This window comes from Vigna umbellata, chromosome 2, assembly GCF_029865625.1.
Source record: "Vigna umbellata cultivar VRB3 chromosome 2, Vumbellata_1.0, whole genome shotgun sequence".
Classification (NCBI taxonomy): Eukaryota; Viridiplantae; Streptophyta; class Magnoliopsida; order Fabales; family Fabaceae; genus Vigna; species Vigna umbellata.
Window position 1 is genome coordinate 47,179,191 of NC_142166.1, and position 62,208 is coordinate 47,241,398.

Sequence of the window (62,208 nt, forward strand, 5' to 3'; positions counted from 1 at the left end):
TCAACCCTGTTTAGTTATTATGGCATTCAATGTAGTTACCAATTAAATTTTGATATTTTTAAAAAAATACCATTCATATCATGAAATATTGAGATTAATTATAATTCTAAAATATTAATTTAAATTTATCATTACTTAAAATTATTAATAATAATTCTTAATAATACTTTTGAACACATTTTTTTTTATAAAAATGAAATAAAGTATTATCATTTATAAAATAATGATTTTTAGATTAAATAATAAAAATATTAAAAAAACTTATTTTTTAAATAAAAACAAAATAATTGAATTAATCACAAATATTAGGTTATCTTTGTTGAGGAAGCATTCAATAATTAAACTAATCAAAAATATTAAATACCTATTTTTAAAAAACAAGTTAAATATAAAATTAATTAAAAAATTAAATTATTATTATTTTAAAAAATAGAAAGTATTTTTTGTCTATATTTATTAAACGAAAACTAAACAATTAAATTATTAGAAATATAAAAATATTTATATTTATGGAAGAAAAATTAAATTTTTAAATTAATTTAAAACATCAAAATATCTAAGTTTTAAATATTTTATTTAAAACTAAAACGTTTAAAAAAAGTAATATTTTCAAAAATAAATCAACAAAGAATAAAACATCAATTAATGTATTAATTAGTGAATAAATGATTTCTAAAAATTGAAAACTTTAATATAAGATAGTGAGAAATCTGTTTAATTTTAAAAAAAACATTATCTTAAAATATATTAACAAAATTCTATGAATATAGTAACATTTCTCACCTTCCCCACTTATATATTTCTGGAAATAAGATAAAAAATAAATTATTTAGATAAAAATAAATAAATAAATAAAACAGCAAGTTACAAAATTTTAAGTGCATTTTAATTAAGCACTCTATTCTTGGTAGTTTCCATTTTCCAGGTATGATGAACAAATCCAGAGCTCAAAAGATTCAACCAAACACATCAATTTGACCAAGTTTAACATTCATCCCTCACTTTTTTTAAAAGTGTTTCTTCGACAAGTAATTATTACCCGACAAAGTATATGGTAAAGCACTTTTCTTATTCGTTACATGAATTTAATTTAATTTAATCCCTGCATAAATCTCAACTATTAATAAGTATTTATTTAAATCCAAGGTGAAAAAGGGGTAGGTAAACTATTTTTTTAGTATAATATATAAGATTATAACTATCATATTTTAATAACTTTTTAACAATTTTTTGAAAATAGATTTTGTGTCACTATTTTATTAATTTATATATTTGAAACAAATCAATCACAAACTATCACATGTATTACTATAAAAAAAGTTATAAAAAATAATTATTAAAAAGATTTTCTCCATAAAATTATCATGGATTATAGTTCAATAATGAAATATATTTTAAAACAAAACAACATCAACAGAATAAAGTATCATATCATATAAATTAAAAAAATCTTTCTTTATTTTCTCACTCTAGCAAAAATGAAATGAATGGAAACTAAATATGTTTTAAGTAAACTTTTTTGTACTTGAAAAAATAAGTTAATTAATTTTTTATTGTGGATTTTAAAATTTTGTGTATTTCTTGTAGTGTGTGTTGGGTTTTGCAGGGAGTGGTGGCGCATGCGGCAATATTTGAAAGGAAATGAATGTGTTCCCTTATTCTTATACAAATCCTTTTGAATTCTGTTCAAAATCATTTCCCAAGTAACTTCTTTATTCCATTTTTCTAATCCCGATATACATACATCTCTTCACTCCACTCTTCTTTTTCTTTACTTCGGAAACACCAAATCGCACATTTCAATGTTAAATACTGTACATAGGATTACGACTTAGACTCTTATAAAATTATTATAGCATGATAATTTATTTTTTATAAGTTTTATTATCTTTTTTTTTTAACTTTTACCCGATACAAAAGTTTTAAGAAAAATGTTTAAAATTTATTGAAGATATAGAGTTTTCAAATTTATGTTATGTCACTATATTTTTATACAAATGTTTTAAAATAGTAAATTATTAAAGTTATGATTATATACACAAATTTGGCTGTTGAGATATTTAAAAATAAGTTATCATATGAAAACTTTAAATCTCATTTACAATATTTCAATACGTGATGCTTGTTCATTTAGAATCGTTAACTTAAAATATTCAGTTTAATTTGTTGTTTCATAGTTCACCATTGCTAATAGATATTTTCCAAACAAATCTTGGAAATTCACAGTTTAGAAATAATTGAAATGATTAATCTAGATTAATTTTTATTCTTAATTTCACGATTTAATTATGTGATATTATTAATTGTAATTAAAATTTAAATTTTCAAAATAATTTTTTTGTTTTCAGGTAATAAATATTAAAGTAATAATTACAATCATTTTTAATTTCATTTATAATATAATAGATAAACATAAAATTAATATGGAATTGAAATATCAATCCAAGTTAAAATAACTTTTCAATTTGCTTTTATATATATATATATATATATATATATATATATATATATATATATATATATATATATATATATATATTTCTATTTATGATTAAGATTGGTAAAATTATATAGACGAATTTAGCAAGCTAATAGATTTTCATTTATTGAGTAAATTATTTATTGAAAAATATATGTATAATTTATAAAAAACTTAATACCACTTTTGATTTTTATTTTGGTCAACTTTACTCAAAGTGAGATCCATTTTTTCAATCTTCAATGCAATCTTTATTTTTGTAATTTATGTTAAATTTATTTATTTTCATGATACCATCTAAATCGTTGACGATAGATGAATATTTGAGTCATATGTCAGTTTGTGTTTTTTTTTAGAATATTTTATTTAATTTTTATATTTTTTTCTTGATCTTTTTAAAAAATTATCCCAAATCAATGTTGTAACACATGAAAATGTCAGTACCACGTGTCAAGGGAATATCACTTTCAGATGTCAATGTCATTGTCACATGTCAATGTTTTATATTCATTTCAGTTTCAAATTTCGTTTATTCTGTTGTATTTAGTCATAATTTTTTTAATTTTGTTAAATTTAATCTTAATTTTGTCTCTCTAAATTGAGATTAAATTAAATTTTCATTAAAAATCACATTTTTGTTAATTATTTATTTCATTATTTTTAAACCAACTCTAATCACATTGTTGGAATATAATTATTAGATTTATGTTTGATGTTTTCTACATGTAAAAATAGAGTTAGAGTTGTTTAAAAATAATGAAAAATTCTTCTTCTAATTTTAAAAATAATAAATAAATTTCATTCTAAATTTAAAAATAATTAGAATTTTTCCTTCTAATTTTAAAAATAATTAAGATTTGTTGTTCTAATTTAAAAAAATGACGAAGAATTATACTTCTAATTTTAAAAATAATGAAGAATTTTCCTTCTAATTTTAAAAGAATGAGAAATTTTTCATCCAATTTGAAAAACAGTGAAGATTTTTTGTTTTAAAATATAATATTATGACTGAGTTAAACAAAAATAACAAAATTTGGAATTAATTTGAACAAAAATAATGAAAAGGAAAACTGAATCAGATACAATTAAGTGCCACTATCACTGACACGTGACATTAATACTGACTTTACATGTGACACTAACATGTGACATTAATACTGACTTTACATGTGACACTAACATGTGACATTAATACTGACTTTACATGTGATACTGACACTAACTTAAATGTGATACTAACATTGTCATGTAACACAATATTAACTTGACAAATAGACAATTATTTTAAAAATTAAAAACAAAATATTTAAAAAGAAATCACAAACTGATATGTGACACACATTACCGTCCATGGTATCCATATATTTAAATGTCGTCATGGTCAAATCAAATATAAATTACAAAAATTATGATTATGTTGAACACTCGAAAAAAATAAATTACATATTAAATGAAATTGACGAAAATATAAACAAAAATTAATATTAACCCTTAATAAAACAAATCCAAAATTAACGTAAGGATCACTTATATATTTCATTTCAATTCAATTACTGGTATTTATAATTGTATTTACATTAATAACTGTACCAACTTAAATGACCAAAATAGTTTAAACCAAAATTTTCTGTTCATTTATTATGTTTAATATAAAATATACTTTTTTTCTAAAATAGCAAGATTGAACTAAATTGACTTAATTGAATTATGTTGACTTTTCACTACTCAGCAGACCACAAATCACCAAACATATACAATTGTAGTGAAAGGTTGAAGCTTATAGGTCTCAAAATCGGTACTCTTACAAGGAAAGTTATACATTTACGCTTTTAAATTAATAGATATTTGCCTTTATCCTAAAGAGGTAAAATACAAAATTCTTATGCAAAAATCTCAAAAACTAACTAAAATAATAAAACAAAAACTTACTCATAATAAAAATTATGATCGAACAAATTTGTTCTGTTATCTAACAAGATGTTTATTATGGACTCTGATTTATAAAAGGATAAATTTATCAAAAATTTAGAAAGAAATCAATAAAAAAATTATAGAAAAGAATTCTAAAATAAAATTTGAATAATTAACTTTTTTTATTATAAATTTTATGTTTTAATAATAAAATATCCATACTTTAAATCACATATACCATTTTATACAACAAGTTATAGATATTTAAAAAAAAAGCATACATACAAAATGAAAATAGTAAAAAAATTTAAAAAAAATTCAGAAAACATAAAACTTACTGAAAATAAAGTTTTATTATGTTTAAATTATTAAATTATTTGTTATCTAGGTAGATGTGATGTGATTATGAGAAATGAGAAATTAAAAAAAAATAAGAAAAATAAACTAAGAGAAAGAATTAAACATAATAAAAGAAGAAGAATAAAAGAGTGCGGCTCCTATGAAGCCACATTTTTGTGATCATATTCCATAATTGCTAAGTTAATGATGGAAAGCACACTATAATGACATCTGATAATAATTTATTTCTAGGGGTGGAATTCTCACTACAATAGGTCACACACCATTAACCCACTAATATTTAATAATTTATTTTATTAAATATTTGATATTTATTTTATTTTAGCGTTTAATACAAAATTTGAGTTGTCAATTGAGTGTTTGAATGCCAATATTTTCGTAAGAGAGAATCAATACTGATGTACATTGTTTCTTCATTGACATTTTGATATAAGCTATCAATTTCTATACTACATCTCAATTGACCAAATGCTTTTTGGATGATGAGAGTTTTTAAAGAAAAAAAAATATATTTTAAGATAAATTTCATTTAAACTTTAAGTCATAATTTGAATATATTGGATTTTTTTATGAACTAACTCAAATGAAAAATGACTAGTAGTCAAACTTCAATCATCTTACATAAGGCAATTGGAACTAACAATTTGAGTATTACAATTGCAAAGAGACACTAAATTTAATCTCAACAATTTTCACATTTCCAACAAATCTAAAACAATCTAATTAAATAAATGTAGGTTAGTAGTTCATTTTACCTTAAAGTAGATAGAAAAAAAAAAGCAATCACTTCATTACCCAAAACTTCTAATATAACTAATTAAAAGCTTCTAACTACACAACTAACATCTTTATTTATTTATATATTTTTGTATTATTCTTATTTTTTAATTTGATTCAAACGTATAAAATATACAACTTTCACAAATTCAAAAAAGGAAAAAATAGACAATTAGTTGGAGGAGAAATGCTATCTTACTTAAATCAAAGATTTTTACTGATATATTTTGACATACTTTCAATTATCTCATAAGTAGTGCAATGTGATCATAATCATCATAAAATATCAGTCCAGAATTTTAAAGAGAGTTTAAATAGTTTAAATTTTAGAAATTTTAAATGAAAAAATACATCATTTTAAATGTAACAATAAATTAAAAACAAACTTTTTAATTACTCATTTAACTTATACTGTATTCTCTGTCTTAAATAAACTAAACCTTACACATTTAACAAATTCAAATGTATTGATTACGAATATTTTTACTAATTATACTAATAGTTTAGTTTTATTAAGCATTTCTTAATTTATAATATTAATTTGAAAGATATATGAATGAGATAGTAATACATGTAGCAAATGTTTAAAGTAGCTTAAAAAATATACTGTTTGTTAAAATGCTCAATTAGCCAAGTTTTTTTTATTCTTAGTGTTATAAAAAAGTTGTTTTTTATAGAACTGATTTAAATCATATTCATATTCTTATTCTTAAATTGATTAAGTGTATGCTTAGTTTGATGAAAAACCCATAACAAAATATGTTAGTTTGGCTTAAATTTAAGATATTTGATAAATAAAATTAAATAGATTTCAACGAAAAAAATCATGTGGTGTTTGAAGCAATACGAAGTTGGTTTTAATTCATCCACATTCGATTCTAGTATTTTAGTCTATATATTTTATCTACTTTATTTTCTGACTTAAATCCTCGTATCTCATTTATATAGCACTTTATATTTTTTTTATAGATTTTCATTTAAATACCTCTGTTTTTATTTTTTATGTAAGGCTTACGGATTTTATTTTAACAGTGTTAATATTTTGGACATATTTTTAATTATTTTATTACTTAACGTGAAATTTAGAAAAATGTCTATCTTTAAAATATGTATTAATATATATATATATATATATATATATATATATATATATATATATATATATATATATATATATATATATATATATATATCCACACACAAAAAATAGCTACTTACAATGAAAAAAAAAACAATAGACGATATTGAATCTCTTTCTGGTAATTGCAGCATCGTTCATTGATTTTAACAAAAGTATATTCAAATTTAGTATCCCTCATAAAGTTGATGGGAGTTAGGGTCATCAATGGAATAACAAAATATATTCTACTTTTATAAATGAAAACAAATAAGACTTTTTTATTCCAAAATGTATTTCACACATTTTGGAAATTTTATTTTGAAAAATCCTATTACAAAAAATATTCCAAAAGTTTTATTTCGGAAAATTTTGTCCTGGATATATTATTTTGGAAATTTCGGAAAATCTATTTCGGAATTAATTATCCGGAAATAAATTTTACAAAAGTTAAATGGTTATTTTTGAAAATTGATGGGATGTGGGAAGAAATTAATAAGGTGCATGAAGCAATTGCCTTGTTTTAGTCATCTGATAAAAAAAGTAATTTGTTCCTTACTTAATGAGGAAAACGGATCAAGAATAATTAATGGTTTGGGCTGGAAAGCCCATTCACAATCTGAACTCGTATTGAGTGGGCCAGTAACTACTTTATATCACCAAATTGCTAACTCCACCATCCAGCTTCAATCCTCGATCGGTAAGTTGCAGAAGACGAGCTTCCCAGTTCCACCAAGCTTCTTTTAACTTTATTCAGCAATTAGTACCAAAGGAATCGATGCTTTCTTTCTTTTCCGTCATATTTATCCTTTTTATTGAAATAAAATTTATAGGACTTTGCTATTTTTTCTTGATTTCAAAATAGTGAAAATTGAAAACCTTTATTCACATTGAAAATCATTATAACGAGAGAAAAAAAAGAAGCTTTATTAGTTTACCTAATCCATTATATCTACATGTGATCCGTGATAATTTTGAACGTACAATTGGAATTCATTATCATTTCAATTTTTGATATATTTTGACTTTTAAACTTTAAAAATAATAGATATAGTTATTTTAATCTAATTATGTAAATTTTTTTCAAGTGTCAAAGTGAACTTTAGAGAACAAAGTGAACTAACAATTGTTGAATGTATTTGGCTCCTTCAATTAAGCATAATTTATTTTATCACAATCCTATCAAGTGTTCTCCTCTCACCTTTGAGGAGTCAAAGTCCAGTTTTGCATCACACCTCTACTTTTATCTTTTGAACTTCCCTTTATGGTTTGCAGGGTCATTGCTTGGCCCTGATCCAAGGTGCCTCTGATGTTCAAGAATAAGGAGGAGTACATGACAGTGATAATTTTTTGCATGCTATCAGAGACCTGCTAAAAATATATTCAAGTGAGTATTTATTCATCAGAATATTATGAATTATCCAACTTTCTAATATACTTCATCAAAATTATGTTTATTCATATTGGTTTGTCTAAGTGAATGGTTGATTCTTGTGAATTAACTTAGTTATTGTCATCAAAATTTTGGAGGACGCTTAAACAAATTTTCTATAGTATCCAACTAAGTTACATTGTTTTTTTAGGATTGTCCAACTTCGTCACTGCCTCTCATTTTGAAGGATCCAGCAAAATTTATTTGTTTGACAACACGTCTCAAAAGCTTAAGATCTAAGGTAAGACTGTTATAGAAAAAACCAAACATGCTTGACATAGAAATAGCCGAAGTTTTTGAGCCTGTTCCTGGGACAATGTTATTGTATTCTTGCAGTTAAAGTCATGTTTGATTATACCTAACTGGTGGTATACCTAATTGTAGGATAATTTAATAATTTAAAGTCATGTTGGGAATCTTCATACACATGTAGGATAATTTAATAATAATGAGTAGTTTTATAGTTGGTTTGATTGACTTCTGGGTGAAGTCATTGAAATTGCTAACTGCATATAATTTCCTAAATAGTGGTCAATGAGTTCTGGCCAAAGGGTATCCTTGGATTGAGTAATTAATGAAATCAATAAATCAATTTGTACCAGTTTAGATAAGTAAATGCCTCAAATTATATGGATTTTAATATCATTGCTCGATGAATTTTTTAGTATGTGACAACCAGTTAAAAAATGTTTGTTTTAAACTTATCCACTTCTTTAGAGCATTATCCTGTGTTACTTTATTTTTATGGATTTGTCATCATTTGTGTAATTTACTAGTCTTTTTTCTTTTCTTGAAATGACATGAGGTTGAAATTTTATTCCAGACAAATAATTTCATATTCTCATTTCTTTTTGTATTTTTTTTTTCATTTTGTAAAAGAGAAAGGAGTCTTTGATTGGAAATAAATAATTTAAAAAAATCTGATTGTTTTTATATCTAATTGTACTTATTTTTTTTATTTTACCTTTTGTCAATCTATTTTAACTTATATTTTTGTCTAAATTTATTCGCATGTAAACTTACATAATTTTGTGATATAGTAAAATTTTTTGTTACATTCAGATTTAATAATTAGATTCAGATGTATCAAATGGTTTTAGTCTGACATCTCTAATGTAACTTGAACTATTCATTATAATATTTTTTTAATTCTATTATTTTATTTGTAGATCTTTAATGATTCATCTCCCATGTTGCAGACATTGAAGAGATTAGAAGAAAGTGAACTTCTTTTAAGTGTTAGTAGAAACTTGCAACAATGTATGTAGATTAATGTAATAGTTGGATTTAATATATAGTTTCATGTATAAATGATTATTAAATATTAGACTATTTAATATTTGAAATGAATTCTATTTTGTTCATTTTCCTTAAATTTGTTTATTTGAAGCTATATTGATTATAAATTGATTGGATGAGATCATAATGTATGAATATTATTATAATTTTATTGGATGTCAAATGTAATAATCAATTTTTTTTTAAAAAAAAAACATATATTATAACGTACTAAACAATGTATGTTATGATAGTTGATCACATATTATAACGTACAACAATATATACGTAATAATATATCACATATTATAACGTACAAAAACTTTTACGTCATAAAACCTTCCATCCTATTATACAGACAAATGAAAATTTGTCATAATAAACTGCGCATATTATAACGTACTTCAAAAACTACGTTATAATATGTTGAACATATTATAACGTAAATTTCTGCTACGTTATAAAATGCGTAGACTTACTATATCGCCCAGAACTATGTCCCCAGTAATTACGTTATAAAAGATCATTTTTGTACGTTATAAAATGTCATTTTTCCACTAGTGTTTATACTATTTGACATGTTCAAACCCAAATGATAATATATTATATACCGTTTAACAAGGTCCAAAAAATTAACATCGTTTGATTAAAAAGACTACATTTATTCATTTTCAAAGTTTAGGGATCAAATGTAATAAAGTTTGGGATTGTGACAAATTTCAATTATGCATCTAAATTTAAAGACCAAAAACATATTTAATTCTTCTATTACACTCATCAATACAAAAATAGTCATTTATGTTTAAGAGGGAATAAGCTCCACCTAAAAATGCACAATAACATTTTTGTAAACAAGTGGAAGCTATTTATGTAAGACTTCTTATTGTCCAACAATTTCTTTTATATATATCAAATCAAGAGTTCTCCTATTTTCCTTTCAGTATACGAAAATACCAAAACTTGTGAGTTAAGGTATGTTTTCCAACGACAACATGGTAGTGACTTGGGAATTCATTTATGCGTCATTATTGGTTTTACTTTGTTATTGAAGTTTATTTTTTATTCTTTGTATTTTCATTTGTCGACATAATTGTTTATTAAGGAAATAAGTCATGACATTGCATGAATGTCCATTTTTCTATGGTTATGGTATTTGTTAATGTAAGAATACTTTGTAGTGATAAAAAAAGTTTACATTTTTTTTTACTATCACCACATTTAAAATCAAAATAGAACATAAGTTCTTCCCTTAGTTCATTTCTACCATTAATAAAAAAAAAGATAGTGAAAAGAGTATTTCTAAACTTGTTTTAGTTTTGGGTGTTTTGTATCCAACGAAATATTTTGACAAAGTTGAAAAAGAATTGGTAAACAAAAAAACCAAATGAAAGACAATAATTGAGGAGAAGATTGAGTTAAACATATTGAAAAGTATCCAAATTCTAAGGTTATTGAGTATCTTTAAATTTCTACAACTCAATCTTCTTCTTGTGTGATTCAACGTCTCTTTTATGCTTGATTTATCTATTTACAACTCTTCATTTATTCTATTAAAATCTTACGTTAGATAAACAAACATGTTAAATTAAAATAAGTTCAAAAATACAATTTATTGTAATATTTTATGTTAATGATATTTTTTGAAGTAAATATGTAGAAGTGACTAACATAATTTTACATTAAATAGTATTACTTGTATGTGATATTGTATGACCTTTCATGTGATAATGTAATACCCAAAACTATTAATAAAAAAACCTAAAATAACTTAGGTCAAACACATTTGTTATTTTAGTGTATGATTTTAACCATTATTTTATTTAAGATAATTCGTATTTTGTTTAAGATATATTATACGAAATCAGATTTTCAGGTCTCCTAGTCAATCACGCAAAAATAAGTTGTAGTAGATTTGGTGGGGTCTATCATAAGAAACCAATTGAAAAACTAGCTAATATTATAAAGTTTTTAAAACACTTTTGAATATAAGGATTGCTTGCAACGGTAAGTACGATGGAAACAGGACAATTGAGTTTCTATAAGCTCTAAAAATAATAATAATAAACTTGTAATACTTTAAACAAGGGGTACATTTTTATTTCTTAAAAAAACACACTAAGTTAACATGAAAGAAGTACTTAAAAAGTGATGTCTTAGAGTAAACTTATATTTTAGTCTAAAAAAATTATGCTTTAATTGTTTTTTTTTTGGATAAATGCTATTACATTTTGTTTATAAAAGCTGGGTTGTGTTAATTAAAAGAAAATGTTTATAACTATGATTTATTTTGACTGTGAATTGATATAACAATTTTATAATGATCAAATTAAGATTCTAACTCAATAAAGAAGTGTTAGAATGAAATGATACTCCTGATATACATTTAAAATTAAATTTAAAAGCTTAAGTAAAACAATTGAAAACTTAGATAATTTATTTAAGTTTCTTGAATTATATAAACTGATGTAATGATGCATTATAGTTCTAGTAACCAAGACAATTTATTGGATGGATTCAGTGTCACTAGGTGGACTTATATTGTTAAGTTATTAATTAAATATTAAGGCAGTCAAATTTTGCAAGATTTGAGATTACTTGATGATTGTGACCTTGTAGATGCACTGGCAAATGGGACAAGTCTCTTCTAACATACTAAAACTTAAGTAATATGTAACAAGTCTAATGTATTGTTCCATATGTGGACAAACACCTACCTAGTCATTGTTCATAATTAGGTAATATATATGTCTGTAATGTTATTCAATTAAGTTGAAAAGAAGATGTTTGTTAGTGTAAAATAATTTTAGTGTAAAAATAATTTGTTAGCCTGCTTGTGTTGATAGTATTCAGTTCCAAATATAAGATTTATAAAAGAGTGCATTAAATCTTATGAACAAATATGAAAAAAGTTACAGAATTTTTTTTATATACAATTATATTTAAATATACAATAATACACAAATAATTATATTATAAATATTTTGTTAATATTTATATATGTTAATATTACATATAATTCACTGTAATTTTAATACTTCATTAACATTTGCATATTTCTATCATAATCAAATAAATAAATAAAATCGTAAAGCAATAAATAACAATATATATATATATATATATATATATATATATATATGTATTATAATCTTTAATTCAGCACTTTAAATTTTGAAAATTCTTTTTATAAATTTAATTTTAATCACTTGAATATATAGAGGATTTTCATTTATCTCTAATTATTTACTTAATACTCAACTCTCTTCCTCACTTTTATATGTTAAACCTTTAAATCTCACTCTTTCAAGTTTGGGTAAGTTAATGTGAAACTCTTAATTAAATCTTACTCATTTTTAATTCAAATATGATACACCAATCTCTTTTTTTTTAAAAAAAAAATTCTTAAAACTTTAATTTCATATTGAATTCTCAATTACACCCAAATTTCACTCATTTTTAATCTAATGTTCAAATTTCAATCATCTCTAATTTATAAATTTGATTTTATCTAAAATTCCTAATCTAACACTAAAACCTCAACATTTTAGTATAAATCTAACTCTCCATTCTCACTTGAAATTTAACTTCATCTCAAACAACTAGACCTAACATTCAAATCCAACTCAATTTTAGTCCAACTTTTAACACTCAAATCTTTATTTCAAAATATATGTATATATTTCACTCTCATCTCATATTCCAACATTTCACTCATTTTTAATCCATGTAGATGTATATCTTTCTTCGAAGTTCTAAACTAACAGACAGAAGCTTACTGATAGAAACATTTTATCGATGAGCAAAGGAGGCACACGTCTCTAAAAACAATAAATGTATCATTTATAACGTTCTTATTTTCTTCTACAAGTCCAGAAATGTATTCAGTTTGTCAGAATTTTCATTGGAAAAGTTATATCTGATCGATGGAAATTAATAAATCAACAGTGAAGACAGTGGGAACTGATTTATTGCAATTCAGATATTTGATTGATTTCAATTTGAGAATGATTTTACCTCGGCGAGTTTGATTTCCAAGTTGAAAGGAATAGTAGCAGATTCTAGCATAGATATGAAAAGAAACTGCCTATATGTTCAGATTAAAACAAAAAATTAAACCTTCCTTAAAAGGAATTAACAAACTTCCAAGAACATGATCCTCTCATAAACAAATTTACAACGCTATCTTATTGCAAGATGTTAAACAATAAATTTGGCAAAACATTAACCTTCTAATCAAGGACTAAATTCCATGATGCTTAGAGCTTTAGGGACAAGTCAAGGTGCTTCTTTTTCTCTTGACCAGTCTTCAAACCAGTATTTCCACTAACCAGATATTCACTTATTTCTTCATTACCTGCTGACTTGAGTTGTAATCTGTCAACTTTGTCTCGTGATGTTTTGCGACAACTTTCCATAGTTAACTTCCCTATCCCAGGTTGTTGAGTAATAAGGGGTCTTGACCACCCATGATGATGTCCAAAAGTGTTTGAAAAACCATTGAATGAGAAGTGAGGAGGAAGAAGAGGAGGAGGCCTATGAATCATGCAGTGAGTCTGAATTCCAAGCGGTTTATTACCAAAAGCACCGTGGAGAGGCAGAGAAGCCACAGTGGGATAGTGAGGAAGGTGATTGTGGAGAGAGGGAATTCCAAAAGCTGTTGCTGGGGCCACCATGGTTGATACTGATCTGTGACTTTTCTTTGCTATGGACCTTTCTCTTTTGTGAGCATTTTGGTGTCCACCAAGAGCTTGTGAACTGTAGAACTTCCTCTGACAGTAGTTGCAAGAGAACACTCTTGGCTCATGGGGGTCTTCTGATGACAAATCCGCTTCCAGACAAGTGATGAGATTCAGCACCGGACTGCACCCAGTAGCAGAATCATCACCAGGGACATTTAGATCCAGTAAAGTATCTCCTTTTTTCTCTTTTTCTCCCTCTTCTTCTTCCTCAAGTTTCTTCTGTGGATTCTGCAATGGTTTGCTTGGACTTGAAGGAGTCACTCCAACAGAAAGGCTATCACAGGGAGCCTGGTAGCTCAGTGTTTCCATTGTAGGTCACTTTATAAAATTTTAGTATGATGATTCTTGACACCTAGCTTTAAATGGACAAAAGCAGTATATTGAAGGAGGCTCAAACCATATTCCTATTTTATTTTTTATATTTTTTATCATTTACTGTCAAAGGTAAGTGTATGAAAAAAGAATGAATTATATATTTTTAAATAGGTCAGCATCAGATCAGTGGGTTAGGTTTATTACAGAGGTTAATCAGCTTATTGAGAAGTTAATTAGATTTTGATGATGAATGTAGAAAGTTAATAGAAAAGATAGAGCAGAGAGTAGTTTTGTAGACAGTATTTTTGACTTTTAATGAAAATCCAGGAGTGACAGTGTCACCACCCATGTGGCCTGCTGTATAGAGTGAGACTAATGCAATTGTGTATTTGCATTGTACTTTTACATGGTGGCCCACACATGCAAAAAGCTTTTGGTTTGGGTTGAAGTAGTTTAGGTAAAAAAGATTTAAATCTGCATGAGCTGGATGATTTGGAGCCTCACCCTTTAGAAGATGTTGTGAAGTGAAGTCTCTGGTCTCTGTCATATGGTCATGTAAAGACACATATGGTGGCATCATTGTTGGTGTTGGAGAGCAGCATTAAGGTACAACATTTGTAGTTGGCCCTTGGGTGCAGCAAGGATCAGGAGAAGATTATCATGCCATCACGCGCAGCTTCAAAAGCGAACCTAATAATGTCATATAGGACACAGAGCCAAACATTGTAATGGAGACCAAACTCGTAACCAAACAAACTTCCCTTCGTACTTGAAAGTCCATCAATCAGGCCAACATGTCCCCAGTTGTTGTTAAACTGTCCCTTTGCGTCTCTCGTTTGGAAATAAAAATTTCCTTCACTTTGGCTTTTTCTGCTTCCTCAGTTGTTCTGCTTTCTGGATAGACACTTATAAGGCACAACTTCATACCCAGGCCCACTGTGTGTGACGTATTTCTATGAAATTTGAAAAAGCAAACAAAATTAGTGCTTGCTTGTTTAAGGCGCCATTCAATTCGGCTTGTAATGAAGATATGATTGGAATTTCAAACCGGTAATCATCATTAGGCACTGTTAATGGTTTACATTTACTTTTTATTCACGTCCCTTCATTATTCAATACATGCTATCATTTTTATCCAACAAGACATTGTAAATACTCTCCGAGTATTATTAGCCAGAAACGAAACCTTTATAAACTGTTTAGTCAGACCACAGATAACATTAGTTATTGAGAATAATTAGGTTATTGGTATATAAGCGACTAGCTCTAATTAAAAACTTATCATGAAATTTTATAAATATAGATATGATAGTTGATTATGTATTTATTGTCAAATTGTTCAAACAAATATTAACTTAAATTTTAGAATGTCTTTTATAAGTAAATCAAATGGTGAAAGAAAAATTAAGACCAAACTGCAATATAAACTTAGACAGAAAAAATAATTTATGTAATAAAACTTAACCTCGATCCCAAATCGAATTATGAACTTAAAATAACTGCTCTTACAAAACAATCTTTTGTACTGTTACAAAAGTATAATATATCAAAGCAAATAATGTTCATGTAGACAAAAAGATTCATAAACACTTAATATACATATAGAGAATATAGTTTATAAATTTATAACATATATGATGTGATAAATTATATATAGTAGATATCCATGAAATTAAGGTATATTTCTATTATTACTTCGTATCAAATTTGATGTCTTAGTTTACATCTTATAAAATTTCATATACTTCTTTTGTTGCAAAGTTTGATTTAAAGTACACCAATATTATAATTACAGTTAAAAACATGGTTAATTAATCTAAAATTAAAATAATTAAACATAGAAAAATAATAAATGAAGGTTTAATGATAATTAAAAACATTTAGTTCGTTTCTTGTGAGTCAAGAGAGTATTCAGATTCAATCTTTTAAGTTTCAATCTTATGGATAAAATTTTTAATTTTTATATAGAGATAATTACTCGTAAATATAAACATATGATATGTATTTAAATTTTTATACAAAGATAATTTTAAAATAATTACTCATAATATTTTTAAATTTAAAATATAACATATATGATATGTATAGATATTTTATAAGTAAATATTTATATAATTTCAAATAAATGGCTCTTAAAACTAAATTATAAACATTGAAGTATCTAAAATTTTTTAAAATTATCAAAATAGAATAAAATAAAATAATGTATAGTTATGCATGAGAATATTTATTGTTTACAATCACATTTTAACACGATGCCAAAATCACAATATATATATATATATATATATATATATATATATATAATCCAAAAAGGAAATTTTCATTTAATAAAGAATCTCATTAGGAATTTCAGATTTTCAATTATTAGAATAAACATCAAAATCAATTTTGATCGACTTTCCAAAAATACATGTTAGATTTGGTATATCCATTAAAAACTGACGCCTAACTTAAGATTAGGGTTTTAACATTTCCACTTATAGAACAGTTTATGGATAATCATGTATACTCTCAACCAATATTTATGTAAGACTTTCATAGTATAAGTGATTTTTTATTTCAAAATTAACAAACTTGAAAATGTTATTTTATTAATGACTTCATTACTCCATGTGTATTAAACTTCTTAAGATAGGTTAATTACTTTTTAAATATTATTCCCTCACATCAATGAAACATATTAAATAAATATTTAAATTCCAATCATTACTAAAAAAACATTCAAAATTTAGTTAAATTCAAACTTATCCATCAAAACTCTCATTATTCATCAAGCTATCAACTTCATCAAATTAAATTAAATTAAAGGTGAACTTTTTCATAGAATATTTTCAATTAACAATAAATGCAAAAAGTTAAATCTTAAAACATATAAGCATATATGAAACTTATTATTTCTTTCTACAATTCTCACGCTTTTTTAAGATAGAATCGACAAATCACTAATTCAAAATAAACAAATAGTCTAATACAGTTTCCTACGCCCTTGTTTTCATATTCTTCAAATAGAATCTAAAAGACAAAGTTAAGAAAATCTTAACTTGATTTCATAAATGGTGATTTAGACACTAAACCAAAAATGAAAGACCTATAATAATAGAGAGAAATCTACTCAACTCAGATTTCACGACCAAAGACAAAACTCATGCGTGTAAACTTCATTAAAAGGCGTCCAATCTAAATGTTAGAGAAAAGAAAAGTTACTCAAAACATAAACTTAACTGGATCAAATGATCTTAAACTTTGTTCTCTCGCAAGTTGGGACTTCTAAGAAAAAAAAGATGAAAAAAGTTTCAAAAGTAGAGAGAATATTAAAAAACAGTTTAGATAAACATCAATGTTTTGTAAATAAATCTGACGAGTTGAAAGTCTAATTTTTATATTGCATTAACTTCAAAGCACTGTGGTGTAGAATGTCAACAAACAAAAATTGAAGAACTGAATTAGACTCTAAGAGGAGAAAACGGAAGAGATTGAATGATAATGTGAGTTTTTTTAAAGAAGAAAAAGCATATTTAAAAGGTGTTCTTATCTGGTTTAATATAATATTAAAGAGTACAGTGTAATAAAACATTTTAAGTTTTTTTATTATGGAACCGTCCAAACATGTATATTTGAACCATATTTAAGTGTTATAATTAAATTTTGATAAATCAGTATGTTGTTTATTATTTATTATTATATTACTATTTATTATATTGTATTATACTCTTTAAATAAATATGATTATCACATAAACATAAGTTATTATAGTTCATATTAATTCTATAAATACAATTAATATTTACTTTATAAATACTCATTATCATTTTCTTCTAAAAGATTCTAACTCTCTTTTAAGAGTTAAAAAGTTTTTTTTAAGTGGATTTCACTTCTCTCAATAGTAATTAGTCTCCTTCCAAAAAGAAACAGTGAAATTATGGTTAGAATTTCATCTGTCTACAAATTTATACTCAAAATCTGAATAAGAAGAGAAAGAAAATGGACAAAATAAAAAAGTGAAAGATGAAGCAAAAGAAGGAATACGGATAATAAATGGGCTGAGGCCCAAAGGATTTATATCATAGCCATATACAGTGTCTTTATAGCAATGTTTAAATTTGGTTAGCTTGGTAAAAAAATGTTGTCGAAAATGAAAAAGGGAAAAATGATATTGTGGTTTTTAGCCATGGAAGTTTGGATTTTGCAAAATAAGTTTTAGAAGCAAGAGAAGTGATTTTTGACAGGTGATTATGAAAGTGATAACCCCAGTTGAAAGAATGATGAAGAGGGAGTTTGGGAATAGAAAGTGATCATTATCATTGGACAAACCATTTCTATGATTCCATTTTGCTATATCGTTGTAGAACCAAATCTCTTTTACAGATTTCTCTGTCTCTCGTCAAAACCTAACTGTTAAAAGCATCCCAAAAAGAATGCCACAAAGTAAAAAAAATAAAAATAAAAATCTTTAGAATCCATTTCAAAGTACTCCAAAGATGACAACTTTAACGCTACTTTCTTTGTTTTTTCTCTTCTACCTCTCACACACACACACACACTCAAATCAAATGATCACGACAAATCAAAACATGGCGTGGTCTTAATGGTCACCTACTCCAGTTATAGTAAATCCTACAAGATGGTCGTGTTCACAATTTTCACCAATCATATCGTCTGCTTTTTTTTCTTACCTAATTTCTTCACATGGAAAAGTGATTCTTGAAGAGCCCTGTTTGTTTTCTTCTTGTGGTGTCGATGGATTTATTAAAGCAAGTTGATGAACAGAAGGAGTCGAATTACTTGTGGATAAAGGCAAAAGCCAAACCCTTTAACTAAACGACAAATCATTACATACTTAGACATTACCTCAACTATATCCATAATCATATGTAGTTTTAGTTCAAATTGACGTGATAGTTTTTGGTCCTAATATTTAAATGTTTCAAAATATAAATAAATACCTAATTCCGTTTAAAATTATACATTTTATTGTATTAATCTAGTTAGATAATTTTAACATTTACTTAAACATATTATAGTCTTCTAATGTAACATTCTCATTCCATTTACATTAATAAAAATTACATGTATTTTTAGCTGTGATAATAATAATAACTTTATACAATTTTTAGTGTAAAACTCATGGAATCTTTTACATAAATGTAATTATTTTTTAAATTAAAATAATTATTTTATTTTTTATATTTCAAATAAATATTTATTTTTTTAAACTAAAATGATTATCTAGAAAAAAAAAGAGACACGTTTTTCAATGTGTTTTCAATAACTACCGATAAATTTGCTTGAAAAAATTGGTGCATCAATAATAAAGGGAGGTGTATATAACAATTGTCTTTGTTTAACCTTCTTTCTACTAGGTTTCTAAGAGAGTTACTCCCTACACCATCACACATTACTTCCTGCACCACCACACTTTTTTTTAATTCTAAAATTATCCTTCATATTCTAAAATATCCTACACCTCCTCCTTTTCTCTTGAACGGATGTCGACATCCGTTGAAGAAAAAATTCTTCAACAACGGATGTGCCACATCCGTTACGTTTAGTTTTCTTTTTTAAGTTTTTAGTTTTTTTAAGTTTTTAGTTTCTTTAAGTTTTTTAATTATTTACTTTTTTTAAAAATTATTACTTAGTTATTTATAAATTAATTTTATATTTTATAATAAAATAATTATTATTAATTTAATTTATGTATTATTATTTTAAATAATAATTAAAATACTTTTTAAAAATTTATTAAAACGCATTGAAGTTTTTTTCTTTTTAAAGTTTTTAGTTTTTTATTTTATTATATTTTAAATTAATATATAAATATTATTTAATTTTTTTAAAATTATTATTTAATTAATTATAAATTAATTTTATTTTATTTAATAAAATAATTATTATTAATTTAATTTATGTATTATTATTTAAATAATAATCATAGTTTTAAAAGTTTTATTAAAACGGATTAAATAATAATCATAGTTTTAAAAGTTTTATTAAAACGGATGTGGCGATCCGTTAACGGATGTCGCCACATCCGTTGAAGATTTTAAAAATTTATTAAATCGGGAAGTTTTTTCTTTTTAAATTTTCAGATTTTAATTTATTATATTTTAAATTAATATATAAATATTATTTAATTAATTTAAAATTATTAATTAATTATTTATGAATTAATTTTATTTTATTTAATAAAATAATTATTATTAATTTAAGTTATATATTATTATTTAAATAATAATCAAAGTAGTTTTAAAAGTTTTATTAAAACGGATGTGGCAATCCGTTAACGGATGTCGCCACATCCGTTGAAGATTTTTTTTTTTTTAAATAAAAACAATAAATTAAAATATAGGATTTGTGAATGGACGGATGTCAACATCCGTTGAAGGTAAAACGGATGTTGATATCCGTTTTAGAGAAGGGCAAAATTGATATGGGGTGGTGCAGGAAGCATTCGGTGGCGGTGGAGGGAGCAACTGCCGGTTTCTAAATATCAAGCATGGGCCTAAACAGATTTTTCCAAATGAACTTGAGCTGATGCCAAGGGCTGAAAAGGTTAAATTAAAATATATTCTTTTAAGGGTGTAGTTTGGGTGTTAGCTCTCTCCACCACCAAGCCTTTCTCCCTCTACTTCTCCAATTTCTTTTAATTCCACAATTAAAATTTTTTACTTTTACTATTTTAATTTATTTCAAACCTAGTTCTCTTACTTTACTTCCTGCACCCAATTTTTTCATCTCTCATTTCCGTTTAATAATTTGTCTTCCGTTTTACTCTGCAACCACATTTGTCTTTTCCATTTCACTTCTTCTCCTCCGTTTCTTTCTTCTTCATTTTCCTTACATTATTAAAATATATTCAAAAATAATAAATCAAAACATTTAAATTAAATTATTAAAATATTTCCAAAATAAAGAATAAACTAATAAAACAAACCCTAAAATAAAAAACGTAACCTTTAAACGGAGGTGACATCCTTCAACGGATGTCAACATCCGTTTGACATCCGTTGAAGGATGTCACCTCCGTTTAAAGGTTACGTTTTTTATGGGTTTTATTTGAAGGTTTATTCGAATACGCAGCTGGAGGAAGCAACACACGCACTGCACCACTCCACACACTGCACCACGAAAGCGACACTACACCACGAGAGGGAGACTGCTTGATAATTTTTTCCACCACCACCAACCTTTGCAACTTGTAGTATCTCACAGCGAAGAAAGAAAGAGAAGAATAAATATAATGTTAAAATGAAAGAAAAATATTTTACTCATGTACAGGAGACTATAATAGATTATTAGTAGAATAGGTTGTGAATGGGTAGAATTAAAAAATAATAACCCTAAAAATAAAATTTTACTTAGGAGCAAAATAGTAAATGGGAGGGAAGGGAGAAAGGTGTAGTGGTGGAGGGAGCAACACCCGTGTAGTTTTAATATATTATCAACGTGAATAATTTTATAAAAAATAGTTACAATTGTATATTATAAAGAAAACTACTCTTACAACCGATAATGATTTTATAATCTATAAAATCTACACTGTCTATATTATTATATATAAAAAAATTTCCCTTTTGACATATACATTTTGTTTTTATTTATTTTTCTTTAAGTATTTTGAAATAAAAGTAATTATTTTATTAATTTTATGATTTTTTTTCTATGACCATTTTTTTTCTGAAATTTAATATTTTTAAACTAAAATAACTATTTATATTAAAAAATTATCTAATGGAAGTTCTCGATTAGAAATAAGATCAATTTATAGTATATAAGTAGATACAAACCTCGTTTTACAATCCGATTTTGTAGGATTAACTTAGGTTTAAAGTTCACTTCTTAACATTATCTAAAAACGAACTAAAAATTACTTATTTTTTTTTTTTTTATAAAAAGAAGTGAAGACATATATTCTTATTTTCTTACCAGTATAAATACTAAAAATAACTACACATTTTAACCGTTTAACATATTAAAAATCACCTACAACTTTATACAACTAACCACTATTCTTTAATTTTTATTTAATCATTATTCTTAATATTTGAAAAAATATAAAAGTACCATGTAAAAGTCTGTAACTGGATGATAATATATAAAAACAATAATTGCACTACCTCCGCAATTTAATTAAATTTAAGTATTAATATATAGTTACACATTTCTTTATTCATTGTTTATTGTTTGTGTTTTGAATCACGCTCTTGGATTTGTAGTGGGCTATGTAATTGGGTTTATTTAGTTGGGTTGTTCCCTTTCCACTGATCATTGGGTATTTTCTGTAATTTTTAACTCCTTAAATTCTTATTGGATTTAACTTTAGTCATTTATTTTTTTTATTGCTTTTGGGCCTTTTGTCCATAAATAGCTTTGACTTAAAATTGGTTTAGGTTAATGAAATTTGTGAGATCAATAACAGCTGTTGTACGGATTATTTTCCACACCCAATGAGTCGATAAAAATAATATAAACAAAAAATAATCACAAAATTAAAATAGAAAATAAGAAGCATACTAATCATGATATTAAAAAAAAGGGAATAATCATTCTCTGGCAAATGCAAACAAAATGTTACACAAAGGGGTTGAATTTTTTTTAATATAAAAAAGGAAAAAAAAGAGTAAGATATTATAAAATTAAAATTTAATTTCTTGAGTGTATAAATAACTTAGGTGATTGTTTAATATGAGAAGATTTACAAATTTTACCGGAAAATTTATATTTTTGTCAAAAATATTATACAAAAAAGGTTTTTCTATTGTATGATTTACTGATATAATAATTAAAAAAACAATTATCTTTCTATTAACTTATTGATATTATAAGATGAAATAGAAATTTAAATCTAAGAAATTATATTTGGGATGTTGTGGCTATAAGTAAGGTAGGTATTAATTAATGTTGTTATGGTTTGATTATCGAAGATGATATAATTTTGGTTTGGTTACATGAATTGGGCCACAGAAGAGAGCAGATTGACTAATCCAAAGAAGACATAAACATTAATTTAAGGAAGGTGTACATTATTCTCTTCGAATTCATCCAACAAGACACAGAAACAAAAAATAAAGAATTAAGCATTGGCAAGAGGAAGTCATGTGGCTTTTAAAAGCAAAGAATCCCAAGATTTTGTGGGAACAATGCATATCAAAGTTTTATATATTATATAAGTTAGAGGCTATGATGCAATGTTAAAACCCCCTTTTGAATATTAGTGGACAGCCAGTTATGTTTTTTTTCTATTCATAGATTAATTCACAGCGATCATGAAGATCTTTTCAACATCTCATTAATAGGACAAACTTACTTTCATTTCAATTTTTCTTTCTACCACTTGTCCACTCTTGTACATGTTTTTGCCAGCTTCTTCCCATCTAAGCTATACAACTCTCTATTAAAAACCATCTCATGTTTCCATAAAATAATGTATAAGCCTTTCTCCATCAACATCCATGTGTTTCTAAGATAATTTACCACATCAATTCAACAATAATCAAATTTCAGTTCTTATTTTTAATAAATAAATTTAAGATAAAAAAATTATGAATCTTATTATTTTTAGATTTAGAATTTTATTCTCTGATAATCATTATAATGAATCTCTTAACATTTAAAATTTTTGTTATGAAGATTTTTAATACAATAAATTTTCACATTTAAGACTTTTTACATCATATAAAAAGTTATACATCTCATTCGTTTAAGTCACTTTTAACCAAAATTTTAAAACATAAAAAAAAATATGATTAAGAGTTTTGAACACAAAGAGCTTGTTACTTTTAAGATTGAATGTTAGTTGTTTGTGGAAAGATAAAATGGAGAAGAATATGCAAGTAATATATGGTTTTGTTTGTAATTGGGATGGCATGAATATGATTGAAAGTTGAAAGTGGTAAAAGGAAAAGGGAAAGATGAATAGTTTTGTATGAATCTAAATGTATCTGTAAAGCATAGATAAGAAAGGTTTTTAGTGTAGAGGAAGGGGCAAAGTGGAGTGGGCATTAGCAAAAGATTATTAGTGAACTATTAATAATTAAATACTAACCTTGTTTGCATTAGGCTATCAATATCATGCTTTCCTCTCTTTATAACTAGTGATTGTCTACGTGTTATGTCCGTCTTCGCTTTTATGCTCTACTCGCACAAAACTTTCGTGTTTTCCACGTCAATATATATTCAATATTTAATTATACCAATAAAACGAAATTGCTCCAAACTCCTTCTCTTTTCTCTTCAATTATTTTTGTCTTTTTTTTTTTTAACAAAGCTACCATTAATCTTAAAAGATAAATTATGACATCATAGATAATCAATCAATCTAAATAGTTTTGTACGTGTACAAATCTTAAAGAATATTCTCAAACTTTTCCTCTTTTTTACATATCATTTCTTAATCATCATATTTTCTTCATGCTCTTTTTTTTTCTCTCTCTCCCTAATCACTGTTTATTTTCAAAACTCGAAACTGATTACACGTCTGCTTTAAACTTAAACCTGTCATTTGTTAACATTTTTTTTTAAATTAAGTTTCTGTATACTTTTATGGCATTTTATTTGGACATTTTGCTCTTGTACATCTTTATGAGTTTCTTTTTCTTCTTTATATATTTACATTTCAAATCTTCAAAATATATCCACGGGTTTTTATTCCACCATACTTTTTAGAAAAAAATCTTGCATAAGTATGTTTTATTTCATTTGTAACAAATTTTATAATTCTTACATTATTTTTAAAATTTTACTACTCTTTTTTTCTAGAATCATTATATTTCAAAAGTTCTAAATATATTTATATTTTAAATAGAAGGATGTGTCTTTTTTATAAAGGATCACTATGAAAAAAACAATATCAATTAAACTTGAATTTAATTCACGTAAATGATTGACACGTTTCTAACAAAATTTTTTAATATAATGTTATGAATTTTTATTCATGATATTCCACTTTCTTATTTTTACATAATATAAAAAATATAATCAAACTTGTATTTATAATCGGATTTATATATCATACTATAATAGTTTTATATACGTTAAAATAACAAAAAAAGTAAAACTTTTTTTTTTGTAAATATAATTTTAGAATTGAGATTTTAACCTCATTCTTAATTATTTAAAATAAACAGATTATATCCTAAAAATAAATAAAGAATTATTATATTTTGAATTTTAAGACCGGCCGATTGGTAAATCAGGAAGTTAAGACGAAGATTAAGGTAAATAAGAATTAGAGCTATTGGGACTGGAATTTGACCGTGATTAACTTTTTACTAATCCCAAGCACATAGCAAAAACTATAAATACAGGTCAGAGGTAAGTGGTAGACATGTTGCATTTACTATGCATTCATTACGCATTCATTACTGTTTTCAACAAATCGCCAACAGTTTCCGTACTGACTTTGACATCGAAGAATATTTGACAGGTTCTCCGGACAGCGGAGTTTGGAGCGAGACCGGAAGACAAGACGACAAATTGTGGAGGCATTTGGTAACTTAGCCCAAATAACCGAAACAATAATGATTTAATATTACAACAAATAAACAAATAAATATACTATGATAAAAAAATTATATATTAAAAGAAATCATGAAGTAAAATCTGTATTAATACTTTTAAATACATAACACTAATGAAATAACAAATAAAATATTTACTCATTCAACATATAAATAGTACTACACAACAATAAAATATTAAAAAATATAATGTAAATTGTAAATTAGGACTTCCCATCCTCAGCTTTGAATCGTAATTTGTTCATTACGCTTGACTCACTTATGGAGACTAAGAATTGCATGCCAACTTCAATCCGACTCCATTGTCATCCCTATTAAATATTATATTTTATACTTCTCCATTAATGCAACGACTAACCGTACAAAATACTCTTAATTCAATTAGTTTAATCAAAATTAAATGTTTAACTTTGAATTTGCACCTTTAATTTTGAATGAATGATTTTGGGAAGACAATTTTGATTTTTGTATTGATGAAAAGTGATTGGTTGGACCAAAATGCAGATCATGTAGAAGAAGATCCGATGGAGGAAATTATGGACAAAAAATGTCTTCTTGACTCTGATTATTCTCTTAACAGAATTCTAATAATTTTATAATCAAAGAAAGAAGAGGAAACTACATGCATTAAGCTCAGATAATCTTTGTTTATTTGCTGTGTGGAGTCTTCAAAACCATCTTTAAATGCGATGAATTTCATTATCAAGCATTTTAAGAACTTTATTATCCATAAAAAAAATAAAATTCTGCTTTCACATATACTTGAATAACACAAATTTAATGAATTAATTAAATATAAAGATAAATCTACAATATATGAAAGTAAATACAAAACTTGCACTACAAACTAATTTTATAATATTAAATTTAAAGTTTACTTAATACCACCATCATTCAAAATCTACATTTGTTTGTTGAATATATTCTAATATTTAATTTATCATAATATTTAATTTTGCACTAGTGATAAAAGTATGTTATTAATATGGTGGCAGTAAACTCTAAATGAAAACAAAAAATCCAGTTTTATAGATTAAAATGTAATTGGTATAGAAATTTCATTAAAAATACTCTGTTAGATTCTTCGAAAATAAATCATATGTTAAGTGAAGATAATTACATATATTCCAAAATAAAATATTTTAGACGATATATATTAGCTATTTTTTTTCAAGATAAATAATTCATCCTGGCATCATACTTGTTGCTTTTTTTATGATTTGTTTTAGAAATAATGAAGGAGAATTGACTGTGAACTTTCATTCGAACTCTCATTTTTGTTTACAATTATTCTTATTTTTATTATATATTAAAAAAATAAGTTGAAAATTGTAAGAAATGAGTAATATTAATATAAATTTATAGTGAAAAGCCAAAAAAGACAGTTTCTATCCCAGCACCGTCCAACGTCCAATGAATGAGAAAATATATTCTGATTGGATTCGGTTCTCTTTCGAGCGCGTGCGGAAGACGCGCATGTTTTTCTCACAAATCTTAAGATTTGGCTTCACTACAAGATTGTGATTAAGACCACTGCAATAATTTTATTTAAGAAAAAATGAGTACTGTTTATAAAGAACTTTGAAGAGAATCATTCTAAAATTTTAGAGATAAAAAAACATATACAATATTAAAAAAAAAAAATATAAGAGACAAGATTAAGATTTGAAGACAACTTTTTTAGACTCTTTAATAAATTTTGATGAGTTGGTATATGAGGTTTGAGTAAAAGCCAATTTAGTAAAATATGATAATTTATGACTTATAGATAATAAATTGATAAAGCCCAATCTTGTTAAATTTTTTTAAAAGTAGAAAGAGTTAATTAATTAAAAAAGCATATGAGATTAACATAAAAAAAAGTGGAGCATGTTTAATAATATAAATTAATGATATATTTAGGTCTATAGAAGTTTGGATTGTGAATAGGAACACACAATAATAGTTTCTCTCTCTTTCTCAATCACTTTCTCCTTCCACTGTTGCACGCTGACACCCACATAAGCACAAAAAGACACCAACTTTTTCGCTCCTTCCTTGCATTTATTGTTCTTTTCAATTATTCATTCACATTGTCCTCACAAATTACTATTTATTCCCCCACCAAAAAAAGTCTTTTTTTTTTTCAATTGTTTTCTGTGTCTTCTGTTTCATAGCTTCTATCTGGGTTTTGGTTTCTGAACCACGAGCACAGAAGTGGTGTTTGTGAAGTTTGGAGAAGAAAATGACTGTGGAGAAGAGAATGAGTGATTCCGGCGAAGAGTTTCCCGTCGGAATGCGTGTGCTCGCCGTCGATGATGACCCCATCTGCCTCATGGTTTTGGAAAACCTCCTCCGGAAATGTCAATATCATGGTTTGAATCTTCTACTGTTGCTTTTACTTACTCTTATTCATGATTTAGGGTTTTGGTTTGTGCTTTGTTCTTTCTTTTAGATTTTTGTGTTCTGTTTTAGATTCTTTTGTTCGTGGTAGTTAATATGGATATACTTTTACTAATAAAATTGTTTATAGAGAATACTACAGTGAACTCCAACTTCCTTAATTGTTGCAGAGGAAGCTTTTGTTGTAGGTTATATTATAGGCTACATATTTGTTTTACTGCTTGTTGTGCCTTGATTTCGATGCAGGATCTCATTATTTCTTTGGCATGAGTATTTTGTAGCGTGTTTGGTTTCATATTTGGGACATGATTTTCCAGGTCTTGGATGTGATTTTAGAAGCTAATAATTGTAGCTTCCCCACCCTAAACGTGATTTTCAGAATCTAATATTTATAGGCTTATAGCTTCCACATCCCTAACGTGATTCTTCCATCTTTAACAAAATTCCAAATATGCACTTTGATGAACATTAGTTTTGTAACTGTCTATCCTGCGGATGTGTGTGCAATGTGCCTCTTTACTCTTTCAGAATGATATTTATTTTGGTTATGGATGGGGTTGCAGTAACTACGACAAATCAAGCAATAACAGCGTTGTCGCTTTTGAGAGAACACAAAGACAAGTTTGACCTGGTAATCAGTGATGTGCATATGCCAGACATGGATGGATTTAAGCTGCTTGAGCTAGTGGGACTTGAGATGGACCTTCCCGTCATAAGTGAGTGAGAGGATGTTGTATGCTTATATCTGATCTTGGTACCTATGTTCACCATTTCTTCATTTTAACTATCATTATTTCACCATTTCTAACTTGATTAACAATTATTGATATAGTTATTAATCAAGTTAGAAATTTAAGGTATTTAGATGTCAAATAATGAGTTTTCTAACTTTTCCTTTTAAAAAAAAATCATCTGTACTATGTTTTTGTATAAATAGTCCAGTCCTGCAATAGAACTTTTTAAGTTTCATAGTTGGCTTTTGATAAATGTGAAAATGTGAAGAGTCAATAATGTTATGTAGGAAGGCTATTTTGAGTTATTTGCGCAGCTTCAATGAGTATTTGGTGAACCTTTGGTGTTATAAAATGTTTTATTCCAGTGTTGTCTGCAAATGGTGATACGAAGCTGGTGATGAAAGGGATTTCTCATGGAGCCTGTGATTATCTGCTGAAACCCGTGAGAATGGAGGAGCTCAAGAACATCTGGCAGCATGTAATCAGAAGGAAGAAGTTTGACTCAAAAGAGAAGAACAAAACGAGCAACTTAGACAAACCCACTTCTGATAGTGGCAATGGACATGGATCATCAGGAGCTGTAAATTCAGATCAAAATGAGAAGCTGACTAAGAAACGGAAGGATCAAGATGAAGATGAAGATGAGGAACAGGAGAATGATCATGACAATGATGACCCGTCAACCCAGAAGAAACCTCGGGTGGTTTGGTCTGTGGAACTGCACCGCAAGTTTGTTGCTGCTGTTAATCAGCTAGGCATTGACAGTATGTTATTCACTCTTTTACAGGATAAGACAACTGTTATAACTTCTATCAAATTTTTGATGAGCTTATTCAAATTGTTCTCATTATTTTTGTTATTTTCATGATGCTTTTTGATATCTGGTTAGATTCAATTAAACGTTCAGAACATATATATGTTGTTAATTATTCTGAAGACTTTCTTAACACTCTTCCTTATTTTTAAGTGACACCTGGGATTGTAAGGTCACAATTATTCAAAATTTATGCCATTGATATTGTTGTTTTGCTGGCAGAGGCTGTACCTAAAAAAATTCTTGATTTGATGAATGTTGAAAAGCTTACTAGGGAGAATGTGGCGAGCCATCTCCAGGCATTTTTCTAGTCCTTTGTGTTTTAATTTACTGTAACATAACTTTCCATTCACTGAATGTTTCTTCTGTATGAAATGGCTGCAGAAGTATAGGCTTTATCTGAAAAGAATTAGTTGCGTGGCTAACCAACAGGCTAATATGGTGGCGGCCTTAGGGGGTGCAGATCCATCCTATCTGAGAATGAGTTCTGTGAATGGGGTTGGACATTTACAAACATTGACTGGTTCTGGGCAGCTTCATAACAATGGTTTTAGATCCTTTCCACCTGGTGGGATAATTAATAGGTTGAACACTCCTGCTGGTTTGAATGTGCACGGATTTCCTTCTGGAGTTCTTCAGTTGAGTCAGTCACAAAATTTAAACAACACTAATGATCATCTGAAGTTCCGGTCAGCCATCACTCCTGTTAATCAGAATGGTGTTCAGGGAATGCCATTGTCTGTTCAAAACAATAAGAGTCTCATTTCTGTTCAAAATTTGACCTCCGTTTTTAATGCCAAAACAAATTTTCCCATCTCAAATAAACTCCCAGATCCAAGACCAAAAATAACATCTGTCTCTCGCACTTCAGATGTAGGTATCTCAAACAATGGCTTGATGTTGGAACCATGCCCTCAAAGCACACAAGGGAGTGTAAGGATTGAAACTTTATCTTCAGTGGCCTCTCAACATTCAGAATTTTCTTTGCCTTTGCTGGATCAAGGTAGGTATAATGATAGTTGGACAAGTGCTGTGCAGCCATCTGTGATCCAGACAAACTCTTACCCTCCAAGTGAATGTTTTAAACCGACAAATGTACCTCCTCCAGATAACATGGCTACTATACCCCTGCAAGGTGGGAATCTGACTGGTCCATCCATCACTTCACTGTCCAGGCAATCCCATGATTCAATGACCGATATGCATTCTGAAGGGTTGACTTTAACTAACAGACCTGGGAATATAAGCAGTAATGTACCGTTTCAAGGGTGGGATGACCGAAATCACGATGCTACTCATCATTCGAATAATATGTTTGCATCAATAAACTCACTGACTCCAGTCAATGGTGCTGCTGTTCCAGCGGGCCATGCAGCAGCAAACTCAGCCTCACATAGAAATTTGGACTTTAACTTTTGTGATCCCTTACAAATGAAGCATGATGGTTTTGTGGAATTAACTGAAGAGATCTCATCTAAGCAACATCAGGGGAATATCCTGAACCAGCAGAAGTCTCAACATAGTCATTTTTCTAGTAATCTTGGTTCATTGGAGGACTTGGTCAGTTCAATGATGAAACAGGTAATATCATTTATGAATATACGGGGTTTTTCCAAAAATGTTTCTGTATTATTTTTAATCATGTTGACTACACGAAGTGGTCTCATGCTTAAGTGCTTTAAAGTTACTATTTAAAAATCTATCGGTTTTGTATTTCATGTAGATGCAATCACTGCATAATATATGCGAATCTTTTTTATTAAACTGATACCATCCCCACCAATCATAATTTTCACTCCCCGGTCACATATTTCCTGTACGTCATTCTCCTTGGATTATATAATGTTTAAGCATTGTTATACTTGTCCTGCACACTGCAAAGGGCTTGAACAGTTACATTATAAGCATTTGGTGAAATTCTGCTTTTCCCGTATGATAAAATTTATGGGCTACATATATATTTCGTTAGTGTTCATTGTGTTAAGTCTGCCAAATAAGAGCAACTACCACCATCCTTTTAACTCTCGCATTGGCTAAATCCATCTTATTTGTCTATCCTGGATTGGTTAAATAACTTGTCTAGAGAATATTATATCCTGTTATTTTAGCATTTATGATCTAGTATTTTAGTATTTATTGATCATTGTTTTATCTTGCATTTGTCTTCAATATTTCCCTCCCAAACTCATTCAGTGCCAATGTTCATGCCATGCAGGAGAAAGACAGGCTGAAATTATTGGATGAAAACCTCTTTTGCGATAATTACCCTGGTGGGTTATCTATGTGATAGAAGATTTGCCAGCACATACCAACATATGCTTCCATGTTGATGAGTTTTATAGTTTTCATTGTGTTTAACCACTTTTGTCTTCCTGTAGTTTACTGTAGAGTTTAGCTTGTCCAGGTTACTTTGTACTGAGCAAAGTTCTCTAGGTTCTAAGGGCTTTCTAATTTTATACACATGCATTGTTGTCCCAGTCTTTGGGTCCAGCAATGCGTTATCAAGTTATTAATCACTTTGTTTGATCTCCGTTTACATGTTGGCCTGCAAATTGGACCTTTATCTTCATTCATCAGTCATGCTTTGCAGTGATAAGAGACAGACACGGGCCAGGTGGAACTCACTAGACAAATGAGTACCCACTTGAACCCTGAGTGTTTCTCACACCTTTCTAGACTGATCAGGAAATGCAACTTTGTTAAGTGTAAGTGATTACGATGATGAATGACAATAAACACCACCCCTCCTTGGAAATGTTGTCTTTACCAAACTTATGCATTTAGTTTTATTTACTCACGTTAGTATATACAAATCTTGTGAGGCATACACGTTGAAACTTATCTAATATTTGATTCGTTTGAAGTAAGATTATTTCAGAAATTACAATGCATAGTTATAAGATTATAGCTGTGAAGTTATTGATATTGTAATAATTTAATAAATTATGATGTGTGAATATGTTTAGTACAGTTTGGATTATCAATAACTACATATTTTGATGTTTAAAATATACGTGTAGTGATAAAGGAATCGAATCTCTTTTTCTGGATAAAGCTAAACAGAAATGCTTTTCTGCGTTGCAGTATACTCAAGAGACCCATCACAGAGACTAAGTTTACGAAACTTTTAACTCACCTTTACGTAAAACGGTCAAAAAAGTGATAAAAAGGATAAAATTACTTACGCCCACGATTTCCATTTTATGCCAATGGTCACGTCAATGCATCTGCAATCAGAATAATTCTGCGTGAGGAATTGGACTATTGGACTATTTTAGTTTAATGTAAGATTTGATTTGTTTGGTTTAGATCCTTTTTTAGTTTTTGTTGGTGCAAAATAATTATATATATATATATATATATATATATATATATATATATATATATATATATATATATATATAAACTTGTCAAGTGAAAAAATTAATATATAGAGATCCTTGTTCTAATTTATTTCTATTGTCATATTTAAAATTGTACTTAAATCTGTTATTATGTTTTTGTTAAATATAAAATTACTAAGTACAGATAAACTAGAAAACAACTCCTCAATAATTACATTTGTTAATAGATAATTAACTAAAGATCCATATCATCATATTTAAATATAATAAGTGGTATGAATACCATAATTGGATTCAGCACAGGGTTACATTTTTATAAAATTAACTTTGAATAATTAAAAATAAAAGATTTTTTTAATGATACAGTAAAATTGTGCGTATATTTCGGCTTATAACTAGCTTTTGTTGACATAAACCTGTTAAGTTTTTCTTAAACTATGCCTTAGTTTGTTTTTGTTAAACTTGATTTTAATCCTTTTATTTTGAAATTGAGGAATTGGTTCTCTAACCTTTATAAGTATTTAAAATTAATTATTCTACACTCTTAAATTCAAATTTTTTTAGATGTGCTAGACTAATTTATTAATATGAAAATGTAGAGACTAAAATTAAATTTGATAAAATATATAAACTAATAACACGTTTTTCTTTGTTTAATTTTTTTTTAACAATATGTAACTATGCCAGTGGAGTGACCTTTCTTTTTCCGACAACTGAAATCATAAAGAAATTTGGTTAGCTTTTAGTTTGGGACTTACCCTTGGTTTCTGGGGAAAGCCTTTTATTATACCCCTTGCTTTCTTTTGGATCAAACCAATATTCTAAGCAAGGTACACACAATCAGCATTACATTGATGAAGATGTTCGACTAAATGATGCAGTGGAATAAAGTTTAGCATTAAGGTTTCAGAATAGCCTATGATATGTATGAATGGAAATTAAATTTAAGTTTAAACTAAAAAAATTCATAAATAGAACAAGCACTATTAGTAACTAAAAAGGATTTGCAGCCAGTAATAGCAATCACCCTTTCGAATCTGCTAGTTTTGCATCCAAATCCATGGACTCAAAAATTGAAGCCACAAAGCTCTGGCTTCTTTGAGAAGTGACATGCCGAAGCTTTTAGCAGAGAATGGCATCAACATCAACCACACCGACGGAGCCGTAGTTGAGCTCTCTATCTCTTTCCTTTTGGTTTAGCACCCATACAACAGAACACCCTCTTCATTGCATGATATCTTCTACAGCTAGAGACCATCACTCTGGGACCTACTTTTTCTTTACTTGTGTATGCTCAGCAGTCACAAGTCGTTTATCAACTGCTCCACTTCTTTTCACTCAAGAAGGAAGAGTTGTGGTGAAATCGGGGAAGTAAAAGAATATTCTTTATTTAATATTTAGTTTGATGAAGACTGCGATGGAAAAATTTAAAATTTGTCAATTTTATTTTCGACTCACCGTTATAAAATCTCCAAAATGCGCCGTCCTCTTAGCCGGTCTCAATTCAATTAATCCTGTTACATACTGAAATAGGTGTTCAGAGAAAAATGCCAACTTATAAATATAAGAACTAAACAAGGTTCAGGGAAACTTCCTCAGTTCTTTGCTCACTTTCAAATAGAATGAAGGGTAACGTGCCGTGTAGTATACAATTAATCATACTCTTCAACTCCTTTAAAAGTAAATTCGTCTAACAGCAATACGTAGAAAAAGAACAATTTCTAACCGAGTTAGTAGCAAGGATTTTAACCACTACCGCTATATGCTATAGTGCCCTTTTGCTTATAATTAATTCACTTCATTTCTAATGTGCTAAAACAACGTTGACTAGATTACACGGTACAATACATATCTTTCTACTTTTGCATTTAATCATATCCATTACAATGCCCCGGCATCATATTTCTCTGGGTTATCATTCTACTGAGCATCAGTCATGGTTTCATCCATTACTGTATTACTTTTCTCTTTGTCTGGAAGAGTCTGAATTTCATTCGTATCTTTTACCAGGCTTGAACAGCTTTCTTTTATAGTTTCAGATTCTATTAGCATGTCTTTACTCTCATTGTTTGCGGAGTCATGAGGGGTAGGGGTTGGCAATGATTTGGCCAAAATCTCGCTCTTGGACATAACCTCTGATTTGTTCTCTGAATTTGACATTGGAATATCTGCAGCAGATTGTTCTTCTGTGGGTGTTAGAATCCTGTCGATGTCTTTGCAGATGGTTTCTACGGGTAAGAAATTCTTCCCTACATGAAGCTCTGCTGGTTCTCTTGCCAAAGAAGTTTGAACTAAATCCATGGGGTTTTCCTCCATTATCTTGCACATCTGCCAACACAGGAAATATTACTGATACAATATAGACTACCACTTCTTTAATTGAATGAAAGCGATCCTTCGTAAAGCGCAGGTCACGGAACTTTTACCTCATTGTAAAGACGAACTAACTCCAATCGATTAGGATCACTATCACAAGCGGACGAAATTTCTTCTGTAGCTGCAGAAAATGGCAGCACTACAAGTAAGTCTTCTGGTCTTTCTTTCCCCCTTCTCAGTTGGGTATGCAGAGAGCTTTCGTAGATGGTAGGAAAACATCAAAGGGGAAAGACAGGAAAGGGAAAAACCGAAATAAAAAAATAACAGCAATACTGACCACATCCATAAAATATCTGGAGATATTATTTCATATTCTGAGGGCATTATTCACATTTGCTTAATGTTTAATCTGAGAACACATTAAATTGTCTCGTGCCATATTTTAATTTTCTAGAACTACTCGAGTAATCGGTATTTTCTCTCTCCATTATCAGATGCAAACTAGGTTAATGTATCCAATGAAAAAACATAGAATCATACCTATTGTTTCTACTTGCGGTAGTTGATCAATCATTTGGGTGTCAGTTTCCCCTAATTTAGGAGCCTTGGATTCACTTTTAAGTTCGTCATTTGATTTTGGATCGCCCTGCAAATAAAAATCATTACGAAGAACGTAAGCCCACAAGCAAGTCAAGAAAACATTTTCAGATACAATCATGCATTCTGTATTGATTTGTAATGCTGTAAGATGTACCATTGGAAAATATTTAACAAAATGTTCCAACAAGTATGAAAATGAAAATGATTTAACAGGAATGGGAAAATGAGGAGATACTTCAGCATTAAATATTAACATCTAAAATGTTTTAAAAAGTATCAGTAACCTTTTGGCCTTGGAGCTAATCACAGAGACAGCTACCCTTATTACGGTCTTACATTATATGTTACTAACAATTTAAAAAATTCAAAAAGGAGAGTATATAGACAAGGATCACTAACAGTCATCATTAATAAAGAATGTAATGTATGCCCAACTTTTTCGGCCATAACAACGATCAGTAATGCCAAGAAAATAAGTTCCCAGGTATCCAAAGTTGGGTACGTATAGAAATGGAATTCCTCCCTTCGTGCATTTTCTAATAAGTTCTTTCTTTCATTATATTCCATAGTCCATTAAAAAAATACTGCCATGTTTGTTTTGCTTCATCTCTTATCATAGGTATATAGCTAATTTCTAGCACTCACAAATAACTAGTTCTTTCGATTGGAAGAACCTAAGGAAACTTTTAATTTTAAAAAAAATGCATATATGATCAATTTATGATCATTATTCATGTAATTCCACATGGAAGAATATTATTTAGGAGAATTTAGCACCAAGACACTTACAAAGTATTCTTTCTGGTACTCAGCATTAAGCCCTTTTTCCAAAAGAAGAACCCTCTTTTTTATAAACTCAACTTGTCTTCTTTGCATGTCTCTAAAATGATATAATATGGAGGAGTCTTGATATAATTGTGCTTGATTCCTGGCATCACCAGAACCTTGCGCACCATCGGCTGGTATATCACTTCCACCATTTTCCCTGGATTGACTGTTGGGTACTTCGGCATTTGTCAAATTTGCACCATTTTGTGGCTGAGAGCCAACTTGTCCTGGAACTGGTAAGTTTATAAAGGGAAGATTCAACTCCTGACAGATGACCTCCTGAATTTTCAGATCCTTGTCATCAACAATAGCTTGCCACCTTCCATAACCATGCCTTAGGTAGAAAGAATTGTTTAAGGAATACATCATAAAAAAATAACCCATGCAAATTATAACTAGAAAACTTCGAAATACCAAAACCTATAACCACAAATCAAGTCAAACATAAGCAGATAGAAAAATGAACATGACTTTTTTTTTTCTTTCATAATTAAACCCACAAATATTTAATGGCTAATATCATACGTTAGAAGATAGCAGTATTAAAATACATACTTTAAAACGGAACGCAACAAAACCAAATCATGCTCCTCCTTCCATATTTTCGCACCCTTCAAACCTGGATAGCGTAATAAGATGTCATCTGAAAACAATGGAGTTTGAGGATGTTGTGACGCAAACTTCACCTGTCATCCGTATCCCCAGAGTAAAAGGACACATCAGCTAGAGGGCATTTAAGTTCAAAAACACATTCAACCTCACCACAGTCAAAAATAAAATAAAATAAAATGAATGAACCCTGAAAGAGAGAGATGAGTTTAGTGATCCAATGTCTTGAGGTTGTCATGCTATCAGAATCAACAAAAAACAAAGTGCCACATTATTATAAAAGAAACTAAGATTTTCCCTAAATGAAAGTCGCTAAGCATTTTAAAATAGGTGAGCCACATGGTTCAATCATAAAGTATACTAAACTTTGTATTGATTCAAAATTTATTTTTGTATAAAAAAACCATATATAGACTACTCACTCATAGTAATCCTTTTTATAAGTCACTTGATTAAAATCATAAATATTGAAGCATAAAGTTTCATGCTCTATATATTTCCAAAAACACTGTACACAATGGTGTCGGAGAAAATAGATAAGTATTTAATAGTTGGGCCTGCATCCAGATGCTATCCCAAAATTTTAGACCCACAGTTGAACTCATGAACAGTTCACATGAGATGACACCAAAAGCATATTTAAAAACAAAAACACCAAAAAGATCTTGGTAAAAATATATTTAGTATGAAACAACTACCCTCTCATACTGCTAATTATGGATTACCCACTAATCATCCTTTGCTCCTTGCAATCCAATTCAGTGGTTAATTGTCCCTAAACTGAATATATTTCTTTTACCAAGAAAGCCTTTCTAAAAACTCTTACCGACCTACATATTGCAGAAAAACTGGGGGAGTGGGATAACACTAATAATAATGGAAGTTCAAATACAGAAAGTTCAGTCAAAACATACCTTGTCCCTTATCAAGAGCAGGACTGCAATCCTTACAAGTACATCTTGGATTCGTAGTCCATCTTTTGGTACACCATCTGCCGGAAAATTATAAGTAAAAAGGAAAAAATATTGGAAAATGCTAAGATAATAAACAAAGAAAAAGGGGATGGGGTTCATGCAAATGAAGGAAATATAATGATAGCAATTAAGATCTATCACCTGTGAATGTAGAGGACTCGGTTATATCTTCAGAGATATGAGACAAGAAAAGGGTTCCATAACTGAAAAAAAAAAAATAATATATATATATAATATATATATATATATATATATATATATATATATTTATATCAATTCATTCACAAAGACAGACTTTAGGTTATTAATAATTTGTTAAAAGTCCATATCATATCCATACCATATATAGATAATTACCACATCAAAAATGGAAGGGTACAGAGAAAAGGAAAAAAAAGAGAAAAATTTAACATTGACCAGTACAAGGCAACGAACATAATGCTTTTCTGCAAAGGTTGTTCATGCTCCCATTAAACTTGAAGGGTATATTATCATGCACGGCTTCGCAAAGGGATAATACCATTCTTTCACAACTTTTTACAATCATTATATTCTTTTTCATAGGCCAAAAGTTTTTGAAGTAGCAAAATGCAACCAAAATAAAAAAGATAGAAAAAGGGAAGACAAGCAACGTCTTCACACACACTTACCCAAATGAAGAGACAAGCAATCAATAAAATATAGGTGTGTCAGAAGATTAAACTTAGTAAGTACTAAACACATTCCCATTCTCAACCTAATTTTGTGTCTAAATGGTTAAGAATGCATTGGCACTGCTGCAGAGCTGTGACATCAAATCCACCCCCCTGATTGTCTAAAACGTCCCAAATATGGCATTAGTTCAAAGAAAATTGATGTTATTACTCTTTAATTTCTTCGTAAGTCTTCTGTTTCATGCGGGAAGTAAACTCCTTCCAATCAAAATCACCAACCCCAAACCTGCAATACACAGAGAGGGTGAGAAAAACTATAGATATGTTTGTCATGTGAAACCCTTCTTCAACTCAACATAAAAAGACTACATATAGAGAAAGTAACCTCATCAAAATTTGAACAAATGCAGCCCTCTGATTTTGATTAAAACCAAGGACTCTGAATGCTTTTCCTTCACCTTCCATCAGAGGAAGTGGCTCTGAGCTATCTGCTGTTAATAAATTAAATATTAACATCACAAACAGATAACCTAGGCCCATCATATCAATACAAAAACCTAAAATTAATTAAAAAATGACACATACTACGAGCTTTTTTCTTATAGGGCCTTTTAGCAGTAGCAGTTCCAGTTCCAGTGGAATTTGAATCACCATCAGTAAGCTCTGCTTCATAATTATCATCTTCACCATCAGAGCTAACATCTTCCAGACCAGCAAGGTCATCCTCCTCCACAGAAACCATCTGGAAAATCAGGGAATAATAGATACTACATTAAAGCAAGCTTAAAAAAATATAAACAAAGGAAAACTTAAAGACAGTTAACCAACCAGTAAGAACATTTTCCCCTCCAGAAATACAAAAACAAATTGCTAAGTGTCAAGAACCTAAACAGTTTATTCCACTATAAGTTAGCTACATAAATCACAAGAAATTAATAGTAAATATTAATGCTTAGTTATAGAAATCATTAGCATGTCATATATTGAGCAGAAAACAAAATTGAACCAAGGTTATCAATAGTGGCTGATGGCCTACGGTGGTGAGCCAAAAAACTACAATACAAGATATGCATGATAGCCAACAGCAGACAAAAAGAATAATAAATATATGTATAAAAGCTAAATACAGAAAATAGAATAAAAGCAACATAAATAAATTAAAGAAAACAAAATCATAGACTAAAATCCAAGAAGAAATCACAAGTCCAACATTATTTTGGGCACTTGACATTGTAGCTTTGATACAAAAAAGAAGAAACACAGAACATGATTCTGAAATTCTAAAAACAGAAATAATTTATGAAAGAAAAACAAGAGCACAAAAGCATGAAACAGATCAAGAATCAGAATAGCCACCATGGGAATGAGAGAAAACGGAATGAGGAGCATCTGAAGAAATGAAGTACAGAAGAAGAATAGACAAAGAATAATGGAAGAAAGAAAAGAAAAATCTGGTATGAGTGGATATATTTTAAGTATGAAGTAACAATTAAAAGGGTTTTCTAAAATGAAAAACGAAAGGGAGAGAGACTTGTTTAACAACATTGAAAGGAACATTTAAAGCTACATTAGAGAGAAAACAGAACATCATTTGACACAATTAAATAGAATCTCACAATAACTCAATAAATGCCAACAAAAAAGAAACAGTATATAGCACTCTATCTCCTGTTATATCAGTATTACATTATCCTCTCCTCATCTTAAGGTCATCGTATTTTTATATAGAAATAAATGCAGAAGATTGGGGCATATTAATATTTATTAAAGAATAAAATTGTATATTTTTATTAATTGAACCTCACAATATCGATTTGTAAGGTGAGAATTGCATCCCACTGGTATATTACAATTTGGACCTTTTCTAAGTCAATGAGATTTTAAACATACCCCTCATGCCAATTAATGAACATCTTGTGTGTGAGGTGGGATTAAATATTTGTAGTTGGTTTAACATATGCCAAATAATTGTAGCACAAAAAACCCAATGAACTAGACAAGGATAGGCTGTAAATAACTCTGGTATCATCTTAGTAAGTGGATTTATGCCTAATTCAACCTCATAAAACCAGCTTATAAGGTTAGGACTGCGCCAACTTACATATTATAATATGACCTTTTTCCTAGTGAATATGAGATCTCTAACACACATTCATGCCAAGGAATGAACATCTTCGGCATGGGGTGGGATTAGATGTTTGTCAATGGTCTTACATGAGTCCAATAACAGTGGCACAACAAACCTCATGGACTTTACAAGGATAGATTCTAAATAACTCTAATACCATCTTAGTAAGTGGGGTTGTGTCTAACCCAACCTCACCACAAAACCAGATGGTGAGGATTGCACCCCACTCATATATTATACCTAACATTTTTCACAATTGATATGAGATTCCCAACTCACCCTCTTATGCTAAGGAATGAACATCTTGAGCATGGGGTGTGATTAGATATTTGTAACTGGTCTACAAGGAGCCCAATAACAGTGGCACGACAACCCCCAGTGAACTTGAAAAGGATAGGTTCTAAATAACACTAATATCATCTTATTAAGTGGGTTTATGCCTAATTTATCCAACTTGTAAAATGAGGATTGTCCCCCACTTATATATTATTACAATTTGGCCTTTCTCCTAATCGATGTAAAATTTCCAACTATCTTAAAATAAGAAAAGAGAAAAAAATGCAATATTTATGCTTCTAAAGCTAGGAAAGTGTAAAAGATACTTCAGCTATAAAATTAAAATAAATAAATAAATAAAAGTGCAGAGAATTTACATTTGTCAAGGAAATGGAATAATACAAGAGAAGGTAGCATAGTATTTGAATTCCTTACAAGATGCTAATGTAAATAGTATATTGGTAATAACTTTTCTTTTAACGGAATCTAATGGAAATTTTAACAGAAATAAAAATTAAGTGTTGTGTATGCTTGAATCTGTCTAAAAGAGGTAGTGTATGTTTAAAACAAAATATAAGGACATTGTAATACTTGAATCTCATAAGGAGTGTACTTTACTCTAAAACAATGGCATAAATAGTAGGATTAGATACCAGCTTCCGGTTACGCTTTCCTTTTCCCAAGGCATTAAACTCCTCAACTTTATGCTCTTGATACTTGTCTCTTAACAACTCCTCCCAGTAATGTGTTCTCTCCGAACTGTTCACATTCTCTAATGCTCTTTTTTGGGCGGCAGCCTCCTCTGCCGCAGCTTCAGCCTCATCAACATACTCAAAATTTGCAACCTAAATTATGGAATCCACTCAGTCAATCAAAAGCACAGAACCCAAACGAAAAATCTGAATGAAAAGAAAAACAGTAAATAAATTTCATGTAGCATTTCTTGTAATAAAGGCAAGATTGATGTTGACATTGCAGGAAAATGTAACAAAGGCAGAGTGCTCCATCATCTATCAAGAACTGCAAGCACATCTGTCAAAAAATTTCCTAAGTATCAAAGAACCCATACTTTAAGAAACCATTAGAATAGCATTCCATCTGTTAGGCTTAAAGTCCACTTCTAAGATGGTATCAGAGTCATGGTTAGAGCCTATCCTAGCGATATTTGTTGTTTGCTGGGCATATTGTTCCACCTGCTATCGGACCACCCATTAAAAATGTCTAATCCCGCTCTCAAGATATATATACCTCGGCGTGAGGAGGTGTGTTGGAAGTCCCAAATCGACTAGAGATAAGACCAATTCATAGTTTATAAGTAGGTGCAAACCTCACCCTACAAGCCGGTTTTGTGGGGTTGAGTTAGGTTTAAAGTCCACTTTTAACAACATTAATGACCGCAAATTCTGAATCAGACCATAAAATCCTTTCAAAACAAAAAAATAATAATGAAAAAAGTTCGGAGGCAGCAGTCTACTTGCTAAATTAAATATTCTTTTGATTGCTTTATAAGAGTCTCTAATTTCATACACTTTTGTTACTATCAAATGATAAATAACAGTAGAAACCAAGGGCATCTCTCAATTCACTATAAAACAAAGTTAAAAAAACAAAATTGAATAAACATTTAAGAACAAAAATGTATGTGAAAGATAATGACACAGTCAACCTTAAAAGCTTTCAGAAATCCATCTTCTTCCTCGTCATCCAAAGTGGCCTCTTCATCTCCAACTTGATCACGATCCAGCAATCTGTTGTTAAGAAAATATACAAGAAATAAATTTCTCAAGCATATACCTATTTTCACGTTTGAGGAAAGAAATGCCAGTTTACCTATCAATAGCAGCAGCATCATAATGGATTTGGCGGGATTTGCCAGCTTCATCATTCTCATCTGCAAATAACTCCTTTGATCCATACCTTATGATGTCATCCAACTCTTCCTACGCACAATGGATAGTCAAAAGCTACCATTAAATCCTTTAACATGTTTAACTTGATATGGATCAAATATTTGATTTGTTGTTTCATTCGATGCTTAAACTCCTAATGCACGAGACCTTAATTTTAGAAAATTTCAATCCCTTGAACAAAATGTCATGTACCATGAACTCAATAAATATTGACAAGCAAATAAATATTTGAGAGTTGTAATCAGTAATTTTTCAAATGAAAATGAGGGTAGAAACAGAGATTAACGTTGGACCATGTACAAAGTTTATGAATTTATTATTATATACAGTGTTCTCATTTTTAAATGTATTCTAAAATAAGCTTTTTTATTGAGGATTTTAGTGCATTCAAACATGTATAATTCCTGATATCCACAAGAATTAACTACGGGTATGCACAGAGAAATTAGTTATTTATTAATGTTCCTTTATCACTTCATTTACCATCCTTTTCAGGAATATATGCCTTATCCAGTTCTAGTAAGTTTCCTTTCCAACATGAATACTTATCTAGGTCCTAAATCAACAACCACACTGCATATTACAGGTTTTTTCCTCCATAGGAACCTCGATCAATAAAAAATGTAACCAACAATCCTAAAGAAATCTTTGTAAGCTATTTGACACAACCACTTGCATAATAGCTTTTAGAGCTTGAAGCGTGGATGATTCACAAATTCACCTACCTTGAGCTAAAATTCAATTTAATCAAAAGTAGGGTGTCAAGAACCTAATTCATCTTTAGCACAATGTCAGGTAAGGAGCAGAAGGTGATTTGGATAGTAAAGTGCTGTAAAAATCTTACAAGTGCGGCAAGGAATGTGGGAAAAGCAGGTAATCGATTATGAGGGGAGGTACAGTAGGTTGGTAAACTATTCTGTGTTTATGTGGAATTCTCGCCTTTTTTCCTTTTCTTTCTGCATGTTCAGTCTTTAACTATGCTTAGAACCCCCCCCCCCCCCCCCCCCAACCCCTCCCCTGTTTTCTACAATTTCAGAGTTCCTACCTCCTATCTAACTTGATTCAGTTAGAATAAATTATTTTATGTGCATATATTCCAGTTCAACTGCATACAACGATACAAACAAATTAGCCCCATTGTGACCAAAAGGTAAAATAAACAAGTGACAGTGGCTACGAATAATGACAACAAATTAGCATGCATGAATAGGAAAAAATTGATATTTCGGTCTTCAATGCTCAACTATTTGTCAATATCAATTTTCCACCTGTTGCCTACAATTCATAGCAATACTAAAAACAGCAAAAACAAGCAAGAAGCAACAAACCTAACATAAGCCATGCTGCCTTAATAACGAGACTGCTAACTGTTATCAGCTTTTACAACACAAGTCTTGACAAGTAAAAAAGGTAATTAGTTACCTGGTTGATATTTTGAGCCTTTAGCCTCCCCACAACTAGGTGTTCTAACACCATTTTCTTCTTAGTCATCTGCATCATCCTCTCTTCAATAGTTCCTCGTGTTATAAGCCTATAAATTAACACCTACAAAGCCAAAACCATTTTTAACATCTAAAAGCAACAAAAATAATCAACACCATACACCAATGGAAAAACCTCAAACCTTGTTAGTTTGTCCGAGTCTGTGAGCTCTAGCCATAGCTTGTAAATCAGCATGAGGATTCCAATCACTACACAATGTTTCCATCAATGAAATAAATGAAAAATTGGATTAAATTACACAAAAATTGAAGATTAATCTTTCAGCATCATATGGATTGTCCACACACAACAAAAAAATAAAGACTATGATGAGGATCCCCTGTTGTTTAACTTCAACCAAAAGCCCATACTATTGTAAATATCCATTATATGGAAGCAGGCAACTGAGTATACTGATTGTGCAGAATATTTTATCCAAGCATTCTGGAGGTGCCCATGAATTGATCTAAAACATGCCAATTTATGTGCTAGAACTAGTGCAAACTTATTTAAATTAGGGGATGTTGTTTAAGAATGAAAAGAAGTGATTGTATATACATGATCCAGTTTTATAAAGCTTGTCTTTAGAAGCTATTGATTTTGGGCTTTTTTGATGGGGTGTTTTATTACTTTATAATCAATGTAAAGTTTTAAACATATCATTTAATTAAAAACGCACATTAAAAAAAATACATAAACACAAATAGGTCTTAAAGTAGCCACCATCTCCATTTAGATCGTTTCTGAAAGAAATACTGGACAAGCAATGCAAGAATTTTGAACTCCCTTTCAGCATAAATCACACATCCTTATCGAATCATAAAACATCAGATTACATCTATCCTCGTATCTTTGAACAGGAGAGGGCAAAACATATACAAAAAAATTTGCTCAGTAGAGCTTAGTGTTCCCTTAAAATTATGCTTCTTCTATTTGGACCTCATTTAGATGTAGTCTCCAGAAACTTGTCTGATGGCATCTTTCCAAAAACACTAAAAAATATTCAATGAGAAATTAAAGGCAGCACAACCAACAGATGTCAAATATAGAAAAGCAAGACAACATGTCAAGAGGTTGTGATCTCATGGCAACTAACTTTCTATAACCATATATGAATTCGCCATGCTTACAAGCTGACAAACCAGAAGGAGTTCAACCTTTTCATACTCAAGTAAGCTATTACCAGTCCAATAGTGTTAAAAAGTAGAGCTTAAGATAACGTCATCACAATGCACATGTATAACCAATACAAATGTCATTCCCAAAACAATTAATGAAGAAAAGCAACACAAAATAGCAAGAAAGTGAAAGAAAATGAGCACATGACACACAATGGACCACGACAATGAATGGCCAGCCATCAAAAAAGATATTTTCATTTATTTTTGTCAGTAGAAAATGTAAATATAATGAAGATAGGAGTAGTGGTTGGGAAAAGTGAAGATGTAGTTTATGTTTTAACCAAAAAATACAAAGACCTGCAGACAATAATTTAAAGAAAAACAAAAAGAATCACAGGAATTTAAAGGTTCACCTATCATATATGATAACCGTGTCAGCAGTTGCAAGGTTTATCCCCAATCCCCCAGCTCTAGTTGAAAGAAGAAAGCAAAATCTTGAAGAATTTTTGGCATTAAATCGATCTATCCGAACTTGTCTTTCAGCTCCCCCAACCTTGCCATCAATCCTCTCATACTGCCAATTCTAGTTTTTTTTTCAAGGAAAAGAAACACAAGCTGAACATTATGCTGAAAGAAATCAACTTCAGAAACAATTATGTTGACAAGACAATAACCTCTTAATACCTTGTAAGTACAGTAATCTTCAAGCAAGTCCAGCATGTGCTGAAATTGGGAATATATAAGGACTCTATGTCCTTGCTCTTTAAGTTTGACCATCATCTTGTCCAGCAATTGCAGCTTCCCTGACGTTTCCAATAGCTGTCTGTCAAACAGAATGAAAAGGAAAATCAATAAGAACATTAATCAAATCTAAGTATAGTACAAACTATACCGAAATAATGCCTTCCAACATGATAACATAATTTCACTTTGGTTACAAATTATAACAGGTAAAAGCTACTAATTTCAATAGTAAAGAAACAAGATTTAGCCCAAGATAAGCAGAGAACCCAGTATTTCTAATCAACAACCACAATAACAGTCTAAAACAATGACATTAGAGCTTACTTGTATGCTTCTTTTGCATCATCAATATCTGGTTCCACTCCTTCTAACATGTAAGGATGACAACAAAGTTTCCGCAATTCCATAACAACATTGATAAGAGAAATCTGATTCAGAAACATATAGACATTAAAAACAAACACCAATACCATTAAGATGTATTGTCCCTTTACTTATGAAGCTAAGATTAGTAATAAACAAAATAGTCAGTTCATCAGAGCATCAATCTTGCCTGAGCACCACCACGACGAGTTAATATCTGATAATTACGGGTCAAAATTGCCTTATAATATTCTTTCTGCTTGCTGCTCAACTCAACACGTAGAATAAGTTCCTTTTTAGGAGGTAATTCCTTCATGACATCTTTCTTCACTCCTGCAGGGACATTAAAAATTTGAATTTAGAACATGGCAATCCACATTTCTATAAACAACTTATCACCAACTTAGTTATTTATATGACAACAACAAGATCTCTGAGAGCTCTCTTGAAATTTCCATTAATGCAAAAATTAAAACTACCACATCAAATTTATCGGATTCTACCGTATCCTCTACACTTCAATTTAGAGGCCTAGCATTAGACCAAACAATATTAATATCCTTCAGCAATCAAACATCAATCTCTGACTACAAGAAAATTCAAGAGATTAATTGATCAATTTCAATATGTATCATTCCAACAACTGCTATTACTGTAACAACAATCAGTTGTTTTTCTTCAGGTTGAGAGTACGCATAAAAAGATCAACAACTTCTACAAGTATCCTACCACTTCACTCCAGAATGATTGCAGAGACCAAAAGTTATACAAGAACAGGATTACTTCAGAGAGCAGATTGAGAAAGGAGGATAAACATCAACTCATTTACTTAATATTGACTGATAAGCTTGATGCAATACATGCTCCTGAATATTAAACAAAATTCTAGGATGTTCTTTACGAGAAAAACTTCTTGACACCAAAGATCTGGTAAATTTGACGTTTTGCAAAGAAGAATCACAAAACTTTACTGTTTATTGTTTTCAAGAAACATGTTAAAACAACATAAAATTAGCACAAGAAATACATACTCCGCAAGAGATGTGGGGCCAGCATTTTATGAAGCCTTGAAATCTGCTCCTCTTGATTGATATCCCTAAACTCTTCCTGGAACTCCTCTAAACTTCCAAACTACCAATATAAAAAAGTAAAGTCTGTAAGATACTAAACTTTCATCAGCCAGTTCAATAACTTATATCACGGTTTATCTTATAGAGCATTCATCATACTAACCTTCCCAGCGTCAAGGAAATGCATAAGCATAAAAAGCTCATCCAAGTTGTTCTGAGAGGCATCGGAAAAGCTGTCATCAGTACATTTAGACTTCCAACAGATATGCGACCACACTTCAAATCTATTGAGTCCATTAAAAGGTAAAAAGTATACCGGACAAGTACAGTTCACAACCCAGAAACTAAACAGAAACTAATATATTAAAAAAGATTGCATGACTGTTGCTGTAAACAAAATACAATATATAAACTTAGTAAAGCCTCACAAAAGGCATAGGCATTATAATCTGACATTAGGTATTCCTTCATAAACTGATTGACTTATTTTACAGAGGTTGAGCTCTTATTTGTGGTAACAAACATACTTTTCGGTTGACTTATTTAACTGTTGACAAATAAACGAAGGTGTGATGCAATGTGCCCCGGAAGGTGAGAAAGCTCAATCTTTTGGCCATTGCACCCAACAAGACATATAACTAAACAAAAAAAAAAGAGAGTAGTGAACATGAGAGGAGACAACGCTATGAGCACAACCTACTAGTAGAATACTTAATAGAGACAAGGGAACCATCTCTAGGCCAAGCTAGCTCTGTAGGAGGAGACACGGCACTGGGTAGAGAAAGATGCTGAAGCAACTCCAAACGTGAAGATTAGGGCCAACTATATGTTGCTATTTTTAAATTCTGACTTGAGGGGATGATGAGACGAATTATTTTCACTTTCGAAACTTGTAAAAAGAAACTGACCCTAAAATTAAGATTTTCAAAAATGGGCAGGTACAACCTGAACCAATCTGGGTGTGAAGCGGACATGTGTAATTGCATCTGTGCAATTGCAACTACAATGATAATAGAACAATATAACAACATTATGTCTTCAAAAGAACGTATCACAACCATTGGCATACAAACACATATATATTGAAGAGATAATTTCCATCTCAAGGAAACAAAAATATTATGCTGTTTGATTCTACAATCAAGCGATCTCAATTTGGATATATTAAAAACATAAATTGTTTTTAAGGGAAATATATGTGTAATTTGAAATTCAACAATTTCAAAACCCAGGTACAGTACAAGAAACTTAGTATTAGTCAAAAACCAAAACACAATTTTCCAAACAAAATCCAGCCAGCAGACACAAAAAAAAATAGAGAGACATGATTCAAATAATCAACAATGGAAAGTTAGGGCATAATCCCACAATAAACCATGATGAAAAATTACAATGAACCTGAAGAGGAGTTCCTGTCAAGAGAACACGATGCCTGCTAGAATATTGCTTGAGTGAGGAAAATAATTTAGAATCCTTATTTTTCAAACGGTGACCTTCATCGACTATCTGCATCGCATATATATGTCAGGTTATCAGTATTACAAAGAAACTAGAAACGATCAAAGTAAAAGGCATGAGTGATATAATGGCAGATAGAATCATACCATGCACTCCCATTTTATAGGTTTTAGTGATGTTGTGTCAAAGTTGATCATCTCATACGATGTCAAAAGAACATCAAATTTAATCCTCTCTTGCTTGTTTTCACTAATTAGCTGACCAGATTTCTTTTTCTTGATCTTCTTTTGTTTCTTTGGAAAGTAAAATTCATACTCTCTTATTACACTACGAGCTTGGGCAGATCCAACATACATTAGCTGCACAAACAAACATAATTAAAAGAGTAACCACCTAAATCACATATTACAGAGAATATACCCGTGTACATACCACATTCATATGAGGTGCCCATGTTGCGAATTCACGTTCCCAATTTCGCAGAGTTGAAAGTGGAGCAACCACCAGATGTGGGGAGACACTCTCTTCAAAAAGAGATGCCAGGAAAGCAATACTTTGTATGGTTTTTCCTGCACGTGAAAAACTCGGTTATCATGGTGAAATCATATACTTCTCCAAAAATTCCAAATCAAGGCCAAAGGGAGTGAGTACAAATAATTAAAGAAGGAAAGGATCCAAAAGGGTCGGTTGATCTATGCACTTTGATTGAAAGGTTCAGCTATTATGTACCACTAAAAGCCCTCATTGTTATGAACCCAAAGCATAGAAAGAAATGAGAAAACACTTTTAACAACAATAACAGGAAAAAATCTATCCTCCAAGGGTTACCCCGGCTACAACCAAACCACTCCTCTATTCTCCAAATTATTTTCATCTCAATGCCCCCTCTAATCTTGAATCACCCTACTCATACAGGATATTTGAAACTTGCTCTCTATCATCCCAGGCATATCTCTTGACTAACTCACTCTATCTTATTCTTTATTCCTTCACGTGTACACCTTCCAAACTTGATTTTGCGCTGAGGCATGTGCCTAAACTCATTGAGGCTTGTAGCATGCTATTGCTTCTAGAATGGTGTAAGATCCCCTCCCCCGGACATTTTAACCAAAACTAAAGAATGGGAAGAATAGACCGGGAAAAAGAAAGAGACTACATACCAAGCCCCATTTCATCAGCAAGTATAACATGAGTCTGCTTGGACCAAGAGAATCGTAAGAAGTTCAAGCCTTCAAGCTGATATGGGTGCAGTGTACCTTCATTAAGGTAAAACAAAAAACAAAAAAAAAACAGGTAATGCAGACAATCGAATTAAGAAAAACATTCCAGAAGAATAAATAAATTAAAATGACATACCACCTGAGAGAAACTCAGGGCTGTGTTCATAATGTTGAAATTCTTTCTGCTGTTTCTTCAATTCAGTATCATCTTTGACACTCTGTTTATGTTTACTAGAAGAAAATTTACTGGATCTAGACCGCAATCTATTGAATCTTTCTATTTCTGGCTGAAATGCAGAAATATCTGATTCAAACTCCCAATAACACTCATCATATGGAAGTTCCTTCCACTTCACAAGGTATTCTCTCTCATCATCATCACCCCTGTACCATTTAAACAATAAGGTCAAGGAAAACATGCAAGTATCAACATTTCTGGAGGCAGAAATACAGTTAAGATTAAGGAAACTACTAAGACACTGGGTTAGCAATGTCATCATTCTCTCATAATCTGTTACAAAAAATGATGATGCCATTTATTTTTTTAAGGGGGTGGGGCAGTAAAAAATAAAGAGAAGTGCAAAAGAAAAGGACGTGGCAAAAAAATACAATTAAACATTGAACATTTCCTCCAAAAAAAATACCAAAAGAAATCACTTTTGGCTAATACTATACTATTTTCCATTGCTTGACTAGGATAGAATCCCGTATGATTCATCACTAATAAAAGAGGGGAAGAATTAAAGAAACACTGAGAGCAAAATGAAGGTTCAAAATTACTGCTAGAAAAATATTAACCTTAAAAACTGTGATACACACACACATGCACATAATACACACAACCAAAGTAAAGAATGATAATTTGTATCTGCCCTCACATAAGTCAGGCAACACATCTACATCATTAGAATTCCTGTTAAACTTCCTAATTGTCACCTAAAATACCTGCAAGAAAGTATCCGGTCAACTGTAGTCCACTCAGGTCGAATGGCAACAAAGTCATCATCAGAGGTATTGATAGACGCCATTTTCTGATGGAAGTTGTTCACTTTTGTCTTTAGACGAGGATGAGTCTTAAATGCCTTCAAAAACTCTTTCTCCGGCACCCTAGAGAAGAAATAAATAAATATATGTATCAGGTAAAGAGATAATACACAAAAATAACAATGTTGAAAGAAAACAAAAGGTTAAAAGGTGGCGTCAAAAGCAAACTAATTTTCACAACAATACTGAAAATAAAAATTTGACGTCAACACATAAATAGATAGAACAAAAATGAGGAATGAAAGTAACACATAATAATAAGCATGCAGAAGGTTTACTGGACATATGAAAAGGTGTAACACAGTGAAGGATGCGTTCCTACAAATTTACCATGTGCAGTGCAGATATGATAGGCCTTTCCACTTAACAAGGTATTGTTTAACAAAAATTTGTTTTGACCCTAATTTTGTGGCATCATTGTCAGCAGCTGTAGTAGGTCGCATCTCACAATCTAATATCTTATCAATATCATTAAGTGGGCTAACCTGCAAAACATGTACACACACATAGATAAGTATTGCTCTATCAGTAAGAAGAAATCTATTACAACTGTCACCAAATATAAACACTCACACATTCAGGGCATCTCCAATTGTCTGGAAGAGGTCCCTTAAGGGGTGGAAGTAAACACCTAGGATGGTAAGCATAAGTGCAAGTTTCACAACTCACAAGATTCTCATTTTCACCGCAGGCTTGACATAAATCCTCTTTCTGTGGAGAAGAAGTGAAAAAAAAAACGGAGGATAATGCATGAAAAACATTTACTAATGTAAAACAATAAATCCAAATTTGCAATGAAGCAAACTAAATTAAAACGCTAAATACAAAACATTTACAGATAGACCTCAACTGGTATTACTAACATGAATAATAACATACATTCTTAATGTATAATAACATAAACCTTTCACTTTTCTATCACTGAATAGCAGAACTTTGTTAGATAATAGAAAAAGAGAACTACAACCGAAGAGACTGGTAAACTTAATAGATAAACCAATTGAATGAAAGAAAACAACAAAAGAAACAACAAAATGTATCAAGTAAGCAATGGTTGCAAATCTCTTTTAATATCCAACAAAGAGAAATAAAAATTCTTAAATAGCCACAATCAATTGTTTACAAAGAAGCTAAGAAGACAACTCCCTCTTATTTGTCAGAATGGGTTAAATCTATGTTGCAAAATAAGCTATATTAGTGTAGTCAGCAGCATCTCTAACATTCTGAGGCAAGAAGCTAAAAGGGACAAACCTTTTGGCCGGTTGTGGAGCTGCCCCTTCAATGAAGCAAATGCCACTAGGACTCATAATAGAGTTCAGTTTGATAGAGAGAAATTGTAACTGAATTATTATTCTAATAAGTCAGCAACAAAAAGAAGGTTGTCTTTATAGACAACAGTACTACAGAAAAGGGAAAGCCTGTACACATATCTCTAATTTTGCACCTCTATTCAAGTGAGTCGTGCCTTTACCACCTTACTAATAACTGGAAAGAAATTTGAAAGCCTACCATCTAGCTTGCTAAATGTGATTTAGCTGGTAAAATGGTCGGAATAATAGAAAAAGTAGTAATAATAACTAATGGTCATTCTTTGGATCTCTTAGTCACACCCCACACGAGCTTAGAAGAACTGTAATTTGAACACTTTTAAATCATCAAGAACTTCTCAAATTAGACTCAATTCTAATACATGGTAACAGCACAGATATGAGTTGCTTTTGTTACAGTTAAATATTGCCTATCAGTCACCACCCAAAGCATTGAGCAGTGCAGTGAACTATATACAAAAACAGCTCAAATGAAATCATTAAAGTAAAAAGTAACGTACCGCATCAGTTCTTACTATTCTCTCCAACTTTTCCTGTGTTGTCCCGGGTTTTCTTGGCAAAAAATCAGCATCATCATCTGACTCATCAAGATTATAAATTGGCCTGCGATCCGATCTTACACGAAGCCTCTCCACCAAACTACTCATGTTCTGGTAAAATGATAGAATTCCTGAAGTAAACAAAAAGAAAGAATCATGGATAGAATCTATCAACAAAACCTTAGGTCAATTTTTCATAATGAACCCAGAATCAGCTAAGAAGGAAAATTCAATTGAGAAATTTCAAACGAAGTTGGCACTATCCAAGACCAATTGGCGATCTGCATTTGAGAATTCTTTTAGATTCCTCATTGACAGAATGGTAAGAATTAGGGAAAGAGGAATTTCTGGACAATGGAAAGGAATGGATAGAACGAAAAGTTGAAAGAAGAAAGAATATTTTGGTTCAACATGTAGAATAGCAAAGCATTTAATCCAGACAATTATAGAACAAAAATCGATGGTTTTATATGTCCTAGCAGTTTTTACTCCTGGATTGAGACTGATTATTCATATAGGTGGGTGAAATTAATGAGCCCGAATATTATAGAACTAAACAAAAACTTTCCGTAATTATTATTCATGTTCAAAACAAAAAAAAAATGAAAGTAGACAAATCAAAAGGGAAAGGAGATGTTTGAATAAAAATAATTCCCTTTTTTCAACTTCTTTTTTTAGAGGACAGGACAATATGAATGTTTTATTATGCTCTATCAACACATTAAAAAGATTATACGATATATCTGTTGTGGAAGTAGGTCAACATTTCTATTGGCAAATAGGGGGTTTCCTAGTACATGCCCAAGTACTTATTACTTCTTGGGTTGTAATTGAAAAATGAGTTTATAATGAGAACCAAAGGGATCAAAATCCCAGATGCCTCAAGTTGAAGGATAAAAGTATTATCCTTTAATATATTTTCTTACCCAAAGAATGAGTTACCCACATAATTCCAACAAAGATATTGCATGAAAATATACATAAGCCAAATAAATGTAAATGTTGGCAAATGCCATAAATGCTGCTTCATGACAGATAAATCTGAGATAAATTTAAAAGCAATTACCTAAAGCTTGCAGATATAAAGATATTTTAGTCCTTAGACATACAATAACTGGGTTGGAATTTATTTAAATTAGTGGAAACCTGGATCATTGTTTTCTGTTTCCAGGAGATGTACAAATTATTTTGCACGAGTAGTACTCCAGAAAGCTCCAAAACCCATCCAAAGGAAAGAGAGAGACTCAGGTTGGTTCACAATACCAACAAATAGATTTCCGTAACTATTTACGTTCCTTACTAACACGATTGCGTTCAATCGCCCTAAAAAATTTGACTGAAATCACTGAAAGAATTTGGAGGAAAACAGTACGAAAAAACCATTTGCGATATCCGTTCGAACTAAGAAAGTAAACATATCATTAATTCATCCCTTCCATATCTAAATTAGCAACTAGTTCAAGCCACTCCACGACGTGGTCAGTCTACATGTGAAGTTTGTTTAAACCAAAAAGAACAAAGAACATTGCAAATACAACTACAAAACTGTACAAATAAGAGAACATCGTACTAAAAAATGTGCACAAAATTCCGCACACAATTGGCCACTGAAACGAACTAAGTAAAGGAGAAGAACGGCACAATACAGTTAATTCGTGGCGAACAAGTAAGGTATCCGCTGCGAACACTTCCAATTTACGAAAGCAAAAACAGAAACCCTAGATTGGTCAAAACCCGTCCACCATTACCGGAAATGGCTACGAGCTGGATTTACAAGATAATCGGTGATTTTCGGAACTTACAGTGACCGAAGTGAAGTGTGAAATGAAAATTGACAGCGAGAAACACCGTAGATTGCCAGATTTTCCGGCGATCTGGAAAAAGGAGTTTCGGAATTTCGCGGGAACCGAAACCTGGGAGCTGAGAAAATAAATGAGGAGAAAAAACAAAAGTGAATAAATGAAAATAAATAAAAATAAAAAAGAGGCGGTGAAGGGAGAAACAGGAATGGTAGACTCACCAGGACAGTGACGAGATTTAACAGCCAGGCGGAACCTGTTTATATCGAAAATTTGGAAAAACAACTAAACAAGCTCTGAAATTTTAAGGGTAATTAATATCATAAGGAATATTAAAAAAAGTTGGTAGACGAAAGCACACTTAAATTATTTTTTGCCCAAATAAAAAAAATACGAAATTAAGCGATAATATTTTAAGAGGGCAAAATTACAATCCAACACCTAAGCTTTTTTTTTTTACATTTCTGACCTTTTAGAATTTGATAATGGGATTCTAATAAAAATATGTAAAATACAATCTAACAAAATTTAAGCAGAATAGAATAAAATACTTTTTACTCTATCATTCAACCACATATTAGTGTGTGCTGTAAATTTGTTTAGTTTACAATAATTAATTTTAAAAAATAAAAAATTACAATATAAATGCCCAAAAATTAAACGCGTTTAAATATATAAAAAAATGAGCTTTTGAACAAAAACAAATCTTCTATCTCTCTGAATTGTTTCTTTAAAGTTATCATATATTAATTAAATTGCTTTTGATTAATTAAGAATACATCAAATATGTGGGTTGACGGTTTTATTTTATATTTTTAATTTATATTTGTAATTTTTTAACTATTTAGTTATAGTAGTCTTTAACATATCTGTATTTTTTATTTTCACAAACTTCATATTTATCTTCTTTTGTTACCGATATATATCAATCAGAAACATATTTCAAATCACTAAAAAAAAGCCTATATATATGAGATGTTTTGCTGATTCATTTGCATGTTTTTTAATACTGTATCAATCTTGTGTCGAGTCTCTCCAATCTAGTATTTCATGTTCGATCTTTTTGATAGCAAAAAAACATGAAAGAAATAAACTAAAAATGGAAATAGTTTAAAAATGAAGAATGAAAAGGAATATATAATGATCAGAGGAAAATAAATTGAGTAAAAAAAAGTAAACGTGAGTCTTATAATTTTAAAATTCTTTCCTTTCTTGTGTTTGTTTGCAATAAAATACATCTACCTTTATATTTTTTTTTTCTATTCCATTTTATTTCTCCCCATAAAATTAGAAGGTTTGAATCCTCTTAACAAAATTTTAACGGACCGAGTTGCTAATTATTGTTAGTAGAGAACCAAGTGGCAATAAATGAAAATAGTAGGGTTAGATTATGTATAATAAATATATAAAAGCGCAATTATAGACATAGCATTTCTTAACGAATAGGTTTTTCTCTCATGTGTGTGTTCTTTTAGTTTAACGAGGGAGTAAAGTGAGGATTGTAAAAATGAACTTTGCATGCGATCTATTATTTCTGCATAGTTTTTTTGTTCTTTTAATTATTCTGTGTGTTTAACCATGGCCCTTCATTTTCTTAAATTAAAAAATCGTTACTTTAACTCTCCATGCTGAAACAACGAAAAACATATCATTGAAATTTTAAATAAAATATTAACTTAAACACTTCTTATTGTTTTAATTCATGCATACATATTTATATTTAGTTTTTGACTGTTTTATAATTTTTTATTTAATACGATAAGGTGATAACATCTTCAAATTTTAGTAATTAAAATGATCTTTTATTTTTTGAAAATGATAGTTAAATCTCAATTTCGCAATAATTAATGTACAATGAATGAAATTAGGATAACGAAACGAGTTGAATTCATTATAGTAATATATTTGAATCTCTTTTTTTCTTAGCCTTTTATTTAGAATTTGATAATCCTGATATATGTACACCATAGTTTTATCTATATTATTACACACTTGATTTTTCTTTCTCTTTCTCTTCTTATTACATCATATAACTTGTAAGTCTATCATTTCTGTTTTTTCTTTAAGTATATATTAAGTGTTAATGCGCCGCAAGTCATTTTTCATCTTCTATAATTTGTTTCATACTTTACATAGCTATATATATATATATATATATATGTAGGTATTTATCTTGTCTAAATCATGTTTTTAGAACATTCCCAACTCACCCTCATTGTTAGACGCTTACTATTAAGTACTGAGTAACATCTTCCATTAGAAGTTAAACACATACACTGCGGTCAACACTCGCTACTTAATGACTGCGGTGCATATGTTTAACTGATGAAACATAAAGATGTGTGATTTTCGTATGAAACCTATTTAAGAAACCAAAGATAGATGTCGGATTGAAGAGATGGATGTTTATGCAAGTGCTTAAATTGAAAAGACTGAAAACGAATCAAGTGTACCATAACAAGAGAATATCATATTAGTTGCTTTACATAGGGTCGCCCAAACATTCTACTACACGTTGAATTAGATAGCATTTTTTTCTATTTCCGAAGACTTTAATTTTAGAACAATCCAAGACTGAAAACTATGGATAGTAAGAAAGAGTGTCACATAACATTTTTATATCAATATTTTTTTCCCACTTCAAATATGACGGGTCCACAGGAATTGCAGGGAAACCTATTCAAATAAAGATGGCATCGGTTGTCAGCAATAAAACGATGGTAATTAAAAAAACACTACATGAAATAATACCACCATTTAAAAGAGTTATTCAATTCGAAAGCTAGGAAGATCGATCAAAATTTGAGGTAGACTGCCCCTGTGCCATCTCTTCGTTTTTGCTGTGAGATTGCTAATTACCAAAGCAAAGCAATCAATACCTCTCATGAGTGAAAAATGTGAAACCATCATATGAACGGTGGCGTCCTCGAAAACCGTGTTCGTGCATCGTAAAGAGTACATCCCCGAGAGAAATAATGAAAAGCACCAAGGCCGTCTCATCTCATCCATCACATCGTGGTACCACTGTCTTCGCAAATTTATGAATCGCATACAATGCTTCCACCCCGTTCCGAATCCGTCGCCGATAAGCCAATCGTATCACGCCATAATTGCAAGACCATATAACACAGTACATAACTCAATTTGCACAACAATGCCAACAAAACCTTGGACCATTCCGAAAGAAGATCCCGCGTGATGCATTGCACCCAGTCAAACAGAACCATTCCAACATGACTTCCACTCGAACAGACAAGATTTGGGTAAGTATTATCAGTTTTTAAAGAGATCAGGGAACTGTATGGGCATTGGTAAGGAGTAGAGAGAGCACAATTAGAAGATACAAATAGCAGCAAACTAAAGGAATCATCATAAATTATTTATTGAAATTTGAAGCACTAAACTGAAGTGATGATTTACAAAGAACTCAGGCTAACAAAACCAGCTACGGTTTGAGTTACAGTTCAAGCAAGGATGAAGAAAATGTTACAAGTAAACAACAACCATTTTTGGCAGAAGTGTACACAAGTAAAAAGACTCACACTTAGACGTACTCTACAACCAATTATATCCATTTCTTCTTTCTTTTTTTCTCTTTCAATTAGTCTGTCCATTCTCAACACCTAAACCATACAAGACACCAGCATATTTCTCCGTTGAGCCACTGAAGAATGTATCCCTCAACTTTCTAAATGTACAAGAAGTGAGTAAACTATCAGACCCAGCTTGATGGCACACACCAACCCTTTCCACCTCCAACAACTCTGCTAGCTTGTTCAACCCACCGTGGAGGCTGTTGCAGAACTTCATCAGATGCTTGATATCATACACCATCGGGAAATACATCTTGATCAAATCGAAGAACCCAGCCTGCGTATCCGGCAAGTTTCGGCATGTCAACAGCTTAAGGAGGTAGCCAAAATCGTAGCCGCTGTGAAAGGTAACCCAATGAACGGCGTCGTTCAACACGATTCCAGAGGACATGAGAAGCTCCCCGAACCGGTTCACGTCGATTCCCTTCTCGCTGTTCTTTTTGAAATCGATCCCGCACTGGCGCAACAACTCGATCGAATCGCTAGCGAAGATGTCTTCGCTGATGTTGAACTCGCGAAAGTTGAATTGCCAGATGCAGGGACTCTCGGAGCCGCAGGTAGGAAGGTTCCCGTTCTCGTCGGAGAAGGTGAGACCTAATTGGATCAGCTTCAACATGTCGACGTTGTCCTTCAACGTTTGGTAGTTGTAGTCGTTGATGTTCTTGAAATTCCCCACCGGACGGAGTACCACGCCGGGGAACTCGGTATCCATCGCCACGTAGTTATACTCGTCCACGATTTCGCGGATCAACGCGAACTCCTCTTCGAGGTTATCGTTCCAAACCTCCCTGATTTGAACCGAATCGCCTTTCGGTATAATCGACATTTTCTATGATCGAATCCGAGGAACAAAATTATAACTGGAATGAAACACCCCAGATCTGGCAAGAAAAAAAGCGGAAACAGTTCAGATCTAAAAACCTAACAAATTCAAGACAAACATCTCTAATATTAAAAAAAAAACGAAGAAGAAATCCACAAATCAAAGGATGGCCATACCTGAAGAGGATTTGAGTGACAATAAAATTTGGAATTGGAGATCCACAAGCGAGATTCAAGTAGATCTGAAAGAAAAAGAACAGTATGAGATCGGTTAGAGAAGGAAGAGTGATTGTTAGTGATGGTAAGATGTTAGGAGTTTACTAGGGTTGAAGTAGGAACCCTAGAAGTTGAAGTAGTTGACAAGTGAGGAATCTAACCTTGTTATGGATGAATCGAAGGTGAAGGCGGCGCGATCTGTGCAAAGAAGTGGGAGATTTGAGCTCGGAGGAAGGGGAGGCTCAGGTCAACGAAGGGGATTGGCTGCGAAGAAAGGAAGAGACAGGAAGTTGGGGGCGAGGGTTGAGACCTGATTTGTACTGGGTAAAGGGCGTGGGGTCGTTTTGATTAGCAACAACAACACGGGAGGTGTCGTTTACAACTTAGCTCTATGCAACGCGACATTATGTTATCACTCGTTAACATCTGTCCACAACCAAATCACCGACCTTCATTCTTTTTTTTCTTATTCGATATTTTTCTATTATTTTTACACATGTATGAAAAATTGTAGAGCAGTTTATTTCAATCATTCCACCAACAGCGTTAAAACTCCTTTATTTATACTTTAAATATTTCATAACAGAATAATAGATTTATGTCCTCTCATGAGTCATGACTGGTAAACTCAATCATTTATTAAGATTGTTACTTGATCCATGTTTAAAAATAAACTAAAATCAAAATGAAACTTAATTAACTTTATTTAATTTTTTTTATTCCATTCAGAAATTACTATATTTCTTAAATTATTTTAGTCATTTTAATGAAATTATTGCTCAAATCTAAATTTAAAACTAGTTTAACATAGTAACATTAAAAAAATTAATTAGTTAAAGTTTACATATATTTTAGTTATGTTTATTATATTCAAGTTAAGAAGGAGTTAAAAATAATAGTATATATATATATATATATATATATATATATATATATATATATATATATATATATATGATTCATGATTAATTTATGATGAAAACATTACTACATTATAATTAATTTAAATGTTACGGAATTAAAAAACACTAATTAACTTTTTGTTATTAGAGTTTGATTAAAAGATTTCATGGATAATATTATTATAGACATGTTCCACATACTCATTTTAATTTACTTACAAAAACACGGTATTTAACTCTACAAAAATATTCAACTGATGACATATACATGTAATAAGAAAAAAAAAAACTAATAAAATTTAAATTAGCCTAAAGTAACTTAACATTATTAGTCTAAATACATAAACAAATGGATGACAACAGGCTCCGTACAGATTTTGCTATCTTATCCTTACTTTTTGTGAAAAATTATTTGTTTTATTCTTGTCTTTTTTATAATAAATATATCCATGCAAATTTATTTTTTTATTATTTTAATATTAATTAATTAATTTTTATAAAATAATAAAAATATTTAAAAGGAAAATATATTATTATAAAATATTTAATATCAAAATAATATATTTTAATTTCTTTAATATCAATTATTTAGAAAAAAATTATAATTATATACATTTAAATTAAAATACAAAAAATTTATAAGAACCAAAATATTTAGTAATTTTATAAATGTTAATGAAGCTAAATAAATGAATAAAATTAAGATTATAAAAATAAAATAGTTATTTAAATTTAGAAATATTCTTTTTACTTTATTTCTTTAAATTTTAATAATTTCTTTTATATACTTAGTTTACAAATATTTAAAATGTTTTTTCAAGTTTTGTTATACACTGATAAAAATTATAATACATTATTTAAATAAAATAATATAAATAAAAATTAAATTAATAATAATTAAAATTTAACATTATATTTTATCTTTTTCAATTTAAACATATCTTGGATAGTGATGAAGAATATTCATTATAATAACATCTCAAATAGTTGTTATGCAATTAAATGTAACCTA

At 29.8% G+C, this 62,208-nt stretch overlaps 3 protein-coding genes and 1 pseudogene across 5 annotated transcripts; 1 reads left to right on the top strand and 3 right to left on the bottom strand.

Moving 5' to 3' along the window:
• Window positions 1–13,424: 13,424 nt before the first annotated feature.
• On the bottom strand, window positions 13,425–14,669 carry LOC124828314 (zinc finger protein 1-like). Its single transcript, XM_047301580.2, has one exon. The coding sequence runs from the start codon at window positions 14,400–14,402 to the stop codon at window positions 13,611–13,613; it is 792 nt and encodes a 263-aa protein (XP_047157536.1). The 5' UTR covers window positions 14,403–14,669; the 3' UTR covers window positions 13,425–13,610.
• A 13,241-nt stretch (window positions 14,670–27,910) lies between these two features.
• On the top strand, window positions 27,911–32,612 carry LOC124828330 (two-component response regulator ORR24). Its single transcript, XM_047301596.2, has 6 exons — window positions 27,911–28,281; window positions 28,873–29,025; window positions 29,409–29,807; window positions 30,080–30,156; window positions 30,242–31,438; window positions 32,073–32,612. Exons 1-6 carry the CDS (start codon window positions 28,152–28,154, stop codon window positions 32,142–32,144), a joined length of 2,028 nt encoding a protein of 675 aa, XP_047157552.1. The 5' UTR covers window positions 27,911–28,151; the 3' UTR covers window positions 32,145–32,612.
• Window positions 32,613–34,848: 2,236 nt separating this feature from the next.
• PKL (chromatin remodeling factor CHD3 (PICKLE)) lies at window positions 34,849–55,975 on the bottom strand. Of its 2 annotated transcripts, XM_088107155.1 has the most exons (32): window positions 55,885–55,975; window positions 55,667–55,784; window positions 53,826–53,995; window positions 52,571–52,708; window positions 52,328–52,482; window positions 51,899–52,060; window positions 51,090–51,337; window positions 50,894–50,989; window positions 50,166–50,302; window positions 49,880–50,092; window positions 49,674–49,781; window positions 48,439–48,489; window positions 48,237–48,336; window positions 47,396–47,538; window positions 47,167–47,270; window positions 46,783–46,921; window positions 46,512–46,681; window positions 45,120–45,186; window positions 44,918–45,040; window positions 43,416–43,525; window positions 43,252–43,333; window positions 42,239–42,430; window positions 39,767–39,923; window positions 39,567–39,672; window positions 39,393–39,467; window positions 38,670–38,731; window positions 38,469–38,545; window positions 37,501–37,631; window positions 36,907–37,279; window positions 36,058–36,163; window positions 35,628–35,698; window positions 34,849–35,529 (listed from the first exon to the last, which is right to left on the bottom strand). In XM_088107155.1, the coding sequence occupies exons 3-32, from the start codon at window positions 53,970–53,972 to the stop codon at window positions 35,122–35,124; spliced, it is 4,251 nt and encodes a 1,416-aa protein (XP_087963281.1). In that variant the 5' UTR covers window positions 53,973–53,995; window positions 55,667–55,784; window positions 55,885–55,975; the 3' UTR covers window positions 34,849–35,121. The 2 variants fall into 2 exon arrangements, with proteins under 2 accessions (XP_087963281.1, XP_087963282.1); XM_088107156.1 differs by lacking the exon at window positions 34,849–35,529 and having other exon boundaries at window positions 35,635–35,772.
• Window positions 55,976–59,021: 3,046 nt separating this feature from the next.
• On the bottom strand, window positions 59,022–60,653 carry LOC124828358 (putative CCR4-associated factor 1 homolog 7 pseudogene; annotated as a pseudogene). Its single transcript, XR_015784406.1, has 3 exons — window positions 60,456–60,653; window positions 60,256–60,320; window positions 59,022–60,137 (listed from the first exon to the last, which is right to left on the bottom strand). The product of XR_015784406.1 is annotated as a putative CCR4-associated factor 1 homolog 7 pseudogene (transcript).
• Window positions 60,654–62,208: the final 1,555 nt, after the last annotated feature.

Coding starts and splice junctions, on each gene's coding strand:
- PKL (XM_088107155.1), bottom strand. CDS start 53,972: ATGAGTAGTTTGGTGGAGAGGCTTCGTGTAAGATCGGATCGCAGGCCA. Junction 50,093..50,165: donor GGGCACCTCATATGAATGTG/GTATGTACACGG, acceptor TTGTTTGTGCAG/CTAATGTATGTTGGATCTGC. Junction 46,682..46,782: donor AAGATTACTGTACTTACAAG/GTATTAAGAGGT, acceptor AAAAAAAACTAG/AATTGGCAGTATGAGAGGAT.
- LOC124828314 (XM_047301580.2), bottom strand. CDS start 14,402: ATGGAAACACTGAGCTACCAGGCTCCCTGTGATAGCCTTTCTGTTGGA.
- LOC124828330 (XM_047301596.2), top strand. CDS start 28,152: ATGACTGTGGAGAAGAGAATGAGTGATTCCGGCGAAGAGTTTCCCGTC. Junction 29,026..29,408: donor GATGGACCTTCCCGTCATAA/GTGAGTGAGAGG, acceptor GTTTTATTCCAG/TGTTGTCTGCAAATGGTGAT. Junction 30,157..30,241: donor ATGTGGCGAGCCATCTCCAG/GCATTTTTCTAG, acceptor AAATGGCTGCAG/AAGTATAGGCTTTATCTGAA.